The 65,989-nt window shown below is 43.7% G+C and overlaps 2 protein-coding genes across 2 annotated transcripts; one reads left to right on the forward strand and one right to left on the reverse strand.

The window, feature by feature from the left end:
• The first annotated feature begins 669 nt into the window (after positions 1-669).
• On the forward strand, positions 670-22,129 carry LOC115775656 (uncharacterized). Its single transcript, XM_030723128.1, has 7 exons — positions 670-700; positions 8,723-8,764; positions 8,842-9,108; positions 9,187-9,426; positions 9,523-9,717; positions 21,675-21,766; positions 22,055-22,129. The coding sequence occupies exons 1-7, from the start codon at positions 670-672 to the stop codon at positions 22,127-22,129; spliced, it is 942 nt and encodes a 313-aa protein (XP_030578988.1).
• An 18,669-nt stretch (positions 22,130-40,798) lies between these two features.
• On the reverse strand, positions 40,799-55,231 carry LOC115775658 (uncharacterized). The gene is made up of 7 exons (XM_030723129.1): positions 55,201-55,231; positions 52,213-52,254; positions 51,863-52,132; positions 51,543-51,785; positions 51,261-51,446; positions 41,454-41,549; positions 40,799-40,845 (listed from the first exon to the last, which is right to left on the reverse strand). Exons 1-7 carry the CDS (start codon positions 55,229-55,231, stop codon positions 40,799-40,801), a joined length of 915 nt encoding a protein of 304 aa, XP_030578989.1.
• Between the last annotated feature and the right edge of the window lie 10,758 nt (positions 55,232-65,989).

Below are 65,989 nucleotides of genomic sequence, written 5' to 3' on the forward strand. Positions count from 1 at the left end.
AGAATATGACAATAACTCAGTTTCATCAAAAATGTCAAATAGAACCTTATAATTCTGAGGGGACAAAATATTTATAAAATAAAACAATGTTTACAGGACATAAACTACCAAAACTAGAACCCAGACAAAGAAACTGACAAAGACAGGAAGTAAAACTAACTGGATCAGACAATAGAAAAAGTGATGATCAAAATAAAGCAGTAAATGATTAGAAAGACAATTACAAAGAGGCACACATAAACACCAGAGAATCTGGGATAGAGACTAAAATCATAGATGAAAGAGTAAAAGATGAAAACTAACAATAGCAACCATAACTGAGCTGCTATGGAGAGTGTTACCCTGGCACATCGAGACACAGCAGGAAGAAAACAATAAAAGGAACCAGAATAGAGAAACAAACCTTTTCAGTCCTGTCTAATATTTCTACATCACATCAAACCAACTCGAGAGCAGAAACTGTACTCGCCATATCTAAACCAACCTGCTGCGGTCTCACAGAAATTCAAAACCACACTGAACTCCATTAAGGCAAACATACCATTATAATAGCAGCAGGTTTATGCAGGGCTCAGCCAGTGACGCTGAGTGTGAACAGGGAAGTGAAGATGCTGTAGCTGAAGCCATCGCTCTGTTGGTCAGACTTCATTTAGTCGTCATCCAGACAACATGAAGGCTGCATCTGTTTCTCTGCTCCTTGGTGAGTCAATCCTCGTCTTCCTACTCTCATTAATCCATTCATTCCAGCTCTAACACACCTTTGTAGAGGAAACACACATTTCCAGCAGAGAGTGACTCACAGCAGCACAAAGACTGAGCTAAAACACAGTTAGAGCCTCAGCTGCTGATTATAGTCCCCACAGTTTACCTCTGACCTGTAACTGTGAGATAGTCCAACACTCAGACCAGTTACTGCTACTCCTTGGGTAAGAGTCAGTAAATCAGCAGCGATCACAGAAAGTGTCTGCTCCTAGCCACAAAGATACTAAACTTGTAATAAAACAAAGTGTAGATTTGAGTCAGTGTGAGTGTTTGTTGATTAAATATGGTAATGATTGGGATGTGTCAGCTTTATGAACTAAATCTGACTCACCTTCTTCATTTACACAAGCTGCAGGATCCAAATACAGCAGGTCCCCATTCAAAGCTACTCAGTCAGTGAATGTAATGTCAGTGAAAGCTAACGTGATAATTTGACCCAGCTGGAGGTCTTATTGTGTGTTTGTGTGTATTATTAATGAGAGAACAAGGACATAACTTTAATCACATGTTCTCTGTGTGACACCACAGTAACTGTTTCATAGTTCCTGTATTAATTTGTGGTGGCACTGCCTTTTTTCTGTCTGCACTACAGGAACTGAGGACCATGGTAATTCTTAGAACCCTGTTGTAGGGTCTCCTTTAGATTCTAATGCTGATTATATATTTGTTACCATACGAGACACATTGAGTTACACAGTGTGGTTGATGCAGATGTTGACTGATTTGTTGAATACATGAACGATATTATCTAGATGCATAAAGTAATATGTAACAAAGGAAACTCTGCAGTCCTGTGAAAACCCATGATTCAATAGCTTGTAGATCCATATTTAGCAGCAATAAGTTGCACTGATGGTTTATGATTTCATGAGTAGGGATTGGAAATTGATAATAATTTAGCAATTCCAATTCCATTATTGATACCACTCACTGTTTCAGTTCTTTCTTGATTCTCTTATCGATTCTCATTGGATTAGTGTATAAAATATACCACAAACAGGTTGGTTTGCATTAACTCTTTAATGCAAAGTAGAAAAAGATTAAAACTGGTATAAAAAAATAAGAATTCCTCTTTTAAAATTAACACAATTAATATTTGAACATTTTAACATAAAAATAAAACTGCAAGGTGTGCGAGTACCAACCTCTGAGCCAGCCAGACTCTGGCAGACCTCATCAACTAAATGTTACATGAGGTGGAGATTATTCATACAGTATAGTGAAATATAGTACATACAGCAAATATAGTACAGCAAAATAGGGCTGGAAAATTGATTATTCCATTGATTAATCAAGTGATGCGATTAGAGATCCTTTTTTCATAATAACAATTCATCTGCATATTTTAACTTCCATACTGCAGGGGTTTTTTTTGCTGTGTGAAACAAATGGTGGTGGATACAAATCTACAAAGTTCTCTCTTCTTCACGTTGGCACTTATTGATCAGGTGGTTGATGAAGGACCTCCAGCTCTTTCAAAGTAAAGGTTTTAATGGTGGTTACAGGAAAAGGTGCTGCTGTTTTCAACGTTTCTTTACGCTCCACTCGAGCTCACCGTCTCAGTAACGGCTCTGCCTCTTTGCGCTTCCTGTGTGTGCACAGTCTGCACGTAAAACAGCTGCTGCTGTTGCTGAAACACTGTAAATATAATTTGGAAATGCTTTTTATCCACAAGCATCCCCCTAGTCACTAATCAGAGATTAAAGCATGAAAAGTTTTGGTTAAATTAAATGCATGTTTGAAGCATTTCCGCCTTTTGTTGATATCAAAGCTCAGGATTCGTTGCAAGTGGCCCCAGTATCATCGTTCTTTGTGAAATACCAGACTTTAGATCACTTCTGTCGTGATGCCATGTCTGATATATTCTGGACCAAATAAAACGCATGTGTCACGTCATCATGCAAATGCATCCTCACAGCAGTGGAACTGATAGATGGAATCATTAGGCAAGCAGACTAACAGTTACAAAGAATTGAATTAATGGTAAGTGGACTACCGTATTTTTCGGACTATACGTCGCTCCGGAGTATAGGTCGCACCAGCCAAAAATGCATAATAAAGAAGAAAAAACATATAGGTCGCACTGGACTATAAGTCGCACTTTTTTTGGGGGGGGGGGTGATAGAATCCGAGACTCAGAGCACAAATTCCATCTTGAACGGCAATTTAAAATAATAATGGATTAAAGAACAGGACGAACACGGTTACACCTACCTTATGCTAACGTAGCACATTCAGCTACATGACGCACAACGAACACGTGTTCGGTATTGTAACGTTGTAAACACACTTCCAAAGTCGGCGATATTCACAACAAGGTCGTCTTTATTAACAGAAAAACGGCTGCTGTAGGCCACAGCCACGCCAACCACAACTACAACAGCGGAACAGCAACACACACACAGGCAAGCTCTCGGTCTTTTTCTCTCTCTCCATGCTGCCTTCACGAACCTCCCGAACAGTCCGAAATCCCACAACATCAACACGCTCTCTAACTAAGAGAATCGCTACAGTATGTTAACGTAACATTAAGTTATTCAGATAACCATAGCATAAAGAACATACTAACAAGTTAACCAAACCATCAATCCATTGAATTCTTCATCCTCGGTGTCACTTCTAAACAATTCCGTACACTCCGTAGACGAAGCGCCGCTTCCTCTTCTGTGTCGCGTTAGTCAGACTCGTCGTCAGCTGCAGTTCCAATTATTCCGGCCTTTCTGAATCCCAACAGGATGATTTGTCACTGAAGCCCATGTTTTCTTGATCCATCCAATGACTTCCAGGAAAGTTGGGTGGCGCATTCTCCCAGTTGCCGTTAAGCTGTGCTCTCCATCCACTGCGCCCAGAGGTTACACAAGACTGCCTTAAAGCTGCAGTTCACGGAGATGTCAAGTGGCTGGAGTATTTTGGTTCATGTGTTATAAATGTCACATATACGTCGCTCCGGAGTATAGGTCGCACCCCCAGCCAAACTATGAAAAAAAGTGCGACTTATACTCCGGAAAATACGGTAGTTCTTATACAACACATTTACATTTACCCCATTCACACAAGGACTTCCATGAGTGACTAAGCTAAGTACTTTTTTTATCTAACACACACTCCAACACTTGCATCGGAGAGCAACTTGGGGTTCAGTAGCTTGCTCAATAATACTTTGGCATGCAGCCCGGAGCAGCCAGGAATTGAACCGCCGACCTTTCGATCAGTAGGTGACCTGCCGCCTTTCAGTACCTGGTACTGGAAATCGGTTCTCTGGAGGTACTGGAAATCAGTTTTCAGCAAGAATTGGTTCTCGACTGCCATCCGTATTTATGAGTCTCTCACATTGTTGTGGAGGAACTCTGTCTTTTCTTTACAACATCATTTCAGTTAACTGAGGTTTGCAGCATTCATTCATGTGCAGCTCTGTTAAGGTCCCACCATAGCAGGCTGAGGTCTGGACTCTGACTGGGCCGTTGCAGAACTTTGATTCTTTTTTTTTTTCAGCCTTTTTGTTGCAGATTTGCTGCTGTGCTTGGGATCATTGACCAAATTTAGGCCAAGCCTGGGACAGATGGCCTCATATTTGATGTTAGAATACTTTGGTATGCAGAGGAGTTCATGACTCATTGATGCAAGATGCCTAAATGCCTCCACCACCGTGCTGGCAGCTGGTCTGAGGTGTTTGTCCTGATTTGCTGAGTTTAGTTTTGTATTATGACCAAGCATCTCCACTTTGGTCTTGTCTATCCAAAGACCATTGGGCCTCATTCAGAAACAGTGCATAAGTTCAAAGCTCTGTATAAATCATGCAAATAGATGTTTCAAACTGAACTCAGTGATTTGTCAATATTTTTGTACCTGAGTTTTATTCAGACCAGATGTATGAACAAGAGATGAAGGCCTGAAAATGTAAACATGCTTCTTTAAACTGTTAGTAACTATATAACTACTAATACTACTCCTACTACTACCAGTGTCTCAGTGATATTCAGAACCTCCATTACTTCAGCCCAAAACAGTCCATCTGGAAAAACAGGTGCAAGTTAAAGGAATCAAATGATAAATTGTGCACACACTTTTCTTTTAATCACTGTCTTTTTATTAGTTTTACCCTTTACATACAAAAAAAAGCCATTAGGTAAAAAGGAGTCAAATATATGATAATAACACTCAAACACAACCAAAAAAAGGGGAAAAAAACAAACAAAAACTTAAATAAATACATAAATTCAACAAAATAATCCCTGCCAGTATCCCATTCAGTCCAACCTAGGTCACTGCCCTATGTCTACACACATCATCCTTACCCCTGACAGGAGCAGAGCACATATTATTAAAAATGATTTTACCTTAAATATTATTGTATATTTTGGACTGCATCAAGAAAGGGGCCCCATATTCTTTTTAAACTTCCCAGTAGAGTGCTGAAGAGAACATCTTATTTTACCAGTTTCCAGTTTCCAACCACTCTGTGTGTTGGAGCAGCAGCACCCTTCCACCTGATTAGGATTGCACGCCTCGCTAAGGGAGAACAAACGACAACGCCCGTCTTATAGAGGCAGGTAAGGGCAACTCCTCATCACTGATGCTGAAAAGGGCCAGGAGAGGGTCAGGTGTTACTGCAACTGTGAGGAACCTGGACAGAACTGTCTGTCAGAACTGATGCAGACTGGGACAGGACCAGTACATATGAACCAGTGTGGCCTCAGCAGTTTTGCATTTGTCACAGTATGGGGTGTGTTCGTGATAGATAGGAGATAGTTTGCTTTTAGAAAAGTGGGCTTTATGTACCACTTTAAATTGAATAAGACAGTGGCGCGCACACAGAGAAGTTGTATTAACAAGTTTAAGTAGAGGCCCATGTTTCATCTGGAATGGTCATGTTCAAGTCCTCTTCCCATGAAGTTTTAAGTTTGGATGAGGAGGTTTCTGTCATGTTTAGCATTTTATTGTAAAGCCATGAAATCAGCCCTTTATAGAATGTTTTCAGTAATAAGATGGTTTCTAACAATGTAACTCTGATAGAGAAACTGAGCCTGAAAGATGAGATTGAATAAGACTTCTGGCTTGTAAATATCTAAAAAAAGTGGGATTGTGGTAGACCATATTTAATGCTGAGTTGTGAATGAATGAATGAAGTTTATTGCCATGTGGGTGAACAAGTTCACACATTGGAAATTGCAGTTAACAGAGCACCCATCCAAGAATACAACAAACAAAACACAACATGGGGGGACAGGTGTCCTGAGGTCATGCAGCCGACTTGCAGCGCTACCTTTACAGTTCCCCGAAAAAGAAAACAACACACATCATGGGGTAGGTAGGTTAAAAAAAAGTCATCTGGTACAGTTCTCAAAATGAGCACCATACCAGGGTCCAAAAAAACCACCTTAGCAGAGCATATTTGCACATTTAAAGCCAGAATAGCAGCGGTAGGTGAGGTCAGGTCAGGAGGGGATGCAGACGGAGACGAGAGGGTGGGGGCATTGTGGAGCCCAGATGCCAGCTCTTAGCCAAAACAGTTCGCTGATAGTGATGGAATTTCATCAGCGGCCGTGGTACACCAGATCCAGCTTCACAAATCAGAAAGCGGAGTGGGGGGAAGAGCGACCGTCACACATAGTCCTGGAGAGATATGATTGCCAGCCAAGGCCGGTTAGGGAGCCGAATTCTGATAATGCAGATGTTGTTTTGGAACAGGCTGCTTGTTTTTTTCCAACAGCCTTCAGTCTCACTGGGGAACCATTCAGTAATCCAATATTCCAAATTCATTAGTTACCGTCCTCACTGTGCAGAACCGAACCTTATCTCCAGATCTAACCCCTCTCGCCTGCGAGCCCGTTAACTTTACGGCTCAGGTCCACCAGGCTTTGAGTCTGAGTCTGTACGGCTCTGGACAAGCCGTCCACCTGGGTCGGCAGCCTCTGCAGATGTCGAACTGCCGCCCAGATTTTCTTAATTTCCCGGTAAATCAGGTATCCTCCGAGCCCAAACAGAAAAGATACCGCTACCAAAAAGCTGAATATGTAAGCGTCTTCCACGTCTTCAACCTTAAGGGCCGAGAAGCACACAGGTCTCCAGGAGCTCCAAGAATCGATGACGTATCCAACCGGGTCTGTTCCACTCGGACCCGCAGGCTCCCCATTCCCCGATCTCATAGTGGAAAAAATTTGATCAATGATGGTGAAGGCCCAGTTTCCCAGATCCATGTTGATCTCAATCTTATTCTTATTCGGACAGTGTGTGAGAGACGCTCTCACAGCAAGCAGCAAGCAGAGAGATGGGGAGGGCAGGGAGAGAGAGATAGTGCGACCGTCTCCGTCAAGAGCAGGAAGAAAGGTTGTTCAAATGATGCTAGTTTCTTTCCTATGAAAAGGTCCTTAAAATGAGTAAGTCCCCTCTGGTTCCATTCTAGAAACACCCCGTCCTAAACAGATGGTTTAAAGAAATGGATAAGCGCAATGGGGCTTAGAGAGGAAAAATTTAAGTTTAAAGTATTTCCTAAACTGGCCCCATATTCTCAGTGAATGTTTCACTACAGGATTTAAAATGCAGTTAGGAGAGGAGAGTGAAAGTGGGGAACAGAGCGAAGCCGGTATGGATATGTTCTTGCTGCTGTGTGACTCCATAGTCACCCAGTCAGGGCGGTCACTCAGGTTATGGTAAAAATACCAGAACACTAAACACCCAAGGTTCGCAGCCCAATAATAGAACCTAAAATTGGGGAGGGCAGCCCCCCCACCCCCCTTAGGTTTTTGAAGATGTATCTTATTAATCCTTGGGTGTTTACCGTACCAGATGTAGAATGAGAAAATCGAGTCCAGTTCATTAAAAAACATATTAGGAATAAAAATAGGTATTGCCTGAAAAAATTATAAAAATTTGGGTAATATAGTCATTTTAATTGAATTTATACATCCTACCAAGGACATGGAAAGAGGCGTCCATTTTGTGAGGGATCTTTTCTCTTGGTTTAGAATAGAATAGAATAGAAATCCCTTTATTGATCCCACAATGGGGAAATTTCAATGTAGCAGCAGCATGGTATTGTACAGGAACATTTAGCACAGGAGTCAAATTCTCTTTAAAGAGGTTTTTATATTTTTGTCACTGTGATACCCAGATATGTGAAATTTTGTCTTTCAATGCTAAAATTGGTAAAATCTGACATATTTACATTTGTTTTTGTTTTTGTTTTTGTTGTTTACACAGTGTGAGAACACTTCTATGCATATACGAGTGAATGAGGCCCATTGTTACTTGTGGTTGGTTCAGACGCAGCGTTGCAAACCTAAGCTGTGCTACAATGTTCTTTTCATTTTTTTTCAAGGTTTTTTTTGCAATGTTCTTTTCAGAGGCAGCAACCCTTCAAACAAGCCTTACTTGACAGTACAATTAGAAAAAGACAAAATGAACTTTAACCTCTGACACGCTAACTGAGGCTTTTGAGAGGGATTTTTTTGGAGCATTTTGTCTGACCTTAGAGTGATTTTGGTGGGATGTGCACTCTTAGAAAGATTGTGGCTTTATGTTAACACACACCTGGAAAGCTCCTTGTGATTAACTTGGTTGTTAGCAGTTTCAAGTGACCTCACAAATAAGTTTGTGTTCCAGTGTTGTATACCCTAGTAACCAGTGGTTGCTATGGAATCACAGCACTCAAAGCTCTTTTCTCTACAAGCCTCATTCACCCAATCACACTTTTTTGCATGCCAAAGCACTTTGTCTAATATTCACACACATTCAGACTCCCATGAATGCATCAGGAACAGCTCAGGTTCAGTATATTACCTAAATATACTTTGACATGCAGACTGGAGCAGCCAGGGATCAAACTACCAACCTTCTGATTAGTAGAACTGTTCTGTACGCAAATAAAGCTATATTCTCAATAATTAAAGTAATTCCCCCACAGTTTCATCTGACCTCTAATGACCTCTGGCCTTCAGTGACCTCTGTCCTCCTGTTGCAGGTGTGTGTGTGCTGCTGCTGTCTGCACTGACTGTTTCTGCAGGTGAGTTGATGGAAGTGAAAACAATCAGAGAGACTCCAAGAACACAAACACATTTACTCTGTCTGTCTGTCCTCCAGTCTCTCTGTCTGTCAGTCCAAACCTTCAGCAGTTCTTCAGAGGATCTTCAGTGTCTCTGAGCTGTGTTGATGATGGACAGACAGTTGATGGATGGACAGTGAAGCGGAGCAGAGAAGGACTCACTGAGGTCTGTGGAGAAGGTAAAGGGATTGAGAGGGTTAATGGTTCCTCCTGTGTTCTGGATCTCTCCTTCTCCTCTAATGGAAGTTACTTCTGTGAAAACTCTTCTGGACAGCAGAGCGATGAAGTCTCCATCAATGTTTCAGGTACAGACAGATGTTTGCAGCTGTCTCTCTGGGGGAACTCTGTCTCTGAATCACTCTGTTTGTGTCTTTGTTGGTCAGATGGTGCTCTGATCCTGGAGATCCCTGCACTTCCTGTGAGGACAGGAAGTGACATCACCCTGCATTGCAGGCAAAAGGATGTTGACAAAGTTGTAGCTTATTTCAGCTTTAATGGAAGTGTTCTTGGATCTGGTAAATCAGAGCACACCATCACTAACATCCAGCAGTCTGATGAAGGTCTCTACTCATGTTCCACTGATACATTGGGATCATCTCCTCAGAGCTTTCTGAGGGTCAGAGGTCAGCACACTGAGATCACTTCCTGTTTAAAGACCAGCACTAATCTGCTGACCTGATAATAAACTGACTGAACCATCTTCATCATCTCTCCTACAGCTCTTCCTCCTAATGTACAGAGCACCACAGCCTGCACCTCTCCTGGTATTTCTGCTCCTCCCTCTTCTCTTCCCTCCTTTCCCACAGCCTTCTCTGCTCTTTTCTCCTCCTCCATCATTCCAGCTGTAGCAGGTCTGGTTTCTGTGGTTCTTCTGGTTCTGGTTGGAGTTCTGTTCTTCTACAGGAAACTAAAAGGTATGAAGTCTGTCAGACTCAACAGTTCAGTGTGGATTGTGTGCTCACTTGTGCAAACATATAAAGCATACAAGAATCAAACAGTGTCACATGCAGGATCACATTTCTAAAGCCTCCTCTGAAAGGCTCTTGGAAGCAGTTTCAGCAGTGGAGGACAAACAGCTTCAGCAGCTTCAGATGCTGAATCAGTAAAAAGAAACAGCTGTTTCCTTTGTGCCATTTCACATTGGTGCATTTGGTTCCTGGCAGAGTGACAGCGGTGTAAGACAGGAGGAAATGACACAGCCAAGGGAAGAACTCTGTAGTTTGGCTGCTGAACTGAAATGCAGGCTGAGAGCAACCGCTTCTTAATATTTCAGATTTTACTAACTAGCTAGTTTAGATTTTAGAGATCTTTATTTTAATTTACTCTGTGTGTTTTACAGTGTATTTAAGTATTTACTGGTTAATTAATTCATCATTACTATTTCACATGAAGGCTTTTTTATCTACAGTGAATTTTAAACAAACCTGTGAGGTTTCCATTTAAACATGTACGTTTCTGAAATTAGTTTATCATGTGAAGTGGAAACTTTCTGCACTCTCTGTCAACAGGAAACAGAGACGATCTTGCTGTGGTCACAGCATGCTGTGATCATTATATCTTATATGTATCTGTGCTGATGGTGAGGTGACAGGAAATGCTATTTATGCTGTTACTTTGTTTGTTTTGTAAGTTTGATGCACTGAGCAGACAGATGTCTGTTGTTACTTCTTTTCATCTCCAGTGTTTCACCACAGGACATAAGGTTATGGTTCACCCCCACCCCCGAAAAATCTTTCAAACATTCCTCTAAGTATTAGAATTAAGGTTAACCAAGTGTCAAGAATTGAAGTGAGAAGTATCATCAAGAAATTCAAGCCACACAGTCAAGATCGAGCCTGGCAGAGGCAGGAAGCAAAAGAGTTCAAAGACTCTGGAAAGAAAAAATAGTGAGAGACGTCTCTAAAGAATCCTGAACAACTGCGAAGACTTCAGGAAATGACTTATCCACTCCAGAGTTGCATACCTAGAAAAACCCCACTTCTTCAAAAACCCCTTCAAGCCAGACTGAAGAATACTGAGGACAACCTGAAATAAGATTGTGCACATGGGAAACACATCATTTGGTCATTGAGATGAACCTATAGCTCTTTGGCCACAGAGACACTGCTCATGTTTGGTAAAAGAAGGGGGGGAGGCTGACAACCCAAACAGCACCCTCCCCACAGTGAAACACAGTGGCAGGATTGTTGTGTTGTGTGGACACTTCAGTGCATCTAGAACTAGGACTCTCATCAAGATGGAAGAAAGCACGAGTAAAAAAGGATCTGTGAAGATTTTGAAATACAACCCCAAGCAGTGAACAGTAGAACTGGGTCTGGGTCGTCACTTTGTCTTCCAAGACAAGGACCTAAAACATGTCACTTCTGGTGAAGAGCGACCTCCAGAAGACCAAAGTGAATCTTACTGACTGGCCTGCGCAAACTTGAATCTCACTGAAAATCTATTGGGTGAACTTAGACCAATAAAACCATCAGATCTGGAGGACCTGGACAGAATCTCCAGCCCCAAAGAAGAATGGACTGGGATTGCTCAGGAGACGTGTGTGAGCCATTTTCAACTCAATTCAGTTCAATTTTATTTATATAGTGCAAAATCACAACAAACAGTTGGCTCAAGGGGCTTTGTATTGTGGGTAAAGACCCTACAATAATACAGAGAAAACCCAACAGTCAAAACGACCTCCTATGAGCAGCACTTGGTGACAGTGGGAAGGAAAAGCTCCCTTTTAACAGGAAGAAACCTCCAGCAGATCCAGGCTCAGGGAGGGGCAGTCATCTGCTGTGACCAGTTGGGAGTGAGGGGAGAGAGACAGAGATTAATAATAGTTAATAATTAAATACTGAGTGGCGTATAAACAAAGTAAATAACGTGAATGAAAAGAAATAGTGCATTATGGGAACCCCCCCCATCAGCCTAGACCTATAGCAGCATAACTAAGGGATGGTTCAGGGTCACCTGATCCAGCCCTAATTGTAAGCTTGATCAAAATGGAAAGTTTTAAGCCTAATCTTAAAAATAGAGAGGGTGTCTGTCTCCTGAATCCAAGCTGGGAGCTGGTTCCACAGAAGAGGGGCCTGAAAGCTGAAGGCTCTGCCTCCCATTCTACTCTTAAGTATCCTAGGAACCACAAGTAAGCTAGCACTCTGAGAGAGAAGTGCTCTGTTGGGGTGATATGGTACTATGAGGTCTTTGAGATAAGATGGGGCCTGATTATTCAAGACCTTGTAGGTGAGGAGAAGGATTTTAAATTCTATTCTAGATTTAACAGGGAGCCAATGAAGAGAAGCCAATATGGGAGAAATCTGCTCTCTCTTTCTAGTCCCTGTCAGTACTCTAGCTGCAGCATTTTGGATCAGCTGAAGGCTTTTCAGGGAGCTTTTAGGACAGCCTGATAATAATGAATTACAATAGTCCACCCTAGAAGTAATAAATGCATGGATTAGCTTTTCAGCATCACTCTGAGAAAGGATGTTTCTAATTTTAGAAATATTGCGCAAATGCAAAAAAGCGGTCCTACATATTTGTTTAATATGTGCATTGAAGGACATATCCTGGTCAAAAATGACTGCAAGATTTCTCACAGTGTTACTGGAGGCCAAAGTAATGCCATCCAGAGTAAGTATCTGGTTTGCCACCATGTTTCTAAGATTTGTGGGGCCAAGAACAAGAACTTCAGTTTGATCTGAATTTAGAAGCAGGAAATTAGAGGTCATCCAGGCCTTAATGTCTTTAAGACATTCCTGTAGTTTAACTAATTGATGTGCATCATCAGGCTTCATGGATAGATAAAGCTGAGTATCATCTGCATAACAATGAAAATGTATGCAATGCTTTCTAATAATGCCACCTAAGGGAAGCATGTATAATGTAAATAGAATTGGTCCTAGCACGGAACCCTGTGGAACTCCATAATTAACCTTAGTGTGTGAAGAAGACTCCCCAAACTACATCAAACTTGAAAACTACAACAAATGACGATTAACTATTAGCATAGCTTTACTTCTTCTCCACAGTGAAACACGCTCGTTCATTTTTCAGGAAGGAGTGACTCCTCTCCTCCTCTAGATGTGACTTATGCTGAAGTCACCACCACACAGAGAGGTAGGCTGTAAGAGTGTTTCACCAAAATACCCCCCCGCCCCCACCTCACCCCCCACACACGCAATTCTCAACCCGCACTTTCAGGGAATACATGTAAGATGTCAGCTGATGGCGAAGTTGTGTATTCCTCATTGAGAGTGTGTGTGTGTGTGTGTGTGTGTGTGTGTGTGTGTGTGTGTGTGTGTGTTTACTTTTCAGACAAACATCCCGCTGATACACATGATGTCTACTCTTATGTGGGGATTCACACTGCAGGTACAAATGAACAGAAAACTAGTGATCATGATGGTGAGGAAGATGATGATGATGATGATGATGATGATGATGATGATGATGGTGAGGAAGATGATGATGATGATGATGATGATGATGATGATGATGATGATGATGATGGTGATGATGATGATGGTGATCATGATGGTGAGGAAGATGATGATGATGATGGTAAGGAAGATGATGATGATGATGGTGATGATGATGGTGATCATGATGGTGAGGAAGATGATGATGATGATTGTGAGGATGATGGTGATGATGATGATGATGATGATGATGGTGATCATGATGGTGAGGAAGATGATGATGGTGATGATGATGATGATTGTGAGGATGATGGCGAGGATGATGATGATGATGATGAAGATGATAATGATGATGGTGATGATGATAATTGTGAGGATGATGGTGAGGAAGATGATGATGATGATGATGATGAGGATGAGGATGATGGTTCAGTGTGTGTGGTTCAGTCTCAGGGATGGCAGCCTTGCCCGAAACTTTACTCCTTGAGTCTCGCTTTGGATTAAATTTTTGTTCCTGGAGCGATTGGTGTGCGGACAGTTTTTCCTCAGTTTGAAGGTCATGTATGGACAGTGAGTATCAAACAGTCAGTGTGGTCTCAGTTACCTTCTCAGATACGATCACAGAGTCCAGCTATAGCAGAGAAGCAGCTCTCTGACAGTTTACCTCCATGTCTGGATGACTCCTGCTGCTTTGTTTCATAATCTCACAAAGATTCCTGGAAACTCCTCAGAGCTTCATAATGACCTGTTACCATCCCCTCTTAATCAAACCAGGAAACAAAGAAAGAAGCTTCTCTGATAAGCTAGCAGACATTTCCTCCCACCCACGTTCAGTCTGATTAACTTCACCAGGTTTGACTAGAAGAAAACTACAGCTGGAGAAGGTTCATCTCTAGTTCCTTCATCCTCTTCATTCAGCTGACAGCTGAACTCTTCTTTAAAATACCTTTCAGCTCAGGCTCAGTGGGACGGTTTGAATTTCTTGCCCATCTCTTGGGCCATGGATGAAGCCAGTGTGAGCCTGGAGGGGCTCTGTCTGAATGTTAGGACAAGTTTGAGAATCAGTTTGACCCTGACAATCATATATCCTTAGCCTGGAGAAGAGTTCTGTGTTCTATGTTCAGGGTGTTATGGTGTTACTGCTTTACTGAAGATATAAACGATTTAAAGTAAAATTGAAGATTGAAAATGCAACTCTTCTCTTGGCTATCTTGGGTAAACGGTAGCCTTCCTTACTAGAGACATGTCCAGCCCAGCAAAGTCGTGATTTGAGCAGCATGCCGCTTGCTCACCGGGGGTCATTTTGACTGTTTGGTTTTCTCTGTAATTATTGTAGGTTTTTTACCTTACGGTATAAAGGTGATTGTTTCTTGTGATTTGGCACTGTATGAATTGAATTGAATTGAATTGCATTGCATTGCATTGCATTGAATTGAATTTAATTGCTCCAATACTATGGAGCTCCGCCTGCTGGAGGTCCTCAGTGTTGGTCACAAAGTCACTCCAGCAGATCTTAAGAATGGAACTGAGGCAGCGCTGATGAAAACGCTCAAGCAGTTGCAGGCAGCGCTTGAAGGTAACCCATGATTCAGATTCATACATCAGCACGGACAGCACAACAGCTCTGTACACTTGGATTTTGGTATGATAAGTCAAGATTTTGCTACTCCACGCCTTTTTGTGAAGTCTGCCGAAGGTGCTGTTGGCTTTTGCTGGGCTGCTGTCAATCTCTTTGTCTATCTTGATGTCATTGGAGATAGTGTAGTCAAGAAAAGTAAACTGCTGCACAGATTTAAGTACAGACTGGTTGATGGTGATATGGGGTGGCTGGAAAGGCTGGTTTGGTGCAGGCTTCAACTGAAAGCAGACAGATGATGTGTAGAGGTCACATCCTGTAGTCACAGCATGCTGTGATCATTATACCTTATATGTAACTGTGCTGATGGTGAGGTGACAGGAAATAGTTTTATGGTGTTACTTTGTTTGTTTTGTAAGCAGACAGATGTCTATTGCTACTTCCGGTCACCTCCAGTGTTACCCACAGGACATAAGGTTATAGTTCACCCCCACCTCTCAGAAATCTTTCAAACATTCCTCTAAGTATTAGAATTAAGGTTAACCATCATCCTACCAGCATTTTTACTGCACATGTATTACAGACGGAGGTCTCTGGGGATCCCAAAAATCATGTTTTTACAGTGCCTTGCGAAAGTATTTGGCCCCCTTGAACTTTTCAACCTTTGGCCACATTTCAGGCTTCAAACATAAAGATATAAAATTTTATTTTTTTGTGAAGAATCAACCACAAGTGGGACACAATCGTGAAGTGGAATGAAATTGATTGGATGTGTCAAACTTTTTTAACAAATAAAAAACTGAAAAGTGGGGCGTGCAATATAAATAAAAGGTTGAAAAGTTCAAGGGGGCCGAATACTTTCGCAAGGCACTGTATGTATAAGAGAAAATATTAGTATTATTCTTGCAAAGTTAATATTGTTTTAAATATTTTGTAAACTTGTCTTTAATGCAACTTGAAACTTTCATCCAAAGTACAGTACAACAGTGGTGTTGGTGACTATTACATAGACATAGATAGACAAACAGAAACATATTTTTATCAAACGTGCAAAATATTCCAAATAATAAAACACCATGAAAACACCTCAATACACACAAAACTGTGTTAGCAGATTATATAGATGATTATTCTATTATTACCATCATCACCAAGCAGTAATTACAAGAATGAATAATTATTAAAAAATAACAGGTGTCACAGCCCGGCTCAAGGGAAGGACAAACTGGAGGAGGCAACACATGATTATAAATAAGATTATTTATTTAAAGTAACATAAGTAACGTAACCCAAACTGTGTAAGTCAGTACCCTTATGAAAATCTACTATGGTTAACTATGGTTTTTATGCAATCACCATGGTTTTACCATGGTAAAACCAAGAAAACAAAACCCCAAAGAGAGAGCTAGACAACCAGGATGCTAGCAGCTTAAATACTGGTGGCCAATCAGCCAGCACAGCTGTAACTCGTTCCCCTCATGACCTCTTGAAGCAGCCCAGCTATCACAGGGTGTCACACAGTGTTCACTTACAATTATAAAGTAAGAGCCAGCAGTCTTGTCTTGATATATACACTGCTCAAAAAAATAAAGGGAACACTTAAACAACACAATATAACTCCAAGTAAATCAAACTTCTGTGAAATCAAACTGTCCACTTAGGAAGCAACACTGATTGACAATCAATTTCACATGCTGTTGTGCGAATGGAATAGACAACAGGTGGAAATTATTGGCAACTAGCAAGACACACTCAATAAAGGAGTGGTTCTGCAGGTGGGGACCACAGACCACTTCTCAGTACCTATGCTTTCTGGCTGATGTTTTGGTCACTTTTGAATGTTGGTGGGGCTTTCACACTCGTGGTAGCATGAGATGGACTCTACAACCCACACAAGTGGCTCAGGTAGTGCAGCTCATCCAGGATGGCACATCAATGCGAGCTGTGGCAAGAAGGTTTGCTGTGTCTGTCAGTGTAGTGTCCAGAGGCTGGAGGCGCTACCAGGAGACAGGCCAGTACACCAGGAGACGTGGAGGAGGCCGTAGGAGGGCAACAACCCAGCAGCAGGACCGCTACCTCTTCCTTTGTGCAAGGAAGAACAGGAGGAGCACTGCCAGAGCCCTGCAAAAACCCCGCAACGCGCTCGTCATTGACCATGGACCTCACGACAACGTGGTCGTGTCGAGACGTTTCCGAAAACGTATATATGAAGGTGACTGGAAAAAGGCATAATTGGAATCGTTGGCGTTCTTCATTATTATTTATTATTATTCCGTATGAGTAAACGATCGCAAATTTAACCCCCTGAACATTTACGAAAACTCACCAATTTTTCCACAAAATTCAAGTCTGGTGAAAAAAATTTTTTTTTAATGTCACCATTAAAAAACTCAAAAAAATGGTGAACCAGCGCCCCCTACAAAAATCAAAATACATTGCGCCTATGGGAGCCCTCCCAATGTCAAGTTTGTCCTACAACCATGAAATTCCCGTGACATGGAGATCATGTGAAAACTAACAAAAAACTATATTATGAGAACTCTGTGTAACAAACAGGAAGTCGGCCATTATGGATTGAACTTTGACCTTTGCTGAGTCACCATTTTTGCACACCTCGTATTTGAATCAACTTGTCCTAAGGCGTTTAACCAACTGACACCAAAATCGCTCAGGATCGCCTAGAGAAGTGGGGCATCAAAAGTTATTCGGGGTTTTATAGAATATTTAACGGTGTTTCCATGACAACTGCATGAATTTGGCCTTCATTTTTGTCTCTCGCCGCAAATTTGTTTGTGCATTCGTTCCCACAATCTTTGGCCGATCAGCCTCAAAATTTTATCACTTATGTACTGAACCAGCCTTAACCCACAACTAGGGAATCAAGATCCTAAGTGCAATAGCGCCCCCTACAGAAGCAAACGAAAATTTTATGGAGGTCCAGAATTTTAGTTTGTCTGAAATGCATGAAAATTTATGTCAACATTACTGATATGATCCCGATCAAAAAAGCCAATCACACCCATAGTCTATTTTCTAACATGTTGCCATGGCGGAGCCCGAAATGCCCCATTTTATTCTTATGGGAAAAAGTAAAATTTCCCCAATACTAAAGTTTCGGCTTAGTTTGCCCAAAATACATGAAATTTTGTACACACATTCTTTATGTCAGCCTGATCAAAAAAGTCAATGACACCTATATCATATTTTGGACGCTGTTGGCATGACGATCACAAAACGTCCCCATTTTATCCCTATGGGAAAAAATGTGAAATTTCTGCGATAGAAAAATGACCATATCTTTTTCAGAAATGCATAGAAATGCATGAAATTTTGTACACACATTCTTCACATCACCCTGAACAAAAGACCTACAGGTGAAAATTCTGTAATGTGTAAGGCGTTGCCATGCCGATGCCCAGAATATGGCATCTCTTTCTTTGAGTTAGCCAATACATCCATTGCAGTTTTTCATATGTGCCAGCAAAAAAAAAATGCCTAAAAATATACGCACAGCTGGAAAAGCACGGTTCAAATCGGCACCAGCACTTGGGCGGCGGCCGGCGAGGGCCTATTATCGCTGCTTGCAGCTTTAATTATGTTTGTGGTTGTAATGTGACAAAATATGGAAAAGTTCAAGGGGTATTAATATTTTTGCAAGACACTGTATACTGTGTTCTTTGTAACACTAAGTGTGCAATAACTGCTGCTCAGTATCCATCAACCTTCCAACTTAAGCAACCATTTTTTGTATTTTTGTATATGTGTGTATATACATATAAATTTATGAAAACATTTACATATTTTGTTCTATACTTTTTATTTTATTTTATCATATTTTATTTTATTTTGTTTTTTATTCTACACTCCTACCCAAAACCTCTGCACAAGAATTCCTATGTACCCAAACCTAAAGTCTTGAAGTCTTGAAGGAGACCTGTGGCCACACATCTAGATGACATCCACAAGCACACCCCAGAGGAGGAAGGAGGGAGACCCTAGATGGAGCTCTCAGGGCCAAAGGGCAAGAGCCCTACAACGCTGGTGTGTGTGGGTGTATGTAGTGGGAAGAATGATTATGGTAATGACCAGGGTTATTATAGTTAACGAAAACGAACGAAATAACGAAAACTGAAATTGAAAAAACATTGTCGTTAACTGAAATAAATAAAAACTATAATTAAAAGGAAAAAACGATAACTAATTAAAACTGAATTGTGAGTTTACAAAACTAACTAAAACTAACTGAAATTATCGATAAACTGACTTTCATTTACTTGGTTTTTTTTTAAGCCTTGTGGATTGATATGAAATCATTTTTTTCGCTCTCCGAGTTTAAGCTGGGAGCGCCATAGTACAACTGTGTGCGTGCGCATGTGCGTGCGCTCACCGCGCTGTAATGGCTGCGGTCTGCCGAGAAAGCGGCAGAGTCCCGTATGGAGGTTCTTTGAGTACAAGAGCACAGATAGAATCAAAGTCTTGTTGTGGATGATGAAAAATGTGCGGAACATTTCTCAGTCAGGAAAAACCAGCGACATCAAAGTCCACCTCAAACTGTTGCGTCCTTGTGCGTTTCCGGCTACTTTATCAGTGAGAGAATAACAATCAGGAATAATAATCAAAGCATCAATTTAAGGACTCACAACTGTCAGCAAATTCCTGGTAGGACACTGCTGAAACTATCAGGATGGACGTGAAGGAATGAAGAAAGTGAAAAAAAACAGGGACAAATATGTTTGCAGCCAAAAAAACTGAGCACAAAGAGTGAGGACCAAAAAAGAAGTCCCAGCCTGCACCGCATATAAAACACCAGCACACGACCACAAGGTAATTAACACACACACCAGCTACACAAGCATAAATGTGGACATGAGGTCGGACACTTCCGTAGGTTGTGTACAAAGACCCTGCAAGTTTAATTAGCAGCATCTAACCATCTAACTCCAAAACAGAAGCAGCATCAGGTGGTGAGAACATCAGGATGCAGCTGGATTTGAGCTTTGACTCCTTCAAAGAGTTTGTTTTTGTCAAACACCACATGTAGGTGTTGTTAATCTGCTGCACTGATGCTGAACTTTATTGTGGAGTTTACTGTAGAATTTATTGAGTTTGGGAGTTCATGTTTTTCTTTGTTTCTCCCTGTTGATGTTCATGTGTGTCCTTAATATTACACACATTTAGCATGTCTTGTGAACAGTTGGTTGTTGAATATATTTCTTTAAACGGTATCTTTTGTCAAGTTTTCATTACACAATAGTCACTTTTGCGCCTTGAATCTTGCACCTGATTAGGTATGAAAATACTAAAACTAATACTGAAACTAACTGAAACTAACTAAAACTAAGCATGAAACCAAAAATAAAAACTAATAAAAACGAGAAAAACCAGTCTGAAAACTAATTAAAACTAACTGAATTAGAGAAAAAAAAGTAAAAACTAACTAAAACTAAACTATAATGTAAAATCCAAAACTATTATAACCCTGATTATGACTGCATGTAACCTACAGTGCTGTTAAAATTTGAGGGACACAGACATGAGCACTGACCAATAGTGCTCATCCACCCCACCCCCCAAGGCCCTCAATGTCTAAGATGTAAATAGAATTGAGGAGCAGGCAGCTCCACCCACTAACCACTGTGTGATACACCCACCCCCCAAGGCCCTATATGTACCGTGATGTGTCATGAGCCATAATGTGTATTATATAATTAAAAAGGAGGGACGGGACATCATACAGCGCAGTGAGCAGAACCAAGGGAGTGATCCTACTCACTGCTTTACTAGTACCCTCCCTAAAAAGACCCTATGTGTGTGTGATGTGTTGTTTGATTGAGTGGGAGGAGGGAAAGGGCCAGGATACATATGCCTGAGAGGTAGAAGACTACACCTGGAGGGAACGAGCCAGCAAACAAGTGGCTGATTGAGCACCCCCGTTTCCTACACACAACCTCTCCGTAACAGCTTATTCATATTAATGTGTTTCTGTGTTTCCTCCTTCATTTTTCACGAGGGAGTGACTCCTCCTGTCCTCTAGATGTGACTTATGCTGAAGTTACTGTGTGTGTGGGTGCGTGTGTGTGTGTGTGTGTGTGTGTGTGTGTGTGCGTGCGCTTTTTTATCCTGCTGATACCCATGATGTTTGCTCTGATGTGAGGATTCCCACCGCAGTTACAAATTAAGAGAAGAGATGATGAGGATGATGATGGTGTTGTTGATGATTATTATAGTGGTGAAGATGATGGTGGTGATGATGATTATTATTATTATGATGATGATGATGATGTTGTTGTTTTATGTTTCATAATCTCACAAAGATTCCTAAAACCTCCTCAGAGCTTCATCATGACTTGATACCCTTCTGCATCAAACCAGGAAACAAATAAAGCTAGTACCCCCCCCCCCACACACACACACACACACACACACACACACACACACAAACCACGTTCAGTCTGATTAACTTCACCTGATGTTTGGTTAGAACAAAACTGGAGAAGGTTCATCTCTAGTTCTAGTTTATCCACTTCATTCATGTTTCTCATCTGCACTTTCCTTTAAAATACCTTTTTTAACTTTCCCAGCACAGAAAAACATTTATGTTAATAATAATGTTAAAAAATGTTCTTTTGGGGTTAATATTTAGAGCAAGGCTTGGGGTCATCACTATCAGTGACTCAGGGGGAGGTGGGGGCCCTTTGTGTATGTGGAAATGAATCTCTTCATGTTCAGGTAAATGATCAAAGGATCAAATTCACATTTTGTGTATCTTTCACAAACTGCTGCTGAGGCTCAGATGGAGAAACAGGTGATGATGAAACTCTGAGAGTCCTAATCTGACCAATCAGAGTCAGAGCTGAAGCTGCAGGTACTTAATTCATATTTCTGTCTTCAGGTCCTGCTGAGGTCACCTATGGTCAGGTGGTCTTCAACAATAAGAAGAAAGCTGGCAGGAGGACAGGTAACCATGACAACCACTCCTGGAAAGTATTCATCACCAAATTCAAAATAATTTCAACAACTTCCTGTTATAGTTCCTCCATGAGCCTGTAGGGTGAGCTAGAGACATGACTGAACTCACAAAGATTAAAACAGTGGTGTTTCAGACACACACAGTCTAATGTTTTATACTGTGTTTTACAGAGCAGTCGACTGATGGCGATGTTGTGTATTCCTCATTGACAGCAGGTAACATTTACATACGTGTGTGTGTGTGTGTGTGTGTGTGAAGGTCAGAGGTGAACAGCAGGAATCAGTGATGTTTGTCTCTGACAGGAAACTGAGGACACACTCAGCCTGATGGAGGAGCTTCACACCACCACGCTGATCCACGCTCCTCCTAAACTCTGATGGATGTCTTATTGCAGCTCCTGCTGTAGGCTTGTGTCATTGTTACAATCAGCTTTTATGTGCTCAGTGTACAGACATGAAACAGAAACGTTTTTATTAATAAGGTTTTTCATATCAAGACATAATAAAAATCATCTGGTCCTCACCAGGTTCTCAAATGATTTAATACAGCCTCAGCACATGACAACAACAAAGAGGGGAAGGAGCAGCTGTCAATCAAATGCAGTCCATTGATTGGTCAGCAAGTGTGAGCACCTCTATGAAAGCAGTGTCATGTCCTGGGCCGTTGGCCCAGCGTTTTGTGTTAGTTTATTTCCTGAGTGTGTCCTCCCAGTAGGTTGATGTCTTGTGTTTCCTAGTGTTGTGATATGTCTGCGTCTCTGTCCTGAGTCTGTGCCTGTTGTTTAGTCAGTATGTTCCTTGGTTTGTCACTTCCTGTTTATTTTGACAGTCTGGTTTTCCTGTGCTTTGTGTTCAGCTTTGCTTCCCCTGTGTAATTAGTTTCATTTGCCTCACCTGTTGTTCCCTGCTGTTTCCTCTTGCCCTGATTACCCAGTGTGTATTTAAGCCCTCAGTTTCCATGTGTTCCTTGTCGCGTCGTTGATGTTGTGTGCCCGTGTGTTCCCTGTGTTTGACCGTCGTCTCCCTTCCAAGATTTTTGTATTTGTTTTTCCCCTGCTTAAATAAATCCCTTTTAAGTTACGCTGACTTCTGGAGTCCTTCGTGTCAGCCATTCCTCGCCTGTTTCCTCCCCGGCCATGACAGAACGACGCGACCAGACTATGGACCCCGCGGATACCAGGAGCCCCTCCGAGCAAGAGGAAGTGATTTTGGAGCTCATAGATCTCTCCAGGAACATCATTCATGCCACTGATGAACCCCGTCAGATTATTCAGGCAATTTTCTGCTGCAGACTTTTTTCTTCCTCCACTTGGCTCCTCACCCATCCTGACACTGCCTCCCTTGCCCATTCCATAATCATGCTCCGGAAAAACTTACAAGCTAAACTGTATAATATTGGTCGCCCTGTCCAGGGCAAAGACACAACCTTTTTCCTCCAAGCCATCACTAATTCACCTCTCCTGCAGCCGGTCATCTCACCTCCGTCGTCTCCTCCGCACCACTGCAGCTCAGCACCACAGGCGCTGCCTCGCTTTCCGGATCCGCCGTCATCCCTTCAACTCACCTCTCCCACCTCGTCATTTTCATCCTTTCACCCACAGCCCACCGCCTCCCCAGACCTCTCTTGGCTGCCAGATGATGTGGAGATTATTGATTCACCTCTGCTGGTGGACATCCTGGATGCTGAGAATCGTGCTTCCCACTCCAACAGAACGCGAAGGAAGCAGCGCTCCCGGCGTCGCCGTGCTCCTCCCCAGCCACTCTCGCCTCAGTCAGCTGTAGCGCCTGCTCAGTCGCAGTCTTCCCAGTCAGCTGTAGCTCCAGCTCCCCCTCAGTCGCAGTGTTCCAAGTCAGCTGTAGCTCCAGCTCCCCCTCAGTCGCAGTGTTCCAAGTCAGCTGTAGCTCCAGCTCCCCCTCAGTCGCAGTGTTCCAAGTCAGCTGTAGCTCCAGCTTCCCCTCAGTCGCAGTGTTCCAAGTCAGCTGTAGCTCCAGCTCCCCCTCAGTCGCAGTGTTCCATGTCAGCTGTAGCTCCAGCTCCCCCTCAGTCGCAGTGTTCCATGTCAGCTGTAGCTCCAGCTCCCCCTCAGTCGCAGTGTTCCATGTCAGCTGTAGCTCCAGCTCCCCCTCAGTCGCAGTGTTCCATGTCAGCTGTAGCTCCAGCTCCCCCTCAGTCGCAGTGTTCCATGTCAGCTGTAGCTCCAGCTCCTCCTCAGTCGCAGTCCCAGACCCCTCAGTTAGCTCCAGCTCCCTCTGTTCACCCTGCTCCAGCTCCCTTAGCTCCAGCTTCCCCTGCACCTGTACCTGTTCGGCGGGTGGGGGCAGCCACGGACGGGCTGACCTCGGCACTCGCACCTGTTCCGCGGGTGGGGGCGGCCACGGACGGGCTGACCTCGGCACTCGCACCTGTTCCGCGGGTGGGGGGCGGCCACGGACGGGCTGACCTCGGCACTCGCACCTGTTCCGCGGGTGGGGGCGGCCACGGACGGGCTGACCTCGGCACTCGCACCTGTTCCGCGGGTGGGGGCGGCCACGGACGGGCTGACCTCGGCACTCGCACCTGTTCCGCGGGTGGGGGCAGCCACGGACGGGCTGACCTCGGCACTCGCACCTGTTCCGCGGGTGGGGGCAGCCAGGTCCAAGCCTTCGCATCGGTTTTCTGTGTTAGCTGCAGCAGCAGGGTCTCAGTCAGCTCTAGCTCCAGTCGCTCTCCCTCGCCTTCAGTCAGCTCCAGTAACTCTTCCTCGGTCCCCAGTGTCAGCTGTTTCAGTGCCCTCTCAGTCAGTTCCCTCAGCCCCTGTCTTAGTTCCTTCGGTTTTGGTCCCAGTTCCCTCAGCTCCTGCTCCTTCTGTAGCTCCAGTAGTGTCAGCTCCCTCTCAGGCCCCAGTGTCAGCTAGCTCTCGGTCTGTTTCCACGCAGCCAGATCTCCCTAGCTCTCGGTCTGTTTCCACGCAGCCAGATCTCCCTAGCTCTCGGTCTGTTTCCACGCAGCCAGATCTCCCTAGCTCTCGGTCTGTTTCCACGCAGCCAGATCTCCCTAGCTCGCGGTCTGCTTCCACGCAGCCAGATCTCCCTAGCTCGCGGTCTGCTTCCACGCAGCCAGATCTCCCTAGCTCGCGGTCTGCTTCCACGCAGCCAGATCTCCCTAGCTCGCGGTCTGTTTCCACGCAGCCAGATCTCCCTAGCTCGCGGTCTGCTTCCACGCAGCCAGATCTCCCTAGCTCGCGGTCTGTTTCCACGCAGCCAGATCTCCCTAGCTCGCGGTCTGTTTCCACGCAGCCAGATCTCCCTAGCTCGCGGCCTGCTTCCACGCAGCCAGATCTCCCTAGCTCGCGGCCTGCTTCCACGCAGCCAGTCGTCTCGCGGCCTGCTTCCACGCAGCCAGTCGTCTCGCGGCCTGCTTCCACGCAGCCAGTCGTCTCGCGGCCTTCTTCCACGCAGCCAGTCGTCTCGCGGCCTGCTTCCACGCAGCCAGTCGTCTCCCGGCCTGCTTCCACGCAGCCAGTCGTCTCCCGGCCTGCTTCCACGCAGCCAGTCGTCTCCCGGCCTGCTTCCACGCAGCCAGTCGTCTCCCGGCCTGCTTCCACGCAGCCAGTCGTCTCCCGGCCTGCTTCCACGCAGCCAGTCGTCTCCCGGCCTGCTTCCACGCAGCCAGTCGTCTCCCGGCCTGCTTCCACGCAGCCAGTCGTCTCCCGGCCTGCTTCCACGCAGTCCCCTGCACCTCGGCTATTCCCCGAGCAGCCCCTGCTGCTCAATAAAGCAGCAGTGTGCCCTGTTCCGCGGTCCCAGCCTACGCATCCGGTGCCTCACTATGTAGGCCCCGTTCAGCCCATGGGCTCAGCTCAGTCCGAGCCGATGGGGGTCTCCGCTCAGTCCGAGCCAGGGGGTCCCGCTCAGTCCGAGCGCTCCGCGCCAGAGGGTCCCGCTCAGTCTGAGCCGATGGGGGTCTCCGCTCAGTCCGAGCCAGGGGGTCCCGCTCAGTCCGAGCGCTCCGCGCCAGAGGGTCCCGCTCAGTCCGAGCCGATGGGGGTCTCCGCTCAGTCCGAGCGCTCCGCGCCAGAGGGTCCCGCTCAGTCCGAGCCGATGGGGGTCTCCGCTCAGTCCGAGCCAGGGGGTCCCGCTCAGTCCGAGCACTCCGCGCCAGAGGGTCCCGCTCAGTCCGAGCCGATGGGGGTCTCCGCTCAGTCCGAGCGCTCCGCGCACGAGGGTCCCGCTCAGTCCGAGCCGATGGGGGTCTCCGCTCAGTCCGAGCGCTCCGAGCCAGGGGATCCCGCTCAGTCCGAGCCGGTGGGGGTCTCTGCTCAGTCCGAGCGCTCCACGTCACCCGAGGGTTCCCCACCAGAGCCCGGGGTCGCCCTTCTCCGCCGCCGCATGCCCCGCGGTCGGCCTCCAGTGTCTGCTCCCCGTCGCCGCCGCCGCATGCCCCGCGGTCGGCCTCCAGTGACCCCTCCTCGTCGCCGCCGCCGCTGGGAGCGCGGTCGGCCTCCAGTGACCCCTCCTCGTCGCCGCCGCCACTGGGAGCGCGGTCGGCCTCCAGTGACCCCTCCTCGTCGCCGCCGCATGCCGCGCGGTCGGCCTCCAGTGTCTTCTCCTCGTCTCCGCCGCCGCCGCTGGAAGCGCGGTCAGCCTCCGGTGCCTGCTCCCCGTCGCCGCCGCCGCTGGGAGCGCGGTCGGCCTCCAGTGACTCCTCCTCGTCGTCGCCGCCGCCGCTGGGAGCGCGGTCGGCCTCCAGTGACTCCTCCTCGTCGTCGCCGCCGCCGCTGGGAGCGCGGTCGGCCTCCAGTGACTCCTACTCGTCGTCGCCGCCGCCGCTGGGAGCGCGGTCGGCCTCCAGTGACTCCTCCTCGTCGTCGCCGCCGCCGCTGGGAGCGCGGTCGGCCTCCAGTGACTCCTCGTCGTCGCCGCCGCCGCTGGGAGCGCGGTCGGCCTCCAGTGACTCCTCCTCGTCGTCGCCGCTGGGAGCGCGGTCGGCCTCCAGTGACTCCCCCTCGTCGTCGCCGCCGCCGCTGGGAGCGCGGTCGGCCTCCAGTGATTCCTTCTCGTCCTCGCCGCCGCCGCCGCTGGGAGCGCGGTCGGCCTCCCTCGTTGGGACTTTGCTTTGTGGCCCCTTGGCCTCTGCGGCCTCCTGAACTGTGTGTTTTTTGTTTTGGATTTCCCACTGACTCCCCTGAACTGTGGACTGTTTTTTCCCCTGCTGTTTTTGTTTTGTCATAGCTCCTGGACTGTTCCTTGTTTCGACCCCCTGTTTTGGACATTGGAGCTCTCCGGCCTTGTGCCGTCGCTTTTTGTTTCATCCGGTTGTTTTTTTTGTTTTCTCATCCCCGTGTTTTTGCTCTGGTTTTTGGACTGTATTCAGCTTGTGCCATTGCTTTTCTTTGTTCGGTTCCTTGTGCTTATTGTTTTTTGCCCTTGTGCTCTACCCTTGCTCCAGTGCTTCCTTGTGTTTTTGGGTTTGTTCCTGACTTTGTTTGCTCCCTGTCTGTTTTTGTTTCGGGCCCTCCTTCCTGGTCCCCCGCCTCCCGCCCTGGTCTGGTTTTGTTTCTTGTTTTGGCCGTCGGGAGCCGGCCTTTGAGGGGGGGGTACTGTCATGTCCTGGGCCGTTGGCCCAGCGGTTTGTGTTAGTTTATTTCCTGAGTGTGTCCTCCCAGTAGGTTGATGTCTTGTGTTTCCTAGTGTTGTGATATGTCTGCGTCTCTGTCCTGAGTCTGTGCCTGTTGTTTAGTCAGTATGTTCCTTGGTTTGTCACTTCCTGTTTATTTTGACAGTCTGGTTTTCCTGTGCTTTGTGTTCAGCTTTGCTTCCCCTGTGTAATTAGTTTCATTTGCCTCACCTGTTGTTCCCTGCTGTTTCCTCTTGCCCTGATTACCCAGTGTGTATTTAAGCCCTCAGTTTCCATGTGTTCCTTGTCGCGTCGTTGATGTTGTGTGCCCGTGTGTTCCCTGTGTTTGACCGTCGTCTCCCTTCCAAGATTTTTGTATTTGTTTTTCCCCTGCTTAAATAAATCCCTTTTAAGTTACGCTGACTTCTGGAGTCCTTCGTGTCAGCCATTCCTCGCCTGTTTCCTCCCCGGCCATGACAAGCAGAGATGATGTTTCTGTGACAGGCTGCTGGTAACAAAGAGCCTAAAGAGCCCATTTAACACTGCTTCTTTGCTCAGCTGTCTGTGATAGAAAGACACAACACTGGTTCATCACTTGGGTTAGACGCTTCTTTATGTTTCAGTGATTCATAAATCAGTGTGGAGTAGCTCAAACAAACTAACATGCAGCCAATGTTAGAAGGACCTTCAGAAAGTCTGGAAAACTATTGCTGAAGACTACTTTAAAAATTACAAGAAGGTCCTGGAAGCAAAACATAAAGAAATGAGGGGTGGCTCATGACTTTTCCACAGTACTTTCTGGTTTTCTGGCTCTGAGTTCATTTCTGTGGAGGTGGAAATAGAAGAACTCTGTGGCTTCTTTCTCTCTGTCTCTCTCACATATGCAGCTCTGCTGTTCTGCTCTTCTTCATTAGAGCCAACACAAGTTTTATTTATTACTTTTATTGGGAAAAAGTTGAAATGTGAAATGTATTTGTAATTGAGGTCTTCATGATGTTTTTAATGGTAGAATACACACAGATATTTATGTCAAAGAATGCATTCACATTAAAAAGGTTTAACATGTTTGGTTTTGTAGGTTTATGTTGGCAGTCTCTCAGCTGGTACTGCTGAAGGTCTGCCTGGGAACAAATGTTCATTACTGTGGCCGGTGATGCTCCCTCTGACACTGAGGCTTCAGACTTGATAGGTGAAGCAGTTTGCCGGAGCTTGCTTCAGCTGACGTCACTGACAACGCTCCAACCACTTCACTGCTTCATTCAGACTGAATCAGCTGACTGGGTTGATTTACCAGGAGGAGCTTTGAAACTTTGGTCATACTTAGAGTATTTAAGACGACTGAAACGCTGTTTCACATCTTCTACCCAACCTGCTCTGGGCCAGTAACAACTGGTTTGTGTGAATGTCAGACTTTTAATAACAGATCCATCAAAGTTTTCCTAAGTGTGGGAATATTTTGATTTGGTGCTGCTGAATAAGGTAAAATAAGTTCAGTATTCTTTCCAGTTATATTGGAAACATGTGCAGATAGGACGAGCATGGAAAAAGAAAAATGTTGATGCTTAAACCACATCAAGAGCCCCAAAAATGATGAGGTTATAGCTCTGATCTCTCATCCGCCAGGCAAAGGAATCCGGTTTTGAAATCGGAGCATTAATAAACTACTTTATGATCAAGAAAACATGATGACACTAAGTCAGTTTTAATTTGAAACAAAATTATGCATCCACCTTTAAATTGGTGTCCAAATGTCTGATCAGCAGCCAGTGAACTCGGAGAACGTTGCTGGCTGAAGACGCGGCAGTGATCACTACACACCTGTTCAGTGTTTATTCAAATATAATACTCATAGTGCCACATCATTCAAGAGGTGCTTTTCTTTCAGTGAATGTTCACTGAATGTCAGAGATGTGAAGTAACAAAATATTTGACTGTGTTTCTTGTACTTAGGTAGATTTTTTAGGTATCTGTTCTTTACTTGAGTATTTATTTTTCTGACTACTTTTTACGTTTACTCTCTACATTTTTACACAAGTATCTGTACTTTCTACTTCTTACATTTTAAAATGTATTCATTTCTTTAAGTTTGACACATCTGAGGAAAATTTGCATTTCTGGTCAGTGCGTCAAACATCAAATGATCTGAGCCTAAACGGAGGGATAATAACATATAAGAGACAATCGTACTGGTGTATCCTCGGAGCTTATTGCATCCAAAGAAATTAAAGAGGCAACACCGTATAATAAATGTATGTAACACATGTATGTAATTTGCTATAATCAGGGATTATAGTGGGCTGATGTCCATAAGTTGTGCTCGCGGTAATTCAGCATTTAGTTAGTACTACAGAAGAGGAGCGAGCATAAAGGGAGTAACGTGCAGAAGGTAATTTTAAATGCAACGTTTCTAAATGCTCAACAAATATCAGCACAAAAAGTGTCCGCAGTTTGTCACACAGTGTGTCCGCTAGCTAAAGGAACAGCTGCTGTATTTCAGGGAGAGCAAAGGACGAGCGATAACTTCACTCAGATGGAGAAAGATGTAAGAAAGAGGACAGAGAGAGCAGCAGGTCAGCTGATCACAGCCTGCACACCAACATCATTTACTGCAGCTCACAACAGAAAGTTGTGATTCTTCTCCCCATGCAGAGCCACTACAGCTGATCTTAGGGTTCCTCCACCTCCACCTGGTTTTTCCTGAGGACACAGAGGAAGTGAAGCCACTGCTGAGCCTACTTAAATAGGGCCTTGGTGTTTTGAGTCAAGGAGAGATCAGCTGAGATGTGGGTGCCGAGGAACCTGAAGGTGGTGACAGTTTCTACATGTTCACCATTTATTTCAAGTGGGGTGTGGTCTTGTTGGTGCTTCCTGTAGTCCATTATCAGTCCTTTGGTTTTTAAAGCATTCAGTGTCAGATTGTTCACTGAGCACCAGTGTGACAGTTTTCCTACCTCAGCCCTGAATGCTGTCTCATCCCCTCCTGAGATGAGCCCAACCACGGTGGTGTCATCTGCATATTTGATGATGATGATGTTGGTTGGGTGGCCTGCAGTGACGTGCGGTAAGGGTCGTGACTGGTGAGGCACTGACGTCATCACATCAGATTTACAAACATATAGCTTATTCACCATTTGATTGGCAACAGTTGTTTTGTTTAACATTAACATAGTCTGAAGCAAACCTTTTAGCTCCGGTGTTGGTCTTCCTTTAATTATTATCTTCTGCTTCGATTGAAAGTCCAGTTTAGAAAATTCTTTCAGTTGAGTTATGTAATCTTCCATGTTGAACATAAGGCCAAGCAACAGGAAAACTAACTGGCCTTGCTAACTGTTTATGGTAGCTTGCCGCCGAGGAGTCGTAGAGTCCCTGGGATCACCAGCGCCCCCTACCATGAGGCACGAGAACTGCGTGCCTCACCTAGTGTCTCTTCGCAGCAGTTTCATGATCGCTCAACACAAGAATGCATTACACACACATACAGTTGTTAATGAAAAAAAAAAAAAAAAAACTGTGCATTATATACACCAGCTAAAATATGGAAATTTAGTTCATATAGTAAAAGTGTTAGAACATTTTAATAGCCACATGCAAAGGGAAAGTAATCCGGTCTCACTGCATAGCATGCCAGCACAGTTAGTAGTCATTGGCAATGACTATACTGAGCCGCACCACGGATTGCGCAATCCGTGGTGCGGCTCGCCGGGCTGGTGCCTCACCGTTCGTCTCTTAGTATTTGACCGGCAAATGCGAAAATTCAGCGATTTTGAAAAAACTAATCTAAAAATGGTGTAGTTAAATGGAAAAGAACTTTAAAATACAAATCACTGAATGAATATAACCATTTAATTTATTTTTTAATTTTATATTTCCACGATGACAGGTGAGGCCGTGCCTCACCTGCCTCCCCTGACTGCACGTCACTGGTGGCCTGGATGCCCCTCCACATCTGTCGGGAGTTGTTGTCCATCAAATAGCTTTCTATCTTCTTCCTGTAGTCCTCCTTTGCCTTTTGGATGCCTTTCCTTAAGTTGCTTCTGGCCATGCTGTACAGTGAGAGGTCGTTTGTCCCGAAGGCTGAATCTCGCTCTTTGATCAGGGCCTGGATTTCAATCGTCATCCACAGTTTCCTATTTGGGAAGACTTGGATGTGTTTGTTTACTGTCACGTTCTCTATATAGCACTGTATATAGAAAAGGACAGTCTCAGTGTGTATATCCAGGGCCTGGTACTCAAAGATCTCCCATTTCGTGCTGGCGAAACATTCCTGTAGCTGAGTGAGAGCATCCTCGAGCCAGGTTTTGATGACCTGTGTTGTTGGTTTAGTTTGTCTTCTGAGGGGGGTGTAAGCTGCGATGAGGAGTAGGGAGAGGTGGTCGGATTGTCCTAGGTGGGGGAGGGGAGTCCCTCTGAAGCATGCTTGATATTGGTATAAACATGATCAAGTGTCTTTTCCCCTTCTAGTTGGACACTTGACATGCTGGTGGAATTTAGGGAGTACAGTTTTTAGGTGTGCTTGGTTGAAGTCTCCTGTGATTATGTGGACGCCTTCTGGATGGACTCTCTGTTGTTTGTTTATCATGTGTTGAAGCTGGCTTAGCGCTGTGGGGGAATGTAATCTCCATGACTACTGTTAGCTCCCGAAGCAGATAGAACGGTCTGCACTGTACAGACATGACCTCTAGATCTGGCGAGCACTGGCTGTCTATTATTCTGCTGTTTGAGCACCAGTCTTCAAGGACATAAATGCATAGACCCCCTCCTCTGGTCCCTCCTCTGCACCTGCAATTTCATTATATGTGACATATAATGACAGTAAAGCTTTTCTGATTCTGATTCAGCCTGAAGACTCTGCAGTGAGACAGCTCCCTGACCCTGATCTCCCTCAGAGCTTCAAGCTTCTAATTTTTAATGTTTAGTTATATTAATATGATTAATTTATGCGTTTGTTGTTGTTTTAATCCATAACTCAGACTGTTGTTTCTAAATGAAGCCAAGACAAAGTGGCAGGTATAAAATGATTCATTTATTCTGTTCCATCAAAATACAACAATTCATTTTAAGCTGTGACTGATTTTGATTGACAGACAATCTTAAAAGAATAAAACATGAAAATCAGCAGCATGCTGATGATGACGAGCTTCAAATACATCAAGAAAGGCGGTAATGCTGCAGCTAACACTGATCCTTCAGTATTTCACTGATGAACAAAGATACAAACTACATACAATGACTGTGGTATCAACACTGTTGGAGATCAAAGCATTTATTGATTAGTAATCATTCAAAAATCAGAGCTGTGTCTCTCTGTATTCACACATTCCAGCTGCCAGTTCAGGAACTATCAGGAACTTTCTTAAATCTGCATGAACCACGTGAAGGTCCTGCTCATCAAACTCTTACTCAGTAACTCTGCCTAAACCTAACCAGGTACTCAGAAGGCATGCTCAGTGGTGACATCTGCAGTGATGTCATCATACTCGTCACCCAATTCCTGACTTTCTCCACCTTGATGGGTCATCTCCATGGAGGTGGCTGATCTGTTTGGCGTATTCCTGCTCCAGCAGATGGACAGCAGCAGACCAGTAGAAATGCAGTATAGGAAAAATACCACTAGATGGCAGAATAACCTGAGCACAGGAGGAGAAAGTGCACCTGCAGGAGGAGCAAACACAGAGGAGGAGGAGTCAGGAGGAGAACTCTGTGTTCCTGATCTCTTTCAGTGTGTTCTGCAGCTGTTCTGACTGGATGCAGCTGAACATCCTGGTGTTTCTGACATACTGTGTTGGACAGAATGAAGATTTCTCTGACTGAGTCAGTACTATGGTGGCATGAGGGATGAACCTGAAGCACTGACCTTTGACCTTCAGCTGAATATCTTTGCGGCTCATATCCTGTCCATGGCTGTGGACGGTGCAGGTGTAGGTTCCACTGTCAGAGCCTGTAGGGTTCCTCAGAGTGAGGCTGAGGTCTCCAGTCTGCAGAGCGTCAGCTCTCATTGATGTTCGGTTGGTGTAACGCTGGCTTTGGTTTCTAAGATCATCGCCGCTCTGCAGACGCACGTGGACTGTTGAGGGCTTCGAGTCACTGTGGTCCCACACCACTGCTGAATCAGAGAACACTGGAACCTGACAGAGCAGCAGGACAGACGCCTCCCCTTCATACACCTCCACCACTGAGGCATGCTGGGAAACTGAGGGGAGAAACCAGCTCATCAATGAAGAAACTTTACGATACAATAATATGAATTAATGAGAACTGTGTCAGAAATCATGAACCAGTGGCGGGGTGCCGGGTCAAGACAGGTGGGGGCACGGATGACCTGAGAGAAAAGTCACGTGGAACAAATGTTGTAAATCAGATCAATTCACAAATTCTCCACCATCACCATCTTTTGTGACACCACTTCTTCAGACCTCGCTTCGCTATCATCCGGCTGAAATTCAGTCATAACTAAAGTTTATTTTAACAAACTCCGTGGTCAGAGATGCAATAATGATATTTAAGGTGGACTGACTTATTCACAATGACCTGAACAACATGCTTAGAACACTTTCTACCTTAAAAACTGTTTGGTAGCTGCTGGTTATATTCAGCATGAATTCAGTTTTCCTTTATGTTAAATATAACTGTTTGATAAGTGTAATCAGCAGCATTTGATCCGGTTCTGTTAAACGTCCTGAATTACAGACTCAGCATTTCCTGAATCTGTCGTTTCAGTCAAACACAGCAGTTTCCTCAGTTCATCAACATCACACTGAAGTGATGTAGAGAAAAACTGAAGGAGCTGAAACAAGATTGGAGAGCAATGAAGAGCCAACAGGAAGTGATGTGAATAACCAGCCAGTGACCGGCTGCTTTACTTCACTTGTAGTTTAAAGTGACCATCCTTTAAACTACAAGCTGCACATGTCCAGTTCTTTATATTCACAGGTAATTTAGAGTCACCAGTTAACCTAATTTGAAGGTTTTTGGACTGAGGGAGGGTGTGGAAGAAACTGGAGAGAACCCACACAGACAAGGAGAACATGAAAGCACACAAAGAACCAGCCGGGGATCAAACAAGGAAACAATGCAACCACTACACCATCATAACACCGCCCTTTCAGACTGAAACAGATCAGCATTAGCTAACAGAACAAACTCTTCAGGTGTCACATGGTTTTCCACCTTCCATCAACTCACCTGTCAGAGCAGACAGCAGCAGCACACACACACCTGCAACAGGAGGACAGAGGTCACTGAAGGGCAGAGGTCACTGAAGGCCTCTCAATGATCCCTCCCACCCATCACCAGTGTGCACATTCGGGCTAAGAAACAGTTTCTAATCTTGAGCCATTAGAGCACTAAATGACCTCTGACCTGGGCATTTACTCTGTCAGTGTCTCCATCATGAGCAATACCATCTCCATGGTTACAACTCTGTGCAATACTCATCTTTATGTGGCACCTTGATGTCGATGTAGGTAGAGATATGGATGCCCCCATTTAATTTTTACTCTACAACAAGAACACATATAATTGGTACAACTATTGTATTAGTCTTTTTTACTATCAAATCGTCTAAATGTGAGTTTTGAGTTTGATGCATAGTTCTACCAGCAGGGGGTACTCGGGTGCCTAACACATTAGCAGCTGACACCCAGAATAAGGCTAGTCAGTTGTAATGGCAGACGTTACACCAAGTGCGCTCCGACAATAAAATTCCTTCTTTATTTCTTTGGGTGAGATGGTTGTGAACAACACTTAAATGATAGAAACTAGTAATGATAGACCATAAATGCCCAGGAGTGTTGGACACATCAAGCTAAAGAGTAAATTGTTAGGTTTGTGACTGCAGGAGACCTGAGTTTGTCACTAGCAGAGGAACTTAACTGTTTCTTTGCTCGCTTTGAGACACCTCAGGACCACCCATCTGCCACTTGGAGCAGTAGCAGAGCTACGCTCGCATGCTCTTTGTGGATTACAGCTCAGCCCAGGGCCTCCCCCCCTCTCACACCAACCGGCCCCAGACTGTGAGACTTGGCCCCCATCTCTCCTCCACCCACACACTGAGCACTGGCTCCCCACAGGGCTGTGTGCTGAGCCCCCTCCTGTACTGCCTCTACAATTATTCTGGTTCTCTTATTTACTTACCTCACTACTCCACCAGCAATTATACCATCCAATCCTGGGCTGTCGCCACAGAAGCAAAACAAAACCATGGCAAGTTGTGCCAAGTTGAGTCGACCCGCACCCAGTAGGTTCTAATGGAAATTACTGTCACGCCCACTTATTCAGTGGATCAGCTCCCACCAGGAAGTATTGGATCAGCTTGTAGATGCCCTTACAAGGCCTCCTGTGCTCAGGTAGCCTTATATCACCCAGCCTTTCATTTTACACTGCGCTGCTTCACAAGTTGGTTTGGGCATTGTGCTATACCAGCAATAGCAAGGGAAGATGAGAGTGATAGGCTATGGCTCCAACGTCCTAAGTTCAGCTGAGAAAAAGCAGCGCCTGCTCTCTCGCCAATTAGAGCATTTGAAGTGGGCCATTTGTGAACACTTCCGGGAATACTTATACCATGCCCCATCTTTCGTGGTATATACTGACAACAACCCACTGATATATGTGCTCACTACTGCAAAACTCAATGCCATGGGCTGCAGATGGGTTGCAGAGCTGGCTGATTATCACTTCACCATATGGTATCATCCAGGCAAGAGCAACACAGATGCAGATGGGCTGTCACGGATTCCGCTGGACATACACAACTACGTGAGTCGCTTTATGGTGGAGGTCAGTCAAGAAGTACTAAGTGCATCCATAGAAGTGGTGGCACTAGAACAGAATGACCCTTGCCAAGGCATTGGAGTGATCCAGGCCAGTACTCTTGAGTTGGTAAAAGACCATAACAGTAATCAGCCTTTTACTCCAGAACAGAACAGAGGAAAATGAAGTCCTGGCAAGAGTTCCCTAGTACAAGTCCCAGAACAAAAGCCTGAGGAGAACTGAGGTAAAGGCAGGACCGCCTGCTGTAGCTGCACTACTTAATTCAATTCAATTCAATTCAATTCAATTTTATTTATATAGCGCCAAATCACAACAAACTGTCGCCTCAAGGCGCTTTGTATTGTGGGTAAAGACCCTACAATAATACAGAGAAAACCCAACAGTCAAAACGACCCCCTATGAGCAAGCACTTGGCGACAGTGGGAAGGAAAAACTCCCTTTTAACAGGAAGAAACCTCCAGCAGAACCAGGCTCAGGGAGGGGCAGTCATCTGCCGCGACCGGTTGGGCTGAGGGGAGAGAAAGACATGCTGTGGAAGAGAGCCAGAGATTAATATCAATTAATGATTAAATGCAGAGTGGAGTATAAACAAAGTAAATAAGGTGAATGAGAAACAGTGCATTATGTGAACCCCCCAGCAGACTAGGCCTATAGCAGCATAACTAAGGGATGGTTCAGGGTCACCTGATCCAGCCCTAACTATAAGCTTTATCATAAAGGAAAGTTTTAAGCCTAATCTTAAAAATAGAGAGGGTGTCTGTCTCCCGAATCCAAGCTGGAAGCTGGTTCCACAGAAGAGGCGCCTGAAAGCTGAAGGCTCTGCCTCCCATTCTACTCTTAAGTATCCTAGGAACCACAAGAAAGCCAGCAGTCTGAGAGCGAAGAGCTCTATTGGGGTGATATGGGACTATGAGGTCTTTGAGATAAGATGGGGCCTGATTATTCAAGACCTTCTATGTGAGGAGAAGAATTTTAAATTCTATTCTAGATTTAACAGGGAGCCAATGAAGAGAAGCCAATATGGGAGAAATCTGCTCTCTCTTTCTAGTCCCTGTCAGTACTCTAGCTGCAGCATTTTGGATCAGCTGAAGGCTTTTCAGGAAGCTTTTAGGACAGCCTGATAATAATGAATTACAATAATCCAGCCTAGAAGTAATAAATGCATGAATGAGCTTTTCAGCATCACTCTGAGAAAGGATGTTTCTAATTTTAGAAATATTGCGCAAATGCAAAAAAGCGGTCCTACATATTTGTTTAATATGTGCATTGAAGGACATATCCTGGTCAAAAATGACTCCAAGATTTCTCACAGTGTTACTGGAGGCCAAAGTAATGCCATCCAGAGTAAGTATCTGGTTAGACACCATGTTTCTAAGATTTGTGGGGCCGAGAACAAGAATTTCAGTTTTATCTGAATTTAGAAGCAGGAAATTAGAGGTCATCCAGGCCTTAATATCTTTAAGACATTCCTGCAGTTTAACTAATTGATGTGTGTCATCTGGCTTCATTGATAGGTAAAGCTGAGTATCATCTGCATAACAATGAAAATTGATGCAGTGCTTTCTAATAATACTGCCTAAGGGAAGCATGTATAATGTAAATAAAATTGGTCCTAGCACAGAACCCTGTGGAACTCCATAATTAACCTTACTGTCTGAAGAAGACTCCCCATTTACATGAACAAATTGGAGTCTATGAGATAAATATGATTCAAACCACTGCAGTGCAGTACCTTTAATACCTATAGCAAGCTCTAATCTCTGTAATAAAATGTTATGGTCAACAGTATCAAAAGCTGCACTGAGGTCCAACAGGACAAGAACAGAGATGAGTCCACTGTCAGAGGCTGTAAGAAGATCATTTGTAACCTTCACTAATGCTGTTTCTGTACTGTGATGAATTCTGAAACCTGACTGAAACTCTTCAAATAAACCGTTCCTCTGCAGATGATCAGTTAGCTGTTTTACAACTACTCTTTCAAGAATCTTTGAGAGAAAAGGAAGGTTGGAGATTGGCCTATAATTAGCTAAGACAGCTGGGTCAAGTGATGGCTTTTTAAGCAGAGGTTTAATTACAGCCACCTTGAAGGTCTGTGGTACATAGCCAACTAATAAAGCAATGGTTAAAACTTCAGGTAGACTGGGGTGGTGTCCTGCGCTGCAGTTCTGCTCATCTAGAGCGGCTGCTGATCTCCAAACCTTATTGTCCACTGGTCTTTAAGGAACTGCACAAAGAAATGGGCCACCTAGGAGTGGAAAGGTAATTAGACCTCATTCAAGAAACGTACTACTGCCCTCAGATGAACTCTTTGTCACAGAAGAATGTGAATGCCTCAAGAAGAAGAAGCCAAGCACACCTCTGACATCAATCCAGACTACCTACCCATTCCTGCTTGTGTCTATAGAATTCCTCCACTTTGGAAAAAGTGCAAGCATGGCTATGAGTACATTTTGGTCATCATGGATTGCTTCATGAGGTTTGCCCAGGTCTATGCTACAAAGAACAAGCAGCTAGAACGGTCACCGACAAACTCTTCAACAACTTTGTGCTCAAGTTTGGTTTCCCAACCAAATTGCATCACAACTTGGGCAAAGATTTGACAACAAGCTCATATAATGGTTAAAGGACCTGTTAGGCATCCAGGGCTCACATACGACACCCTACCATCCACAGGGTAATGGTCAGGTGGAAAGATTCAATCGAACTCTATTGTCTATGCTACATACTCTGGAGGAAAAGGAGAAAGATGATTGGAAACAGTAGCTGGCTAAAGTTGCTCATGTGTACAATTGTGGAAAGAGCTAGTCAGTAGGTTATGCACCCTATCGCCTCATTTTCGGATGTTCCCCATGCTTCCCTATTGATCTGCTGTTTAATCTGAAGAAGGATGAAGCCCATGTAGATTATGATGAGTATGTTGATTGCTGGAAGAAGAGAATTCTATGCAATTGCTGCTAGGACTGCTAACAAGGAGGCAGGTTGAGGAAAAGCCAATTATGACAAGAAAGTTCAAGGGAGAGATGGCCAACCCGGTGACACAATGCTCCAATGGAACCTCACTTTCAGGGGGGGCCCTGGGAAGATCCAGTCCTACTGGGAGAACCAAGTGAAGGAGAGTAAAGCTGATGACAGCCCTGTGTACCAGGTCAGTCTGGAAAATGGTAAAGGATGTGATTGTCATGGTCCTGGGCCAGTGGCCCAGTGTTTTGAGTTTCTTTTTGTGTAGTCCTGTTTTGTTTCGCGTTTCAGGTTGTTCTTGGGTCTGCTTATGGTTTAGTTTATTTGCATTTCTGATTTCCCTGTGTTCTCGTGATCCTGTGACTGTTTGTTATCCCTCCCGTGTGTCAAATCTGGATTTCTGTTTTCATCTAGTTTCCTGTTTTACTTTGACAGTTCTTTCCCCTTGTGCTTTGTGTTTAGTTTTACTTCCCTTTTTCATCTGTGTAATTAGTTTCAGCTGTGCCCTCATCTGTTGCTTGTTCCCTAATTACCCTGCTGTGTATTTATAGTCTCAGTGTTGTGTAGTTCTTGGTTTGAGTCCTCGTCAATTTAACATCTAGGCTGATGTTTCCTGCTGTAATACCTTTGTATTTCAAGTTTCAAGTTTCCTTGTTCAGCTGGCTCCTGACCAGCTATTTGAATTTAAGTATTTACAGCTGTCGCCTGGTGTCCTGCATTGGGGTCCTCCATGCCTTGCCTGTTGCAGCTGTGACAGGGATAAGGTAGTGAACAGGAACCTCCTACTCCGCTATGACTTCCTACCCCTTGAAACCGTGCCAGTGAAGACTGCTCATCTGCAGAGAGACTCTCAGAATGTCACACAGAGAAGGTCATGACCAGCACATGGAACATAGCAGCAGCCAGAGAACAGTGAGACCAACAATGACAACTACAGTGGTACCTATCAGAGGTACCTCAGACCTGTTCCAGGAAGATCACGCAGCCCCTTGGTGGAACCCTTCCAGCCTCAACAAAGTCATCAGGAGGCAGAGGAGTTGCCACCGCAGAGTGACAAGGATGCATCTGTGCAGATCGGAGTCCCTGAACCTGACCTCGAAAGGCTGGGTAGTGGTGAGTATGAGAAAGATGTTCCAGCTGGTCAACAGTCACGACAGCAGCCAATGATACTGAGTTATGTCACTTTAGGTCAGCCGACTTTTGTTCAAAGAGACTGTAAGGTAATTAAAACTCAGACTACCGAGACAAGGGCCTTTTGGAGACCCTGGTCTGTTGAAGTGTGTTAAACACATTATTGACTTTGTGATTTGAACAGAAACGTCAGGACACAGTTAATTTTGTCGGGGAGAGTGTGGCACCTTGATGTAGATGGAGGTAAAGAAATAGATGCCCCCATTTAATTTTTACTCTACAAAAAGGACACGTGTTTGGTACAACTACTGTGTTAGTCTATTTTATCATCAAATCATCTGAATGTGTGTTTTGAGTTTGATACATAGTTCTGCCAGCAGGGGGTGCTTGGTGCCTAACGCATTAGCAGCTGACACCCAGAAGAAGGCTAGTCAGTTGTAATGGCAGATTTTACATAGAGTGCTCCGACAATAAAATTCTTTCTTCATTTCCACAGTTTCTGGAAAAATAAATATGTTGCACATGATCTGACTAGGCCAAGTAAATAGGCTGACTTTTTCTATCTGTGCTACATTTATAACTCTGTGCAAGGGTCACGGTTTGCTATTAACATTGATAGGGGTGTGGGCTGAATCCAGGTCTGGGGGTGGAGTGCAGAGCACAGGGTTCAATCAGAAATATCGGTGATTACGTGTCTCTACCTGATTCTATGCCCCTGACTCTGTGCAGAATATCTATCGAACTGCTGCTACTGTTGCTAATATCCAAAACATATCTATACCCATATCATACACATATATTTATACTGGTATTCCTTCAGAAGTGTATTTGTTTACTGTGAAATTTATCTTTAACTGAGTAAATGCAATTTAAACAGTTGTTATACAAAATGTTTTATTCTATCTTATTCTAATCTACTTTCTATATGCTTTAATATTTATATTTGCTGAACACTGGGAGAAGCACCTGTAATTTCATTATATGTTACATGTAAAACTATTCTATTCTAAGGTCAGAGGTCATCATGAGGTCACACAGGTGTAAAAACATCAGCTCACCTGCAGCAGTCAGCAGAAACAGGCCTGAAACTGAAGAACAAACTGATAAGAGATAAAATCATCACATGACCAAAGAGACATTCAGAATACATTATTGGTTCCTGTTCCCACAGATCAATCAAATATGGAGGAATGAGAGGTTTCAGAGAAAGTGATCAAGCAGATGTGAAGTAACATGAAGGAGACTCACAGCAGAGGCAGATGTTCCACTTCACTCTCAAACACTTCACTGCAGGTTCTTCACAGCCGTTACCACTAAACCCCACAGAGTCTGCCCTCTGACCTCCTACATTACAGGAACCACACATCAGTAAAGGGGGCTCTCCAAAAAGATTAATACTAACTGTCAGAATGCTTAGTTTAAGACCCAGACAAAGTTTTAATTCTTTTGAAAGCCTGACTCTTAGTCTTGTCCATCCTAATTGGGAAACTCAAAAACCTGTTTTATTTGTTATTATCTATCGTCCACCTGGTCCTTACTCAGAGTTTCTGTCTGATTTCTCAGACTTTTTATCTGATTTAGTGCTCAGTTCAGATAAAATAATTATAGTGGGTGATTTTAACATCCATGTAGATGCTGAGAATGACAGCCTCAACACTGCATTTCATCTATTGTTAGATTCAATTGGTTTCTCTCAAAATGTAAAGGAGCCCACCCACCACTTTAATAATACTCTGGATCTTGTCCCATTGAGATGTATCTCCATCAATATTTTTACATCCTTACAGCATACAACTTTGGAAACTGTGGCTCCTCTGAAAAGGAAAGCTTCAAATCAGAAGTGCCTGACTTCGTGGTATAATTCACAAACACACAGCTTAAAGCAGATAACCCGAAAGCTGGAGAGGGAATGGCGTCTCACTAAATTAGAAGATGCTTATTTAGCCTGGAAAAAGAGTTTGTTGCTCTATAAAAAAAGCCCTCCATAAAGCTAGGACATCTAACTACTCATCATTAATTGAAGAAAATAAGAACAACCCCAGGTTTGTTTTCAGCACTATAGCCAGGCTGACAAAGATTCCTTTCACTTTAACTAGTAGTGACTTCATGGATTTCTTTACAAATAACATTTTAGACATTAGAGAAAAAATTATTCATAACCATCTCAAACATTTATCTTCATGTTCGGCTGCTTTCAGCACTGCTGGTATTTGTTTAGACTCTTTCGCTCCAGTTGATCTTTCAGAGTTAACTTCAGCGGTGAAAGTAGTTTGAAATTCTTGCCAGTACTATGATGAAAACATATATATATTATATATATATATATATATATATATATATATACATTACGGTTTTTGGAGCAGGTGGTCGGGGGTTTGAATCCCGTCCAGGGCGTACTTCCAGTAAGGGTCCCCACGCTAGACCCCCATGCTAACCAAGTCTACCTCGGAATATGAGTGAGATATACATGATTGAAGCCATACCGGATGTCACCCGGATTAACAAGGTCCGCATCGGGTGTTGAGGAACCAGGGCATTCTGACGATAAGTTGGCTACTGGAACCAGAAAGTTACGGCATAAGTTGACACGAGATGAGAACCGGGAACTGTTGGAATGCTACTATACATGTAATCCCAGCGAGAGGGATTACATGAAGAGGATGTGGGACCTATGGATTCTTCGAAACCCAACATCCAAACTGACGGCGAAACAACTTGTGGCTCAGTGTTCCAACATATGAAGGAAGAAACTGTCATGGTGCTGTGTGGCTGGAGCGGGTAGACCCCAAAATGCAGGACTCAGGAGCCAACACTGAACTGAAAGGGTGTTTATTGAATACTGACAAAATAAGAAAGCTACACTGGGGTGGACAGGTGCCAAACTAAATACAAAAGTACAGAGAAACACACAGCGAGGGAGCACTGAAGACAACGCAACAAAGGACAGATGAAAACTGAGGGCTTAAATACACAATAGGTAATCAGAGCAAGAGGAAACAGCAGGGCACAGCAGGTGAAGCAAATGAGACTTCACCTGCAGACTACCAGAGGTGGGAAGTAACGAAGTACAAATACTTCGTTACTGTACTTAAGTAGATTTTTCAGGTATCTGTACTTTACTTAAGTATTTATTTTTCTGACTACTTTTTACTTTTACTCTGTACATTTTTACACAAGTATCTGTACTTTCTACTTCTTACATTTTCAAACAGACTCGTTACTTTTTAACACGTCAGAGAGAAGTTTGCATTTCCGGTCAGTGCGCCGTCAAACATCAAACGATCTGAGCCTAAACGGAGGAATAATAACACATAAGAGACAATCGTACTGGCGTATCCTCCATCATCGGGGCTTATCTCGTACAAAGGGATTAAATACGCAAACCCATATAATTAATGTATCATTTATAGCGCTATAATCGGGCCGGACCGAGTCCGTAAGTTGCGCTGCGGCACATAAACAGCTTAGCTAGCGCTACTGAAGAGGCGCGAGCATGAAGGGAGAAACATGTGGCAGGTAAATGCAACGTTTCTAAATGCTCAACAAATATCAGCAAACACACAAAGTGTGTGCAGTTTGTCACACAGTGTGTCTGCTAGCTAAAAGAAGAGCTGCTGTATTTCAGGGAGAGCAAAGAGAGAGAAGTTCACTCAGAGATGGACAAAGAGGACAGGAGAGGAAGAAGAGAGGTTAGATTTAAAGGTAAGGACTGGAAAATAAACTGAAGTAATCTGACTTTGTGTAATTCAAAGATTCTATGAAAATACTGCAGTTTAGTGTGTAATAAATAGGTTAGCTTGTTGTACTGTATTTACAGTAAAGCTCTGTGTTGGACTGGAGCACAGTGTTTGTGTTCATGGTCAGAGTTACAGGTTACATCAGTGCAGCAGAGATAAGTTTGAATCAAAGCTGCTGATGCTGAGATTCATTCACTGAATCCAACATTTCTACAGCCTGTATGCTGTCAGTGTAGGGGATGGAGATCAGCTCAGATAGCTGTGAAATACTGGGTTACATCTTTGTGAATTCAGTTCATCCACACAGAGCAGTAAACCTCAGAGCAGCAGCAGCAGGTCAGCTGATCACAGCCTGCACACCAACATCATTTACTGGAGCTCACAATAGAAAGTTGTGATTCTTCTCCCCATGCAGAGCCACTACAGCTGATCTTAGGGTTCCTCCACCTTCTGAATCCCACTGAGTATCCTCATGTTTGTGTTTAGGTGGAGGCACAGTCACCCTCTACTATGGAGGACATGGAGAATAGAGCTGTGTTTAAATTCCCTTTAACAGTTTGTGTCCTACATAACAGATTCAAGCTGAGTGCATTCATTAGGATTAAAATTTAGATTGGAATAATGTTTGCATTCTCATGTAATTTTATTTTATATTATTACAATAATATATAATGAGGTTCAGTTAGTTTTACACAAAAATAGCAGGTAGAAACGTCCTCCAAAGAACTACTTTTACTTTCTTACTTTGAGTACATTTCAGAGCCTGTACTTTTTTACTTTTACTTAAGTAGAGAAGTTGAACCAGTACTTCGACTTTTACTAAAGTATTTTTTAACATAAGTACTTGTACTTCTACTTAAGTACAGAATGTCAGTACTTTTGCCACCTCTGCAGACTACATACGGGGAACTGGCACACAGACACGGGACAGAGACGCAGACAAGTCACAACACTAGGAATAAAACTCAACATGAAAACACAGGAGGTCAGGGTCAAGACAAAATGACAAAACAGACAAGACCATGGACGCAGGGGAGACAGGGGCAAAGGGAACAAGAGTATCAAACCAAACTGGGAAATAACAAAACTCAGGGAAAATAAAACTAAACACAAAACGCTGGGCAGACGGCCCAGGACCATGACAGAAACTACTATTGCAGCTAGAGATTGATGAGGTACAACACAAATGCTACGGCAAGGGGGAGCCAGGACGACAGGTCGGGGGGAGATTTCATCATCCCATACTGTGAGATTGGGTACCAAGCCAGTTGATGTTTACCGCAGCAGCAGTGATCCTTGACATGCTTGGCTATAACATGAACAGCACTAAGGAGCAGCACCCTCCATGGAAATGACGATTGGAGGCTAAGATCAAGGCAGCACGGAGGGAAGTTAGCCAGCTCTCAGAGTTGCAGAAGGGTGGGATGAAGAAGAAAGCAGTGCCTAAGAAGTATAACAGGCTGTCCATACCTGAGACCTTAGAGACTGCCAAGCAAAGACTCACAGCCTTGGCTAGCCACCTGAAAAGGTATACCAGAGAGATAGAAGCCAGGAAAATAAACCAGATGTTCTCCACCGAACCATCCAAGGTATATTCTCAGTGGCAGAGGAACAATACGAGAACAGCACCCCCACCAAAGCTGGAGACGGAGCAATACTGGAAGAGCATTTGGGAGAAGGTTGCATCACACAACACCAATGCTCAGTGGCTAGTGGATCTAAGAGCAGACCACAGCAACCTCCCTGAAAAGGCCCCAGTAACCATCACAGTGGCAGACATCCAGGACAGGGTCTCACACATGAAGAGCTGGACAGCACCAGGCCCTGATATGATTTACACCTACTAGGCAGACAGACCAGGGGAGCAAAACATCAGCTACTAGTAGACAGAGCAGTCACTCGAGACGGTAAGACCAGACTGACCAACCTGTGCACCGCCTGGAATGCGTAGAACTGTATAAGATCAACAGGACCCTAAGAGCCTTCATCAAGAACTCAGTGGGTACGTGGAGAACAACATTAGAGGCCAACTCCAAGCCCATTGCACAAGTCAACATCAAGTGTGGGATTTATAGGGGATTCAGCCCTGTCCCCACTGCTGTTCTGCATAGGGCTGAATCCCCTCAGCCAGATCATCAACAAGACTGGCTACGGATACCGACTACGGAATGGAGCAAACATCTGCCACCTTCTGTACATGGATGACATCAAGCTGTATGCTAAGAGTGAAAGAGATGTCGATTCACTGACCCACACCACCAGGATCTACAGCAATGATATTGGAATGTCATTCGGACTGGAAAAGTGTAGTCGGATGGTAACTAAGAGAGGAAAAGCAGTCAGAACTGAGGGGATTACACTACCAGAAGGCAACATTGCAGACATTAAGGACAGCTACAAGTACCTTGGAATCCCACAGGCAAATGGGAACCATGAAGAGGCCGCTAGGAAAGCTGCAACCTCCAAGTACCTGCAGAGAATAAGGCAAGTCCTCAAGAGTCAGCTGAATGGGAAGAACAAGATCTGGGCTATCAACACCTACGCCCTGCCAGTTGTCAGATACCCTGCTGGGATAATAAGCTGGCCAAAGGAGGAGATAGAAGCCACTGATGTTAAGACAAGAAAGCTCCTTACCATGCATGGAGGCTTTCACCCCAAATCCAGCACCCTGAGACTGTATGCTAAGCGGAAGGAAGGTGGCCGAGGACTAGTGAGTGTCAGAACCACTGTCCTAGATGAAACAACAAAGATCCATGAATACATCAGGAAGATGGCCCGAGAAAGAAGAGGACGAAGAACAGGAACCATCATGGAAGGACAGGCCTCTGCACGGCATGTACCACCGGCAGATAGAAGAAGTGGCTGATATAGAGAAATCCTACCAATGGCCGGACAAGACTGGACTGATAGACAGCACAGAGGCACTAATCATGGCAGCACAGCTCTGAGAACAAGATCGATAGAGGCTGGGGTGTACCACAGCAGGCAGGACCCCAGACTGTGCAGAGATGCTCCTGAGACGATCTATCACATAACAGCAGGGTGCAAGATGGTAGCAGGCAGGGCATACGTGGAACGCCATAACCAAGTGGCCGGCATAGTATACAGGAACATCTGTGCCGAGTATGACCTGGAAGTCCCGAGGTCAAAATGGGACACGCCCCCAAGGGTGGCTGAGAACAACAGAGCTAAGATCTTGTGGGACTTTCAGATACAGACAGGCAAACTTGTGGTGGCTAACCAACCGGACATTGTAGTGGTGGACAAACAAAGGAAGAAGGTTGTGGTGATAACCGTTGTAATACCAAGTGACAGGAACATCAAGAAGAGGGAACATGAGAAGCTTGACAAATACCAAGGACTCAGGGAGGAGCTGGAAAGGATGTGGAAGATGAAGGTAACAGTGGTAATCGGAACACTTGGGGCAGTGACCCCCAAACTGGGAGAGTGGCTCCAGCAGATTCCTGGAACAACATCCGAGATCTCTGAGATTACTGGCCGTGTCCTGTACAGTGTTTCGTGATTTTTATATGGAAGGCTAGACCCTCCCATTTTGATTGACACTTCATTCGGCCAATCATATTAAGAAAGCTTTTTGGTTGATTTTGGTGCAGCCAGTTACATGATTGGCCGAATGAGGTGTCAATCAAAATAGGAGGGTCTAGCCTGCCATATACAATGCACTACACTTACGGGACATGGCTGTCCGTTGATGAAAGCCTCGATCTCTGAGGGGAGATAAGCTACAGAATTGAGGCTCCGCTCCAGCATAGCATGAACAGTTCAGAAACAATTTGAAATAAGAAAAAAAAAGCTCTTTACTAACTGATTAAGTCGTGTTTTAGACTGCTGGTTGCTAGCGGATCTATTCTGGTCCAAAGTACAGACATGACCAGTTCTGAATGACGGCTTTACAGCAGACAGCTGCACCAACTCTTGCCGGTACTGCATACCAGCGCAGAATCTTTTAGTGGTATGCAGTACCGGACCGTACCGGCTTACTTTCACCCCTGCTTAACTTCAGTAGTTACTTCCTCCAAACCAGCAACATGTTTATTAGATCCCATTCCAACTAGACTGCTCAAAGAAGTCTTTCCAATTATTCATGCTTCAATCTTAAATATGTTCAATCTTTCTTTATTACTTCACGATATACCACAGGCTTTTAACGTGGCTTACAGCCTCTGACAGTGGACTCATCTCTGTTCTTGTCCTGTTGGACCTCAGTGCAGCTTTGATACTGTTGAAATAACATTTTATTACAGAGATTAGAACACACTATAGGTATTAAAGGTACTGCACTGCAGTGGTTTGAATCATATTTATCTAATAGACTCCAATTCATGTAAATGGGGAGTCTTCTTCACACGCTAAGATTAATCATGGAGTTCCACAGGGTTCTGTGCTAGGACCAATTCTATTTACATTATACATGCTTCCCTTAGGCAGTATTATTAGAAAGCATTGCATCAGTTTACATTGTTATGCATATGATACTCAGCTTTACCTATCAATGAAGCCAGATGACACACATCAATTCGTTAAACTGCAGGAATGTCTTAAAGACATTAAGGCCTGGATGACCTCTAATTTCCTGCTTCTAAATTCAGATAAAACTGAAGTTCTTGTTCTCGACCCCACAAATCTTAGAAACATGGTGTCAAACCAGATACTTACTCTGGATAGCATTACTTTGGCCTCCAGTAACACTGTGAGAAATCTTGGAGTCATTTTTGACCAGGATATGTCCTTCAATGCACATATTAAACAAATATGTAGGACCGCTTTTTTGCATTTGCGCAATATTTCTAAAGATAGAAACATCCTATCTCAGAGTGATGCTGAAAAGCTAATTCATGCATTTATTACTTCTAGGGTGGACTACTGTAATTCGTTATTATCAGGCTGTCCTGAAAGCTCCCTGAAAAGTCTTCAGCTGATCCAAAATGCTGCAGCTAGAGTACTGACAGAGACTAGAAAGAGAGAGCAGATTTCTTCCATATTGGCTTCTCTTCATTGGCTCCCTGTTAAATCTAGAATAGAATTTAAAATCCTTCTCCTCACCTACAAGGTCTTGAATATTCAAGCCCCATTTTATCTCAAAGACCTCATAGTACCGTATCACCCCAACAGAGCACTTCGCTCTCAGACTGCTGGCTTACTTGTGGTTCCTAGGATACTTAAGAGTAGAATGGGAGGCAGAGCCTTCAGCTTTCAGGCCCCTCTTCTGTGGAACCAGCTTCCAGCTTGGATTCAGGAGACAGACACCCTCTCTATTTTTAAGATTAGGCTTAAAACTTTCTTTTTTGATCAAGCCTATAGCTAAGGCTGGATCAGGTGACACTGAACCATCCCTTAGCTATGCTGCTATAGGCCTAGGTTGCTGGGGGGGTTCCCACAATAGACTGTTTCTTTTTATTCACCTTATTTACTTTGTTTATACTCCACTCTGCATTTAATCATTAATTGTTATTAATCTCTGGCTCTCTTCCACAGCATGTCTTTTCTCTCACATCAGCCCAACCAGTCGCGGCAGATGACTGCCCCTCCCTGAGCCTGGTTCTGCTGGAGGTTTCTTTCTATTAAAAGGGAGTTTTTCCTTCCCACTGTCACCAAGTGCTGCTCATAGGGGGTCGTTTTTGACTGTTGGGTTTTCTCTGTATTATTGTAGGGTCTTTACCCGCAATACAAAGCGCCTTGCGGCGACTGTTTGTTGTGATTTGGTGCTATATAAATAAAATTGAATTGAATTGAAATCCTGGAAATCCCTCTCTCTGTGTGGAGTTTGCATGTACTCCCCGTGCTTGCGTGGGCTTCCTCCGGGTACTCCGGTTTCCTCCCACATTCCAAAGACATGCACTTACTGGGGTTAGGTTAAGTGGCTACTCTAAATTGCCCATAGGTGCGAATGAGAGCGTGAATGTGAGTGTGAAAGGTTGTTTGTCTCTCTGTGTTAGACCTCTTATTTCCTGCTTCTAAATTCAGATAAAACTGAAATTCTTGTACTCGGCTCCACAAATCTTAGAAACATGGTGTCAAACCAGATACTTACTCTGGATGGCATTACTTTGGCCTCCAGTAACACTGTGAGAAATCTTGGAGTCATTTTTGACCAGGATTTGTCCTTCAATGCACATATTAAACAAATATGTAGGACCGCTTATTTGCATTCGTGGAATATTTCTAAAATTAGAAGCATCCTTTCTCAGAGTAATGCTGAAAAGCTAATTCATGTACTTATTACTTCTAGGCTGGAATATTGTAATTCATTATTATCAGGCTGTCCTAAAAGCTCCCTGAAAAGCCTTCAGCTGATCCAAAATGCTGCAGCTAGAACACTGTGAGCTCTAGCTGCGTGCCACCATCTTGTGTTCAGCACAATCGTACTGGCGTATCCTCCATCACCGGGGCTTATTGCATACAAAGGGATTAATGAGACAAATGTATCATTTATAGTGCTATAATCAGGGGTTACAATGAGACAGACCGAGGGCAGATCTTCGTAAGTTGTGCCCGTGATACTACAACATCTTTGCTAGTGAAAATACAGGGAGTAAAATGTGGCAGGTAATTTTAAATGCAACGTTTCTAAATGCTCAACAAATATCAGCAAACACACGAAGTGTGTGCAGTTTGTCAAACAGTGTCCAGGGAGAGAAAAGAAAGAGAGAGAAGTTCACTCGGAGATGGAGGAAGAGGACAGGAGAAGAAGAAGAGAGGTTAGATTTAAAAGTAAGGACTGCAAAACAAACTGAAGTATGCTGACTTTGTGTTATTCAAAGATTGTATGAAAATACTGCAGTTTAGTGTGTAATAAACAGGTTAGCTTGTTGTGCTATATTTACAGTAAAGCTCTGTGTTACAGGTTACATCAGTGCAGCAGAGATGAGTTTGAATCAAAGCTGCTGATGCTGAGATTCATTCACTGAATCCAACACTTATACAGCCTGATACTTTCACTTTCTTTCTTTGAGTGCATTTCTACTTTTATTAGCCGACTCTGCGCTGATACGCTATGTCTCAATCAGCTGTTCGCCGCTATTGAGGGCAAGTAACGGGCACAGGGGCAATCGCCTGGCATTAAAGGGTTAGTACTTTATTTTAACTTACTCTGTGTGTTTTACAGTGTATTTAAACAACTCTGAAGCTGCTGAAGCTGTTTGTCCTCCACTGCTGAAACTGCTTCCAAGAGCCTTTCAGAGGAGGCTTTAGAAATGTGATCCTGCATGTGACACTGTTTGATTCTTGTATGCTTTATATGTTTGTACGAGTGAGCACACAATCCACACTGAACTGTTGAGTCTGACAGACTTCATACCTTTTAGTTTCCTGTAGAAGATCAGAACTCCAACCAGAACCAGAAGAACCACAGAAACCAGACCTGCTACAACTGGAATGATGGAGGAGGAGACATGAGGAGGAGGGAGGGCTGTGGGAGAGGAGGGAGGAGCAGAAATACCAGGAGAGGTGCAGGCTGTGGTGCTCTGTACATGAGGAGGAAGAGCTGTAGGAGAGATGATGAAGATGGTTCAATCAGTTTATTATCAGGTCAGCAGATTAGTGCTGGTCTTTAAACAGGAAGTGATCTCAGTGTGCTGACCTCTGACCCTCAGAAAGCTCTGAGGAGATGATCCAAATGTATCAGTGGAACATGAGTAGAGACCCTCATCAGACTGCTGGATGTTAGTGATGGTGTGCTCTGATTTACGTCCAGATCCAACATTACTTCCATTAAAAATGAAATAAGCTGCAACTGTGTCAAAATCCCTATGTCTACAATGCAGGGTGATGTCACTTCCTGTCCTCACAGGAAGTGCAGGGATCTCCAGGATCAGAGAATCATCTGACAACAAAGACACAAACAGAGTGATTCAGAGACAGAGTTCCACCAGAGAGACAGCTGCAAACATCTGTCTGTACCTGAAACACTGATGGAGACTTCATTGCTCTGCTGTCCAGAAGAGTTTTCACAGAAGAAAATTCCACCAGAGGATATGGAGAGGTCCAGCACACAGGCGGATTCAGGAACCGTCCCAAAGCCTTTAGTTACTCCACAGTCCTCCGTGAGTCCTCCTCTTCTCCTCCTCACTGCCCATCCATCAACTGTCTGTCCATCATCAACACAGCTCAGAGACACTGAAGAAGATCCACTGAAGAACTGCTGAAGGTTTGGACTGACAGACAGAGAGACTGGAGGACAGACAGACAGAGTAAATGTGTTTGTGTTCTTGTTGGAGTCTCTCTGATTGTTTTCACTTCCATCAACTCACCTGCAGAAACAGTCAGTACAGACAGCAGCAGCACACACACACCTGCAATAGGAGGACAGAGGTCACTGAAGATCATAGTTCATTAGAGGTCAGATGAAACTGTGGGGGAATTACTTTAATTATAGCTTTAGTTGGGGATAGAACAGTTCATCTACTAATCAGAAGGTTGCTACTTCGATCCCTGCTCCAGTCTGCATGTTAAAGTATATCTGAGCCAAATACTGAATCTGAGCTGCTCCTGATGCATTCATGGGAGTCTGAATGTGTGTGAATGTTAGAAAAAGTGTTTAGGCATGGAAAAAAATGTGATTGCATGAATGAGGGTTGTAGTGAAAAGAGCTTTGAGTGCTGTGTCTCCTTAGCAACCACTGGTTACCAGGGGAAAATTTCTATTTCCCAAGTAGTTGCTAGTATTTACAGTACAAGATAAAATTGATTGCAAAGTAGTATTTGAAAGTGGAAAACAAACTTTTTGAGAGGTCACTAGAATCTGCTAAGAACCAATCAGTCGCAAGGAGGGTTTCAGATGTATGTTAATGCAAAACCACAGTTTTGCCATAAACAACCCAAGAGCTCCATCTCAGACTCTATAGGCCTCAGTTAGAATATTAGAGGTTAAAGTTCATGTTCAGTCTTTTTCCAATTGTTCTGTCAGTATGGTGTATTGGATGAGTTGCTGTCTCTGAAAAGAACATGGCAGCACAGCTTAGGTTTGCAACACTGCATGCGAACCAAACACAAGATTTCTGGGACAACGGGCCTCATTCACTAGTATTTGCATAGAAATGTTCTCACACTGTGTAAGCAGCAAAAACAAAACAAGTGTGTACACAAATTAGCATCTGATTCATTTAACTTGTACCTCTTACTATGTTGCATATGTCAGTGATTCAAAATCAATCGAAATGTGTTTACAATATATCTACTGCCACTTACACAAAGTAGTGATGATATTGTAAGAGTTACTCCTGCACCACTAAGGCAAAAAAGAAGCAGAAATTCAGACTGAAGAAACTGAAACAAGAGTGTCTGAGGAGGATGCCTGAAAAGGCGGACCTTTCAAACATTTTTTGAGTGTTAAGGGCTGAAATAATAGAAGTTCTATGTATCACTGAGACATTGGCAGTAGGAGTAGTATTAGGAGTAATACAATCACAATCAAGTTTATTCCAGTTTGAAGTTTCTACTATCTTGTTACCATGTTTGTTGCTTTCCCAGACCGAATGGCATTCCAATATCATTGTTATAGATCATAGTGGTGTGGATCAGTGAATCGATATCTTGTTCACTTCTGGCTTGATGTTGACTTGCGCAATTGGCTTGAAGTTGGCCTCTAGTGTTTTGCTCTATTCCTATTGAGTTCTTGATGAATGCTGGTAGGGTCCTGTGGTACAGTTCTAGGAATTCCAGGATCCATGTGTAAGGCATTGAGTCATAGGCTTTCTTGTAGTCAATCCAGGTGGAGCACAGGTTGGGCTGTCGGGTCTTACAGTCTTGAGTGACTGCTCTGTCTATCAGTAGCTGGTGTTTTGCTACCCTGGTATCGCTTCCAATCCCTTTCTGGGCCCTGCTCATGTATTGTGCCATGTACCTGCTCATCCTAGGTGTTATGATGCCTGACAGAAGTTTCCATGTTGTACTGAGGCAGGTTATTGGCTGGTAGTTGGATGGGACTGGTCCCTTCTGGAGGTCCTTGGGGATCAGGACCGTCTGGAAGCTGGTTCATTTGTGCTACCTCGTGCTCATGGAGTGCAGTTAGCTTCTTTAGCCAGTAGGTTTGTATCATATCAGGACCCAGTGCTGTCCAGCTCTTCATATGTGAGACTTTTTCCTGGATGTGTGCCATTGTGATGGTCACTGGATCCTGTTCAGAGAGGTTTCTGTGGTCTACTCTTAGATCCACTAGCCACTTATCATTGGTGTTGTGTGTTGCAGCCTTCTCCCATAATCACTAATTACAGAAATGTGTACTTTGTACTGGTAAATGGACTAGTTCTTAATTAGCACATTTCTACTCTAGCTGAGCACTCAAAGTGCTTTATACAACATGTTTGCATTTACCCATTCACACCCTTACATGCAAAGACTTCCTTCTACAGCTCAATGCTTTATATCTAACATTCACAAATATTCATACTTCAAGGGTTGCATCTTGGGGTTCAATATCTTGTCCAAGTTTGGTATGCAGACTGGAGTACCCAGGAATCAAACCACCGACCATCTGCACCAACCATGGTGTGTAACTCAATGTATCTCTTTTGGTAAAAAGTATGTAATCAGCATTAGAATCTAAAGGAGACCCTACAACAATAATTATGATGGTTCTCAGTTCCTGTAGTGCAGACAGAAAAAAGGCAGTGCCACCACAAATGATTACAGGAACTAAGAAACAGTTACTGTGGTGTCACACAGAGAACATGTGATTCAGGTTGTGTCTTTGTTCTCTCATTAATAATACACACAAACACACAATAAGACCTCCAGCTGTGTCACATTATCACGTTAGCTTTCGCTGACATTACATTCACTGACTGAGTAGCTTTGAATGGGGACCTGCTGTATTTGGATCCTGCAGCTTGTGTAAATGAAGAAGGTGAGTCAGATTTAGTTCATAAAGCTGACACATCCCAATCATTACCATGTTTGAATCAACAAACACTCACACTGACTCAAATCTACACTTTGTTTTATTACAAGTTTAGTATCTTTGTGGCTAGGAGCAGACACTTTCTGTGATCGCTGCTGATTTACTGACTCTTACCCAAGGAGTAGCAGTAACTGGTCTGAGTGTTGGACTATCTCACAGTTACAGGTCAGAGGTAAACTGTGGGGACTATAATCAGCAGCTGAGGCTCAGACTGTGTTTTAGCTCAGTCTTTGTGCTGCTGTGAATCACTCTCTGCTGGAAATGTGTGTTTTCCTCTACAAAGGTGTGTTAGAGCTGGAATGAATGGATTAATGAGTGTAAGAAGACGAGGATTGACTCACCAAGGAGCAGAGAAACAGATGCAGCCTTCATGTTGTCTGGATGATGACTAAATGAAGTCTGACCAACAGAGCGATGGCTTCAGCTACAGCATCTTCACTTCCCTGTTCACACTCAGCGTCACTGGCTGCACCCTGCATAAACCTGCTGCTATTATAATAGTATGTTTGCCTTAATGGAGTTCAGTGTGGTTTAGAATTTCTGTGAGACGATGAGACCGCAGCAGGTTGATTTAGATATGGCGAGTACAGTTTCTGCTCTCGAGTTGTTCCGACGTGATGTAGAAATATTAGACAGAACTGCAAATGTTTGTTTCTCCATTCTGTTTCCCTTTATTGTTTATTCCTGCTGTGTCTCGATGTGTCAGGGTAACACTCTCCATATCAGCTCTAGAGATGTTCTAATTTTGAATTATGGATTCTATTGTTAGTTTTCATTTTTTACTCTTTTGTCCATGTGTTTAGTCTCTATCCCAGTTTCTCTGGTGTTTATGTGTGCTACTTATGTCTTGTTTACTGCTTTATTTTTGTCATCACATCCAGTTAGTTTTACTTCCTGTCTTTGTCTGTTTCTTTCCTTTTGAGATTCTCTGCCTCACCCTCATTGGTTTCACCTTTGTCCTTGTTGCTCTTGTTTTATTTATAGTTTGTGTTTTCCTTGTTATATGTGCTGCTTATTAATTATTCTGCTCTCCTTGTGTGTGTCTAACACAATTTAGCAGTTAGCCTAACTCCAGTCGAATGAATACGTAAGTCAGGATGTAGCTTCCTTAGCTCCACTTTATTTTGATGAACCACGTACACGTTTAACATGGAGTAAAACTGTAGGACAGAAATAAAATAGCTACTTTTAGTTTAGCATCATTAAAAAAAAGATGGTTAAACACAAAAAATTGGAATGCCTTGTTTGCTTTGACGTAAACCAACATGAACTCTTAGGCATCACACAGCAATCAAACCTCACATTTACTGTAAACATTCTCCACAAATAGGACTTAAATAAATTGTACTTCTGAATATTAAATCAAAACTTACAGACGGTGATGTCAATGGTGTAAACAGAAAGCAGATTGCAATGGATGAACTTTCTCACATGTGGCTGACTGAAAACTAAAGAAAATGGCTGATTTTCTGTTACCTGCCCAAAATGATCTTCAAAATAAAAGGCTGGATAGACTGAGATTAAATTAACATTCATCACCTATCTTATAACAGGTTAAAGGGCAGAACACTCCCCACCTGGTATCTGTTAAGATGCCACATATCAATACTTAAGCACTAAACTTATAAACATGTCAGTCCTCATTCTTTAGAAGCATAACAACTTCTGTAACAGGCCTGAGAAACTTTTTGGTAGCTCCATCCTTGATGACCTTGACCTCAATCCTGTGGACCTTGCCGTCACTGCCTGGGAAGCTGTCTGTTATGAGAGCCACGGGCCAATCATTGCGGCATGTGCGATCATCCTTCAGCAAAACAACATCAACCTTTGTGATGTTGGGACCAGGGTTATAATAGTTCTGGATTTTACATTATCATTTAGTTTTAGTTAGTTTTTACTTTTTTTTCTTTAATTTAGTTTTAATTAGTTTTCAGAGTGGTTTTGCTTGTTTTTATTAGTTTTTATTTTGGGTTTATTGCTTAGTTTTAGTTTAGTTTGTTAGTTTCAGTATCAGTTTTAGTTTTTCATACTTTGTCAGGTGCAAGATTCAAGGTACAAGAGTAACTCTTGTGTAATAAAAACTCAACCAAAGATCCCGTTTAAAGAAATATATTCAACAACCAATTTTTCACAGACAGCAGCACTACGTGCTAAATGTGTATAATTTTAAGGACACACATGAACATCAACAAGGAGAAAAAAAGAAAAACATGAACTCCCAAATTCTACAATAAACTCCCAATAAAGTTCAGCGTCAGTGCAAGAGATTAACAACAGCTTCTGTTTTGGAGCTAGCTTGGTTAGATCCTCCATATGTGGCCGACCTCATGTCGCATTTCTGCTTGTGTAGCAGGATTGTGTGTGTTCATTACCTTACGGTTGTGTGCCGGTGTTTTATATGTGGTGCCGGCTGGGACTTCTTTTGGTCCTCGCTCTTTGTGCTCATTTTTTTGGCTGCAAACATATTTGTCCCTGTTTTTTCACTTTCTTCATTCCCTCGCATCCATTCCGACAGTTTTAGCAGCTCCCTCCAGGAATTTGCTGACATTTGTGAGTCCTTATATTGATTGTTCCTGATTGTTATTCTCTCACTGATAAAGTGGCCGAAAACGCACAAGGACAGAACAGGTTCATCACAACGTTGGGGCTGCGTGGCAGCGAGGAGTAGTCACATTTCTCTGGAGGTAAATGCCAGATCACGTCGGTTCAGAGCGGTTTCCGTAGCTGCCTTGTGTGCAGTTCTCAGGTGGACTTTGATGTTGGTGTTTTTTCCTCACTGAGACGTGTTCCATACATTTTTCATCATTCACAACAAGACACTCTTCTATCTGTATTATCGGACTCAAAGAGACTCCATACGGGACTCTGCTGCTTTCTCAGCAGACCGCTGCCATTACTTTTCGGACCAGCGTGGTGAGCACACGCACGCACACAGCTGCCCAACGGCGCTCCCAGCTTAAACTCGGAGAGCGGAAAAATGATCAGTCCATAAGGTTTTTAAATAAAATGACAGACAAGAAAATGGAGGTCATTTTATCTATAATTTTAGTTAGTTTTTAAACTCACAATACAGTTTTAGTTATTTTTTTTCCTTTTAATTTTAGTTTTTATTTATTTCAGTTAACAACGTTTTTTCAATTTCAGTTTTCGTTATTTCGTTCGTTTTCATTAACTTTAATAATCCTGGTTGGGACTTGACTCTTGCCATTTGTATCGAAATTGTAGTGTGTACAGGTATTCGCGTTTCCAACGTTTCCAGAATTTGTTGGCCAATCTTTGAACTTGGCTCCATTGTTGCTTATACAGGTCCTTCTTAGTGAATATCGCCAGAGGTGGTAAAATACTCTGCTTCTGAGTGAGAAGCATTGTTGTGGTAAGTATCTGTGGAACATCTGGATCTGAAGAGACAGAAACTAGAGGTCTTGAGTTAATGATGGCTGTTACCTCTGCCATCAGGGTGCACAGGACTTCATGAGACAAGCTGGAGGAGGGAGTACGCATCAACACTGAGTCTAAGATTCTCCTCACAATTCCCACCATGCGTTCCCACACACCGCCCATGTGCGAAGAGTGAGGTGGGTTGAAACGCCACGTGCATCCTTGATTGTTCGTGTACCTCTGGACTTCTGAGTCAGTCACCACTTTATGGAACTCCAGCTCTCTGCAAGGACCAATGAAATTGGTCCCACAGTCTGAGTGTAGCTGTTTGGAAGGATCACGATTGCAAAGAATCTTCTTAAGGCGTTGATGAATGAAGAAGTGTCCAAAGAATCAATGACTTCTATGTGGACTGCATGTGTGCTCGTGCAAGTGAAGAGTACAGCCCAGCGCTTACTCTGAGCCATGCCTCCTCTTGTGTGCCTAGCTGTCACAATCCAAGGACCGAAAACATCCAGACCAGTGTAGGTAAAATTTTGATGAAGTGCTCAGTCGTTCTAGCAGGAGATCTGACATCTTTTGTTTCTCTCCTTTTTTACAGAGCTTTCGGCAGATGACACATGCATGAAGAACAGCACTTATGCAGTGCTTGCCACCAACTAGCCATATGCCAGCAGCTCGAATGGCACCTTCAGTGAATGTCCGACCTTGATGCTCAACCTGCTCATGAGCAACGTGGACACATGGTGTTTTCCTAAAAGAATGACTGGATACTTTTTTCTGTCGCTTGATTCAGCAAGCTTAAGCCTGCCTCCAATCCTTAGCAGGCCTTCAGAATCTACAGTCTGATTTAGCTTCGCCAGTGGGCTTCTTTTGGAAATACTATGTCCCTTCAAGAGAACATCTAATTCTTCAGAGAAGGAGGTTCATTGTACAACAAGAATAATTGCTGTTATGGCCTTCGACAAGTCATCAGTGGTAAAATGTTTTGGACACCAGTGCCAACCATTACATCCTGTCGTCCTTCTGTCCTTGAAGGAATGAACTACATGAACAAGTGTTGCAACTGCTCCTTGCAGGGACTTCCAGGAAGAGAATTTTGTAAACCTCTCAGGATCCAGTTGGTTGACCTTTTGACTTGTGACTCAGCTTTTTACTTGTGGTCAGATTTCTACATCAGAATCTGGATTGAAGAGCTCAAAAGTCTCTCGCTGTTCATTAGTTGTCTGTGGTTTGCACAAGAATGCTGGACCAGTGAGCCAGCTGGTCCTAATGAACTTTGAGGCTTGGACTGACCTAGAAGCATGGTCAGCTGGGCTATGCTCCGTAGGCACATACTTCCATTGGTTTGGTTCTGTAGACTAGCGGATTCTCTGAACCCTGTTGTGGACATACACATAAAAGCGTTTTGACTGATTATGAATATAGCCCAGTACCACTTTCCTGTTGCAGTAAAAGGTAAGAGCATCAACTTGGTTGACTTCCTGTTACTTGCCCAAGATGACCTTCAAAATAAAAGACTGGATAGACTGAGATTAAATTAACATTCATCACCTATCTTATAACAGGTTAAAGGGCAGAACATTAATATTTATTTTGATAACTTTTCTTGTGTCTCTTCCAGTTAGTTTTACTTACTGTCTTTGTCTATTTCTTTCCTTTTGAGGTTCTCTGCCTTGGTTGAACCTTTGCCTTTGTTGCTTTTGTTTTCCTTCTGTCTTGTTTGAACCTGCGCTCCTCAAATTCTTTTCTTCTCTGGGTTCTAGTTTTGGTAGTTTATGCCCTTTAGATATTGATTAATGCTGTAAATATTCATCACCTTCAGATTTTGCATCCCTACCTCCTCAACTTGTTAACTGGCAAGGGCCCGCCACCGGGCCCTCTGCAGCGTTTTCCAACTTTGAAGCCTCTTAGCGTCACAGTAACGCTGCAGTTCACCCTTACGATGCTTTTATATGACAAACTAGACCAGGGGTGGGCAACTCCAGGCCTCGAGGGCCGGTGTCCTGCAGGTTTTAGTTGTGTCCCTGATCCTACACACCTGAATCACATATAGAAGTCATTAGCAGGACTCTGGAGAACTTGACTGCATACCTAGGAGGTAATTCAGCCATTTGATTCAGGTGTGTTGGATCAGGGACACATCTAAAACCTGCAGGACACCGGCCCTCGAGGCCTGGAGTTGCCCACCCCTGGACTACACCCTCAGAATTGGATTGACACCTCATTTGTCCAATCATGTTATGAAATGGGTTTTCCAGAGCCAATAATAACCAGACAGTGTCATGTGACTTTCCAGGACCTGCCCCCAAATGTTCCCCAATCATTTTGATTGGTCAAGTCTGACCCAAAATCCGAAACCACAGCTGTATAGCCAATAAAATTCCTGACACGTGGGTATATGGCACTATGGGGTGGGTTTTCACATGAAACCATAAACTCCCTGCGTAATCAGTGCGTCCTCCGTGCGTGAAACTGAGCAGGAACAACTCTCCGTTGGCGAGAAAAAGCATTTTAAACACCTTTTACGCTGTCGTGCGTAAACGGTGTTTACAATGCTTTTTCTCGCCAATGGATTGTCAGAATGCATCAAAAACAGACTATATTTATTCAACGAAGTGACTAAATGACTCACGAGAGTGGATTATAATTTATTAGAGGATTTTGTCACTGATTCGACTGGTTTTACGGAATCCCGTGAACGAACAGCTGTACTTCTATGGCGATCCACGGTACGTGTTACGTTTTATTCTCAGCTCTTCCTCGTATTATATGCCGTTTAGATATAAATATGTATCTAATGGTGAGCTTGGCATGCACCATTACACAGAAAATATCACCGTACGCTGTTGTTACGCCACCTATATTGTGTGTGTGTTTTACACATTGAGATTTACAAGAGCAGTGTTGGGGGCAGGGAAGGTTGTTGGTCTTTCACGGGGGTCGTTATAACGTTTATTACGGCAGGATGAGGAGAACAATGGCTCAGAGCTTTTTTTGACCAGTTATGTGTCTAAAGTTTTACAAAAAGCTTTATGCTTTGTGTAAGTTTTGTTTGTAGGGGTGGGGGTATTTGTTTGGGAGGGGGTTGTAAGTTGTGTATCAGAGAAGGACTATTGGGAGGATTGTGGTTTTTTGTTTTATGTGAATATGTAGTGTTTACATTTACTATAACTTTTGATCAATATACAATTTATTTATTTTGGGTGTGTGAAGGAATCACTGACAGTAGAGTGGGGGGTTTTGTGAATGAAGGCCTAACATTTTCCTTCTTTTACAAATTAGGTCAACCTCTGATTTATATGTCTATAATTATAATTAATTTGTACTATCAGTAAATTTGTGTATAGCAGAGGATTCCTCAGGGTAGTATCTTTGATTAGAGCCCTCACTGATGACTGTATGTTAAAGTATTGAGGAGTTACAGCCATTTGAAGTTTGTATAACAAAGGCTGCTAACATGTGGCACTTGGGCATCTCCAAATGGCACATGTAAGACCACGCCTGGACATCAACAGACAAAAACCTTTATAAAACAGTAGGTTTTTGTGCTATCTTGATAAAATTTGAAATACATGGTAAAAAGACTTCATTCTACAGCTTCATTATATTTTCCAGTCCATACCTTCTACAATCAGTGTGTAGTTACATGAAAACAAACAGGACAAATCCAGGCAAGGCGAAAATTGTCTAATTTTTCTGTGTTCCAAACTTAATAGCTACATACTCATTACAGTTACAGCATGTTTGACTGCAGAAATGAAAAATATAGCTTGTCTTCTTCACAAAGAGACCAAGCTTTTGCATGTACTCCAAAGAGTTCAGGAACAGCAGCTGATTTAATTTGAGTATGCTTTTTCAGGCGTTGTTGGTGATTTTGGAGGGGCAGTTAAAGTGTTAATTCAATTCAATGTTATTTATATAGCACAAAATCACAACGACAGTCAATGTGCTGTATATTGTAAACTAAAGGCCCTACAATAATATAAAGAATACAGAAAAACACCAACAATCAGAGGGCACCCTGGGAGCAAGCACTAAACTCCCTTTTATCAGGAAGAAACCTCCAGCAGAACGAGGATAAGAGAGGGGCAGTCATCTTCTGTGACTGGTTGCAGCTGAGGGGAGAGAGACAGGACAAAAGACACACTGTGGAAGAGAGCCAGAGATTAATAATAACTAATGATTAAATGCAGAGTGGGTTATTAACAGACTAAAAAGAGATGAATGAAAAAGAAACACTCAGTTTATCATAGGAACCCCCAGCAGCCTAGGTCTATAGCAACACAACTAAGGAAGGGTTCAGGGTCACCTGATCCAGCTCTAAGCAGCTTTATCCAGCTTTAAGCCTAATCTTAAAAATAGAGAGGGTGTCTGTCTCCTGAATCCAAGCTGGGAGCTGGTTCCACAGAAGAGGGGCCTGAAAGCTGAAGGCTCTGCCTCCCATTCTACTCTTAAGTATCCTAGGAACCACAAGTAATCCAGCAGTCTGAGAGAGAAGTGCTCTATTGGGGTGATATGGTACTATGAGGTCTTTGAGATAAGATGGGGCCTGATCTTTCTCTCCTGAGAGAGAGGGGTGGCTGTAGCTCAGTAGGTAGAGCAGGTCACCTACTGATCGGAAGGTCAGCGGTTCGAATCCAGGCTACATGCCAATCTATCCTTGGGCAAGATACTTAACCCCAAGTTGCTCTCCGACCATTCTGTCGGAGTATGAATGTGTGTGAATGTTAGTTAATTAAAAAGCACTTAGCTTAGTAAAAATGGAAGTGCTTGTATGAATGGGAGTGCATGGGTGAATGCAAAACAGGTTGTATATGCGCTTTGAGTGCTCATACTGAGTAGAAAAGCACTATATAAGAACTAGTCCATTTACCATTATTCAAGACCTTGTAGGTGAGGAGAAGGATTTTAAATTCTATTCTAGATTTAACAGGGAGCCAATGAAGAGAAGCCAATATGGGAGAAATCTGCTCTCCCTTTCTAGTTCACTGACTCTCAGCAGGCAACACAAAGTATTGGATAGCACTACCAGAAAAGACTATATAGGTGGATCTTATGAAGGGTGTCTTCTTGGTGTGTCGATCAGAACACTCAGCAGCCCATCACATGCAGGTGTGTACTTTAATCATGCTCCAGCATATGAACAGCACAGTAACATCAGTAGGCATGTATGACTGTATGGTCTGGAAATGAATCAGTAAAAAATAATATTTGCATTAAGGAACTCAATGCATAGATAAATATGAAAACATCATCCTCAGCTAGTTAAATATGAGCTAACAGTTCCAAACATGTACTATTCTACCTAATTCTCCTAATTCACTACAGTTCTCCAGGCATTAGGAAATTCACATTTTAATGCAACACAACACTACCATCTAGTGGCTTCATTGGTCAATAATATGTGGACATGTCACTACATTCCCCTCCACAAATGGGCCAGCAAGCCAGCGGCTAGCATACAACTACTATAAGCATAAGATGCATGCCACAATAAAGTTACACATTTTAACATGTATATGGGCTAAAGGGTAAAATCTACACACAGTCTACTCTCAGAGAAATCAGTATCGGAATACACAAGGAAACATTATTATTAACTTGACTGCATACTGAGGAGGTAATTCAGCCATTTGACTCAGGTGTGTTGGAAGAATTATTGCAATTATTGCAATAATTATTAATGCAATAATTATTGTAAGAACTCCAAGAATTATTGCAGCCCTAAAATTTGCATTAGATTTTCAATTTGTGTATCAAAATACATGAAGGTTGGTATTTACCTTTAATGCTGAGATTTTTTTGTTGAAAAGAAAGCCTGAAGATCAAACGTGCACATCGTGAATGAAACTGTCCATGCTCTGTGGTAGTGGCAGGTAATCGGGTTTGTTTGTGACGCCTGAAACATTTTGATTAAAAATGTAAGGCTGCAAATTTCGTTCAAATAATACTGGCGCAAGCAGCGACGATAGCAGTGACCTACCCAGGGCGGAGTCTGCTCCTGTTTGTTAAATGCAGTGACAGCAGAGCTCCAAAAGTAAAGTGGTGAAATCTTAAGCCCTGCATGAGGGCACCTCAGCAATGTGCAGCACCTGGTGATCAATGGCTAGCTAGCATACTGGTTTTTGGAGGGAATGCAAAAAAACAAAAAAACTCCCCCACGTTCTCTTGAAGCCTCATTAGCAGTTTATATTGCTAGCTTTTTAAATGCACACATCGACAATATTTAAGGCCATACCACCAGACGAGTCATATTTATGGTGTAAAATGGCAACTAGAACTGACCAAACATAACATTAGAATTCAAATTCACCATTCTCTAGATTTGGCAAGATGGCGGGAGCTTGAATTTGGTGAATATTCCATGCAAAATAGGTTGAATATAGTATATCTGTTGACCTCACAAACTAAGCACATTTCCATCAAAACACTAATCATGTCTGGGCACTTAGCTTATTTTCAGGAAATAATTTTGTCTGCCACGGGTTAAAGGAAGCAGGACCGTCCGACCGAGTGACTGCTTGCAGCCAACAGACAGAAGGCTGTTTGTGTTCTTGTTGGAGTCTCACTGATTCTTTTCACGCCAACTCACCTGCAGAAGCAGTCAGTGCAGACAGCAGCAGCAGAGGTCACTGAGGGTCACTACACCCTTATACAGTACCTGCAATCATTGTGTAGCCCCACCCTGAACCTCAAGCTACGTCCATGTTTTGTGACCAGACTGTGGGAACACGTCAGCATCGATCTGTTGTTATGTCTCTACATCACTCTGTGTGTCTCTGCTGGTCAAATAAGGGTTTGATCCTTGCTTCACAGAGAGAGACAGACCGAGAGACAGAGAGAGAGAGAGAGAGAGAGAGAGAGAGAGAGAGAGTGAGAGACAGAGAGAGAGTGAGAGAGAGAGACAGAGAGAGAGAGAGAGAGAGAGACAGAGAGAGAGACCGAGAGACACAGAGAGAGAGAGACACAGAAAGACATAGAGAGAGAGGCAGAGAGAGAGACACAGAGAGAGAGAGAGAGAGAGAGAGAGAGAGAGAGAGAGCACCACGACACCATCGCTGCTCCAACAGGAAACTTCATGACAGAAGAAGAACAACAGGAACTCAATCCTGACTCATCTGCACCACTTATGTTTCTACAAGCAGAGTCTCTGCTGCTTTCCTGCAGCTCAGAAACACTCGAGCAGTCTGAGCAGTGGATGATCTTAGAGTTGGAGGTCAGAGGTCAGCTGAGTGACGATAATCACACTGTGTGTGTTTTTCTCTCTGAGTCTGAGGCTGCAAATAATGAATGATTGTGTGATTCACAGAGAAGCAGAGAGACAGGTGGAGTCTTCATGGTGTGTGTCTGTGTGTTTGAGTTCTTTGCATAGCTGTTGTGGGTCCATGGACAGAAACTGTCTGTTAGCTGCTCAGATCTGAAAGCACTGAAGTGATGCTGCTCTTCCTCCTCTGCCTCTGACATCACCTCCATCAACACTCTGAGCTTCATCACATCAGCATCAACACGAGCCACCTGTTATGAGTTGTTGTTTGTGCTGTAGTTGTGTTTAACTTGTGTCTCCTTTGTTCCTGAGTTGGGTAATAAAACCACACCTCATCTCCTGATGCATGTACCTGTCCAAGCCTGCACAGATGTGTCTGACTCTGTCAGGAGGATTCAGCCTGAAGACGCTGCAGTGAGACAGCTCCCTGACCCTGATCTCTCCGAGAGCTTCAAGCTTCTAATTTTTAATGTTTAGTTATATTA

The sequence above is a fragment of the Archocentrus centrarchus genome, unplaced genomic scaffold (genome assembly GCF_007364275.1).
Source record: "Archocentrus centrarchus isolate MPI-CPG fArcCen1 unplaced genomic scaffold, fArcCen1 scaffold_24_ctg1, whole genome shotgun sequence".
Lineage (NCBI taxonomy): Eukaryota > Metazoa > Chordata > Actinopteri > Cichliformes > Cichlidae > Archocentrus > Archocentrus centrarchus.

What these genes read in the sequence shown, in the direction of transcription:
- LOC115775656 (XM_030723128.1), top strand. Translation starts at nt 670, where the DNA reads ATGAAGGCTGCATCTGTTTCTCTGCTCCTTG. An exon ending in ATCTGTTTCTCTGCTCCTTG is followed by an intron (nt 701 to 8,722) that starts GTGAGTCAATCC and finishes CTCCTGTTGCAG; the next exon opens with GTGTGTGTGTGCTGCTGCTG. An exon ending in GAGCTTTCTGAGGGTCAGAG is followed by an intron (nt 9,427 to 9,522) that starts GTCAGCACACTG and finishes TCTCTCCTACAG; the next exon opens with CTCTTCCTCCTAATGTACAG.
- LOC115775658 (XM_030723129.1), bottom strand. Translation starts at nt 55,231, where the DNA reads ATGAAGGCTGCATCTGTTTCTCTGCTCCTTG. An exon ending in TGTACTGACTGTTTCTGCAG is followed by an intron (nt 52,133 to 52,212) that starts GTGAGTTGATGG and finishes TCTGTCCTCCAG; the next exon opens with TCTCTCTGTCTGTCAGTCCA. An exon ending in AGTCTCCATCAGTGTTTCAG is followed by an intron (nt 51,786 to 51,862) that starts GTACAGACAGAT and finishes CTTTGTTGTCAG; the next exon opens with ATGATTCTCTGATCCTGGAG.